Genomic DNA, 63082 nt, shown 5'->3' on the forward strand with positions numbered 1-63082 from the left:
CAACATCTCCAACACAAACCACAGCTGCTCCAATAACATCCACTGCAGCTCCAACAATGACGACAGCTGCTCCAACAACCACAGCTGCTCCAACAACAACGACAGCTGTTCCAACACCCACCACTGCAGCTCCAACAACAGCTCCTACAATAACAACCACAGCTGCTCAAACAACAACCACAACTGCTCCAACAACAACCACAGCAACAACAACCACAGCTGCTCCAACAATGACAACTGCATCAACAACCACAACTCCAAGAACAACTACAGCAACAACAGCCACAGCTGCTCCAACAACGACCACAGCTGCTCCAACAACATCCACAGCTGCATCAACAACAACCACAGCCGCCCCAACAACAACCACAATTGCTCAAACATCCACCACTGCAGCTCTAAAAACAACCACAGCTGATACAACAACCACAGCCACTCCAACAACAACCACAGCCGCTCTAACAAAAACCACAGCCACTCCAACAACAACCACAACCGCTCCAACAACAACTTCTGCTGCACCAACAACCACCACTGCAGCTCCAACAACGACCACAGCTTCTCCAACAACAACAACAGCTGCACAAACAACAACCACAGCTGCTACAACAACCACTGCAGCTGCAACAACCACTGCTGCTCCAACAACAACCACTGCAGCTCCAATAACAACCACAGCTGCACCAACAACAACCACAGGTGCATCAACAACAACCACAGCCGCCTCAACAACAACCACAATTGCTCAAACAACCACCACTGCAGCTCTAATAACAACCACAGCTGATACAACAACCACAGCCACTCCAATGACATCCACTGCAGCTCCAACAACGACAACAGCTGCTCCAACAACCACAGCTGTTCCAACAAGAATCACTGCTGGTCCACCAACAACCACAGCTGCACCAACAACAACCATAGCTGCTTCAACAACCACAACAGCATTCCCAAAAACAAGCAAAGCTGCTCCAACAACAACCACTGCAGCTCCAACAACAAAAACTTCATTTCCAACAACAACCACAGCTGCGACAATAAACACAGCTGCTCCAACAACAACCATAGCCGCGCCAACAACAACCATAGCAGCACCAACAACCACGACAGCAGCTCCAACAACAACCACAGTAGTTCCTATAACAATCACAGCAGCTAAAACAACAACCACAGCCGCTCTAACAACGACCACAGCCACTCCAAAAACAACCACAACCGCTCCAACATCCACAGCTGATCCTACAACCACCACTTCAGCTCAAACAACAACCACAGCTTCTCCAACAACAACCACAGCTACACAAACAACAACCACAGCTGCTACAACAACCACTGCAGCTACAACAACCACTACTGCTCCAACAACAAGAACAACAGTATCTCCAACAACTACCACGGCCTCTCCAACAATAGCAGCAGCTCCAACAACAACCACAGCAGCTCCATCAAATAAAGCAGCAGCTCCAACAACGACCACAAGTGCTCCAACAACTGCCACTGCTCCTCCAACACAAACCACAGGAGCTCTAAAAATAGGAACTCCGACAACAATCATATTTGCTCCGATAACAAAAACAGCAGCTCAAAAATCCACTACAGATACTCCAACAACAACCACAGCAGCTCCAACAACAACCACGTCCTCTCCAACAACAATAGCAGCAGCTCAAACAACAACCACAGCAGCTCCAACAACAACAGCAGTAGCTCCAACAACAACCACAGCAGCTCCAACAACAGCAGCAGCAGCTCCAACAACGACCACAAGTGCTCCAACAACAACCACAGCATCTCCAACAACAACCATAGCCACTCCAACAGCAACCACGGCCTCTCCAACAACAACAGCAGGAGCTCCAACAACAACAGCAGGTCAACAAACCTCCACAGATGATCCAACAACAACCACAGCCGCTACAAAAACAATAGCAGCTCCAACAACAACCACAGCTTCTCCAACAACAACCACGGCCTCTGCAACAATAACGGCAGCAGCTCCAACAACAACCAAAGCAACTCCAACAATGACCTCAAGTACTCCAACAACAACCACAGCTGCTATAACAACCACAACTGCTCCCACAACAACAACAACAACAACAGCCACAGCTGCTCAAACAACCACCACTGAAGCTCCAACAACAACAACAGCTTCTACAACAACAACCACAGCAACAACAACCACAGCTGCTCCAACAACCACCACTGAAGCTCCAACAACAACCACAGCAACAACAACCACAACAGCAGCTCTAACAACAACCACAGCAGCTCCAACAACAACAGCAGCAGCTCCAACAACGACCACAAGTGCTCCAACAACAACCACAGCATCTCCAACAACAACCATAGCCTCTCCAACAACAACAGCAGGCGCTCCAACAACAACAGCAGGTCAAAAAACCTCCATAGATGATCCAACAACAGCATCTCCAACAACAACCACAGCCACTACAACAACAGCAGCAGCAGCTCCAACAACAACCACAGCTGCTCCCACAACAACTACAGCAACAACAGCCACAGCTGCTCCAACAACAACCACAGCAACAACAACCATAACAGCAGCTCTAACAACAACCACAGCTGCTCCCACAACCATAACAGCAGTTCCAACAACAACCATCCCGGCTCCAACAACAACCAAAGCCGCTCCAACAACCACAGCCGCTCCAACAACCACAGCCGCTCCAACAACAACCACAGCTGCTCCAACAACAACAGCTGCTCCTACAACAACTACAGCTGCACCAACAACAACCACTACAGCTCCAACAACCACCACTCTAGCTCCAACAACAACTACAGCCGCTCCAACAACAACTACATCTGCTCCAACAACAATAGCTGCTCCTACAACCACATCAGTAGTTCCAACAACAACCACAGCCGCTCCAACAACGACGACAGCTGCTCCAACAACCACAGCTGCTCCTACAACCAAGACAGCTGCTCCAACAACAACCACAGCTTCTCAAACAACTACCACAGCTGCTCCAACAACAACCACAGCTGCTCCTACAACCACGACAGCTGCTCCAACAATAACCACAGCTGCTCCTACAACCACGACAGCTGCTCCAACAACAACCACAGCTTCTCAAACAACTACCACAGCAGCTCTAACAACAACCACAGCCGCTCCAACAACAACCACAGCTGCTCCAACAACAACAGCTGCTCCTACAACCACGTCAGAAGCTCCAACAACAACCACTGCAGCTCCAACAACAACTACAGCTGCACCAACAACAACCACGACAGCCCCAACAACCACCACTCTGGCTCCAACAACAACTACAGCTGCTCCAACAACAATAGCTGCTCCTACAACCAAGTCAGTAGTTCCAACAACAACCACAGCAACAACAACCACTGCAGCTTCAACAACGACCACAGCTGCCCCAACAACAACAACAGTTGCTCAAACAACTACCACTGCAGCTCTAACAACAACCACAGCCGCTCCAACAACAACCACAGCTGCTCCAACAACAACCACAGCCGCTCCAATAACAACCACAGCTGCTCCTACAACCACGTCAGAAGCTCCAACAACAACCACTGCAGCTCCAACAACAACTACAGCTGCACCAACAACAACCACTACAGCTCCAACAACCACCACTCTAGCTCCAACAACAACTACAGCCGCTCCAACAACAACTACAGCTGCTCCAACAACAATAGCTGCTCCTACAACAACCACAGCAACAACAACCACTGCAGCTTCAACAACGACCACAGCTGCCCCAACAACAACAACAGCTGCTCAAACAACTACCATTGCAGCTCTAACAACAACCACAGCCGCTCCAACAACAACCACAACTGCTCCAACAACAACAGTTGCTCCTACAACCACGTCAGAAGCTCCAACAACAACCACTGCAGCTCCAACAACAACTACAGCTGCTCCAACAACAATAGCTGCTCCTACAACCACGTCAGTAGTTCCAACAACAACCACAGCAACAACAACCACTGCAGCTTCAACAACGACCACAGCTGCCCCAACAACAACAACAGCTGCTCAAGCAACTACCACTGCAGCTCTAACAACAACAACAGCCGCTCCAACAACAACCACTGCAGCTCCTACAACAACTACAGCTGCACCAACAACAACCAATACAGCTCCAACAACCACCACTCTAGCTCCAACAACAACTACAGCCGCTCCAACAACAACTACAGCTGCTCCATCAACAATAGCTGCTCCTACAACAACGTCAGTAGTTCCAACAACAACCACAGCCACTCCAACAACGACGACAGCTGCTCCAACAACCACAGCTGCTCCAACAACCACGACAGCTGCTCCAACAACAACCACAGCTTCTCAAACAACTACCACAGCTGCTCCAACAACAACCACAGCTGCTCCTACAACCACGACAGCTGCTCCAACAACAACCACAGCTGCTCCTACAACCACGACAGCTGCTCCAACAACAACCACAGCTTCTCAAACAACTACCACAGCAGCTCTAACAACAACCACAGCCGCTCCAACAACAACCACAGCTGCTCCAACAACAACAGCTGCTCCTACAACCACGTCAGAAGCTCCAACAACAACCACTGCAGCTCCAACAACAACTACAGCTGCACCAACAACAACCACTACAGCCCCAACAACCACCACTCTAGCTCCAACAACAACTACAGCTGCTCCAACAACAATAGCTGCTCCTACAACCAAGTCAGTAGTTCCAACAACAACCACAGCAACAACAACCACTGCAGCATCAACAACGACCACAGCTGCCCCAACAACAACAACAGTTGCTCAAACAACTACCACTGCAGCTGTGACAACAACAACCACTACAGCTCCAACAACCACCACTCTAGCTCCAACAACAACTACAGCCGCTCCAACAACAACTACAGCTGCTCCAACAACAATAGCTGCTCCTACAACAACCACAGCAACAACAACCACTGCAGCTTCAACAACGACCACAGCTGCCCCAACAACAACAACAGCTGCTCAAACAACTACCATTGCAGCTCTAACAACAACCACAGCCGCTCCGACAACAACCACAACTGCTCCAACAACAACAGCTGCTCCTACAACCACGTCAGAAGCTCCAACAACAACCACTGCAGCTCCTACAACAACTACAGCTGCACCAACAACAACCAATACAGCTCCAACAACCACCACTCTAGCTCCAACAACAACTACAGCCGCTCCAACAACAACTACAGCTGCTCCATCAACAATAGCTGCTCCTACAACAACGTCAGTAGTTCCAACAACAACCACAGCCACTCCAACAACGACGACAGCTGCTCCAACAACCACAGCTGCTCCTACAACCACGACAGCTGCTCCAACAACAACCACAGCTTCTCCAACAACAACCACAGCAACAACAACCACTGCAGCTCCAATAACAACCACTGCAGCTCCAACAACAACTACAGCTGCACAAACAACAACCACTACAGCTCCAACAACCACCACTCTAGCTCCAACAACAACCACAGCCGCTCCAACAACGACGACAGCTGCTCCAACAACCACAGCTGCTCCTACAACCACGACAGCTGATCCAACAACAACCACAGCAACAACAACCACTGCAGCTTCAACAACGACCACAGCTGCCCCAACAACAACAACAGCTGCTCAAACAACTACCACTGCAGATCTAACAACAACCACAGCTGCTCCAACAACAACCACAGCCACTATAACAACAACCACAGCTTCTCCAACAACAACCACAGCAACAATAACCACAACAGTAGCTCTAAAAACAACCACAGCTGCTCCCACAACCATAACAGCAGTTCCAACTACAACCATCCCGGCTCCAACAACTACCACAGCCGCTCCAACAATGACGACAGCTGCTCCAACAACCACAGCTGCTCCTACAACCACGACAGCAGCTCCAACAACAACCACAGCTTCTCCAACAACAACCACTGCAACAACAACCACTGCAGCTCCAACAACGACCACAGCTGCCCCAATAACAACAACAGCTGCTCAAACAACGACAACTGCAGCTCTCACAACAACCACAGCTGCTCCAACAACAACCAAAGCCACTAAAACAACAACCACAGCTGCTCCAATAACAACCACAGCTGTTAAAACAACAACAACAACAGCTGCTCCAACGACAACCACAGCTACACCAACAACAACCAAAGCTGCACCAACATCAACCACAGATGCATCAACAACAACCACAGCCGCCCCACAAATCATCACAGCTCCAACAACAACTACTGCAGCTCCAACAACAACCACAGCTATTCCAACAACCACCACTGCAGATCTAACAACAACTACAGCCGCTCCAACAACAACCACAGCCGCCCCAATGACCACCACTGCAGCTCCAACAACAACCACAGCTGCTCCAATAACAACCACAGCTACACCAACATCAATCACAGATGCATCAACAACAACCACAGCCCCTCCACCAACAATCACAGCTCCAAAAACAACTACTGCAGCTCCAACAACAACCACAGCCGCCCCAACAACCACCACTGCAGCTCCAACAACAACCACCCCAACAACCACCACTGCAGCTCCAACAACAACCACAGCTGCTCCTACAACCACGACAGCCGTTCCAACCACGACAGCCGTTCCAACAACGACGACAGCAGGTCAAACAACAACCACAGCTGCTCCAACTACAACCACATCTGCTCCAATAACATCCACTGCAGCTCCAACAACGACAACAGCTGCTCCAACAACCACAGCTACTCATACAACCACGACAGCAGCTCCAACAACAACAACAGCTTCTCCAACACCAACCATAGCTGCTCCAACAACCACAACTGCATTTCCAAAAACAAGCAAAGCTGCTCCAACAACAACCACTGCAGCTCCAACAACAAACACAGCTACTCCAACACCAACCACAGCTGCGACAATAAACACAGCCGCGCCAACAACAACCATAGCTGCACCAACAACCACCACTGCAGCTTCAACAACAACCATACCCGCTCCAACAACAACCACAGCTGCTCCAACAACAACCACAGCTGCTCCAACAACAACCACATCTGCTCCAGCAACAACCACAGCAACAACAACAACTACAGCCGCTACAACAACAACTACAACTGCTCCAACAACAATAGCTGCTCCTAAAACCACGTCAGAAGCTCCAACAACAACCACTGCAGCTCCAACAACAACTACAGCTGCACCAACAACAACCAAAGCTGCTCCAACAACCACCACTGCAGCTCCAACAACAACTACAGCCGCTACAACAACAACTACAGCCGCTACAACAACAACTACAACTGCTCCAACAACAATAGCTGCTCCTAAAACCACGTCAGAAGCTCCAACAACAACGACAGCTGCTCCAACAACAACCACAGCTGCTCCAACAATGACGACAGCTGCTCCAACAACCACAGCTGCTCCTACAACCACGACAGCAGCTCCAACAACAACCACAGCTTCTCCAACAACAACCACTGCAACAACAACCACTGCAGCTCCAACAACGACCACAGCTGCCCCAATAACAACAACAGCTGCTCAAACAACGACAACTGCAGCTCTCACAACAACCACAGCTGCTCCAACAACAACCAAAGCCACGAAAACAACAACCACAGCTGCTCCAATAACAACCACAGCTGTTAAAACAACAACAACAACAGCTGCTCCAACAACAACCATAGCTACACCAACAACAACCAAAGCTGCACCAACATCAACCACAGATGCATCAACAACAACCACAGCCGCCCCACAAATCATCACAGCTCCAACAACAACTACTGCAGCTCCAACAACAACCACAGCTATTCCAACAACCACCACTGCAGATCTAACAACAACTACAGCCGCTCCAACAACAACCACAGCCGCCCCAATGACCACCACTGCAGCTCCAACAACAACCACAGCTGCTCCAATAACAACCACAGCTACACCAACATCAATCACAGATGCATCAACAACAACCACAGCCCCTCCACCAACAATCACAGCTCCAAAAACAACTACTGCAGCTCCAACAACAACCACAGCCGCCCCAACAACCACCACTGCAGCTCCAACAACAACCACCCCAACAACAACCACAGCTGCTCCTACAACTACAACAGCCGTTCCAACCACGACAGCCGTTCCAACAACGACGACAGCGGGTCAAACAACAACCACAGCTGCTCCAACTACAACCATAGCTACACCAACAACAACCAAAGCTGCACCAACATCAACCACAGATGCATCAACAACAACCACAGCCGCCCCACAAATCATCACAGCTCCAACAACAACTACTGCAGCTCCAACAACAACCACAGCTATTCCAACAACCACCACTGCAGATCTAACAACAACTACAGCCGCTCCAACAACAACCACAGCCGCCCCAATGACCACCACTGCAGCTCCAACAACAACCACAGCTGCTCCAATAACAACCACAGCTACACCAACATCAATCACAGATGCATCAACAACAACCACAGCCCCTCCACCAACAATCACAGCTCCAAAAACAACTACTGCAGCTCCAACAACAACCACAGCCGCCCCAACAACCACCACTGCAGCTCCAACAACAACCACCCCAACAACCACCACTGCAGCTCCAACAACAACCACAGCTGCTCCTACAACCACAACAGCCGTTCCAACCACGACAGCCGTTCCAACAACGACGACAGCAGGTCAAACAACAACCACAGCTGCTCCAACTACAACCACATCTGCTCCAATAACATCCACTGCAGCTCCAACAACGACAACAGCTGCACCAACAACCACAGCTACTCATACAACCACGACAGCAGCTCCAACAACAACAACAGCTTCTCCAACACCAACCATAGCTGCTCCAACAACCACAACTGCATTTCCAAAAACAAGCAAAGCTGCTCCAACAACAACCACTGCAGCTCCAACAACAAACACAGCTACTCCAACACCAACCACAGCTGCGACAATAAACACAGCCGCGCCAACAACAACCATAGCTGCACCAACAACCACCACTGCAGCTTCAACAACAACCATACCCGCTCCAACAACAACCACAACCGCTCCAACAACAACATCTGCTGCACCAACAACAACCACAGCTGCTCCAACAACAACCACAGCTGCTCCAACAACAACCACAACTGCTCCAACAACAACCACAGCAACAACAACCATAGCTGCTCCAACAACAACCACAGCTGTTCCAACAAGAAAAACTGCTGGTCCAACAACAGCAACAACAACCATAGCTGCACCAACAACAACCACAGCAACAACAACTACAGCTGCACCAACAACAACCACAGCTGTTCCATCTACAACCACAGCTGCTCCAACAACCACAGCTGCTCCTACAACTATGACAGCAACTCCAACAACAACAAAAACCACAACAGCTCCAACACCAACCATAGCTGCTCAAACAACAACCATAGCTGCTCAAACAACAACCACAGCTGCTCCAAAAACAACAACAGCAGCTCAAACAACAACCACAGCCACTCCAACAACAACCACAGCTGCTCCAACACCAACCACTGCAGCTCATACAATGTCGACGACAGCTCAAACAGTAACCACTGCTGCTCAAACAAGGATTGCAATTCCAACAACCACAGCCGCTCCAATCTCAACCATAGCTGCTCCAACAACCACACCAGCCCCACAAACCACCACAGCAGCTCCAACAACAACAACTGCAGCACAAACAACAGCAACAGCTGTTCCAACCACATCCACAATTGATCCAAAAACCAAAGCTGCTCCAACAACCACAACTGCTCCAACTACCACCACTGCAGCTCCAACAACGACCACAGCTGCTCCAACAACATCCACAGCTGCATCAACAGCAACCACAGCCGCCTCAACAACAACCACAATGGCTCAAACAACAACCACAGCTGCTCCTACAACCACAGCTGCTCCAAAAACAACAACAGCAGCTCAAACAACAACCACAGCCACTCCAACAACAACCACAGCTGCTCCAACACCAACCACTGCAGCTCATACAATGTCGACGACAGCTCAAACAGTAACCACTGCTGCTCAAACAAGGATTGCAATTCCAACAACCACAGCCGCTCCAATCTCAACCACAGCTGCTCCAACAACCACATCTTCTCCAACAACCACACCAGCCCCACAAACCACCACAGCAGCTCCAACAACAACAACTGCAGCTCAAACAACAACAACAGCTGTTCCAACCACATCCACAATTGATCCAAAAACCACAGCTGCTCCAACAACCACAGCAGCTCCTACAGCCACAACAACATCTCCAACACAAACCACAGCTGCTCCAACAACAACCACAGCTGTTCCAACAACCACCACTGCAGCTCCAACAACAACAACAGCTCCTCCAATAACAACCACAGCTGCTCAAACAACAACCACAACTGCTCCAACAACAACCACAGCAACAACAACCACAGCTGCTCCAACAATGACAACTGCATCAACAACCACAACTCCAACAACAACTACAGCCACAGCTGCTCCAACAACCACCACTGCAGCTCCAACCACAGCTGCTCCAACTCCCACCAATGCAGCTCCAACAACGACCACAGCTGCTCCAATAACATCCACAGCTGCACCAATAACCACCACTGCAGCTCCAACAACGACCACAGCTTCTCCAACAACAACCACAGCTGCACAAACAAAAACCACAGCAGCTCCAACAACAATCACAGCTGCTCTTACAACAACAACAACATTAGCTCAAACAACCACCACAGATACAGCAAGTGCTCTAAGACCAACAATAGCAGCTCCAACAACAAGAACAGCAGCAGCTCCAACAACGACCAAAAGTGCTCCAACAATGACCTCAAGTACTCCAACAACAACCACATCTGCTATAACAATCACAGCTCCTCCCACAACAACGACAGCAACAACAGCGACAGCTGCTCCAACAACCACCACTGAAGCTCCAACAACAAGCACAGCTTCTACAACAACAACCACAGCAACAACAACCACAGCTGCTCCAAAAACCACCACTAAAGCTCCAACAACAACCACAGCAACAACAACCACAACAGCAGCTCTAACAACAACAGCAGCAGCTCCAACAACGACCACAAGTGCTCCAACAACAACCACAGCATCTCCAACAACAACCATAGCCTCTCCAACAATAACGGCAGGAGCTCCAACAACAACAGCAGGTCAAAAAACCTCCATAGATGATCCAAAAACAGCATCTCCAACAACAACCACAGCCACTACAACAACAACAGCAGCAGCTCCAACAACAACCACAGCAGCTTCAACACCAACGACAGCTGCTCCAACAACCACTGCAACAACAACCAGAACAGCAGGTCTAACAACAACAGCAGCAGCTCCAACAACGACCACAAGTGCTCCAACAACAACAACAGCATCTCCAACAACAACCATAGCCTCTCCAACAACAAGAGCAGGAGCTCCAACAACAACAGCAGGTCAAAAAACCTCCATAGATGATCCAACAACAGCATCTCCAACAACAACCACAGCCACTACAACAACAACAGCAGCAGCTCCAACAACAACCACAGCTGCTCCCACAACAACTACAGCAACAACAGCCACAGCTGCTCCAACAACAACCACAGCAACAACAACCACAACCACAACAGCAGCTCTAACAACAACCACAGCTGCTCCCACAACCATAACAGCAGTTCCAACAACAACCATCCCGGCTCCAACAACAACCAAAGCCGCTCCAACAACCACAGCCGCTCAAACAACAACCACAGCTGCTCCAACAACAACAGCTGCTCCTACAACCACGTCAGAAGCTCCAAAAACAACCACTGCAGCTCCAACAACCATTACAGCTCCAACAACCACCACTCTAGCTCCAACAACAACTACAGCCGCTCCAACAACAACTACAGCTGCTCCAACAACAATCGCTGCTCCTACAACCACGTCAGTAGTTCCAACAACAACCACAGCCGCTCCAACAACGACGACAGCTGCTCCAACAACCACAGCTGCTCCTACAACCACCACAGCAGCTCCAACAACAACCACAGCTTCTCCAACAACAACCACAGCTGCTCAAACAACTACCACTGCAGCTCGAACAACAACCACAGCTACTCCAACAGCAACCACAGCCAATAAAACAACGACCACAGCTTCTCCAACAACAACCACAACAGCAGCTCCAACAACTACCAAAGCCGCTCCAACAACCACAGCCGCTCCAACAACAACCATAGCTGCTCCAACAACAACAGCTGCTCCTACAACCACGTCAGAAGCTCCAACAACAACCACTGCAGCTCCAACAACAACTACAGCTGCATCAACAACAACCAAAGCTGCTCCAACAACCATCACTGCAGCTCCAACAACCACCACTCTAGCTCCAACAACAACTACAGCCGCTCCAACAACAACTACAGCTGCTCCAACAACAACCACAGCAACAACAACCACTGCAGCTCCAACAACGACCACAGCTGCCCCAACAACAACAACAGCTGCTCAAACAACTACCACTGCAGCTCTAACAACAACCACAGCTGCTCCAACAACAACCACAGCCACTAAAACAACAACCACAGCTGCTCCAATAACAACCACAGCCGCTAAAACAACAACCACAGCTGCTCGAACAACAACCACAGCTACAGCAACAACAACCAAAGCTGCACCAACATCAACCACAGATGCATCAACAACAACCACAGCCGCCACACAAATCATCCCTGCTCCAACAACAACTACTGCAGCTCCAACAACAACCACAGCTATTCCAACAACCACCACTGCAGCTCTAACAACAACTACAGCCGCTCCAACAACAACCACAGCTACACTAACATCAATCACAGATGCATCAACAACAACCACAGCCCCCCCACCAACAATCACAGCTCCAACAACAACTACTGCAGCTCCAACAACAACCACAGCCGCCCCAACAATCACCACTGCAGCTCCAACAACAACCACAGCTGCTCCAACAACAACGACAGCTACACTAACATCAATCACAGATGCATCAACAACAACCACAGCCCCCCCACCAACAATCACAGCTCCAACAACAACTACTGAAGCTCCAACAACAACCACAGCCGCCCCAACAATCACCACTGCAGCTCCAACAACAACCACAGCTGCTCCAACAACAACCACAGCTATTCCAACAACCACCACTGCAGCTCTAACAACAACCACAGCTGCTACAACAACCACAGCTGCTCCTACAACCACGACAGCCGTTCCAACAATGACGACAGCAGGTCAAACAACAACCACAGCTGCTCCAACTACAACCACAACTGCTCCAACAACCACAGCTGCTCCTTCAGGTATAACAACAGCTCCAACAGGAACAACCACAGCAGCCTCACAAACCACCACAGCAGCTCCAACAACCACAGCAGTTCCTACAGCCACAACAGCAGCTAAATCAACAACCACAGCTGCTCCAACAAAAACCACATCAGCTCAAATAACATCCACTGCAGCTCCAACAATGACGACAGCTGCTCCAACAACAACAACAGCTGCTCCTACAACCACAACAGCAGCTCCAACAACGACAACATCATCTCCAACACCAACCACAGCTGCTACAACAACAACCACAGCATCTAAATCAACAACCACAGTTGTTCTAACAACCACAGCCGCTCCAACAACGACGACAGCTGCTCAAACAACCACCACTGTAGGTCTAACAACAACAACAGCTGCTCCTACAACCACGACAGCCCTTCCAACAACGACGACAGCAGGTCAAACAACAACCACAGCTTCTCCAACTATAACCACAGCTACAACAGGAACAACTACAGTAGCCTCCCAAACCACCACAGCAGCTCCAACAACCATAGCAGCTCCTACAGCCACAGCTGCTCAAACAACAAACACAGCTGCTCCAACAACAACCACAGCTGCTCCAACAATAACGACAGCTGCTCCAACAATAAACACAGCTGCTCAAACACCAACCACATCTTCTCCAACAACCACACCAGCCCCACAAACCACCACAGCAGCTCCAACAACAACAACTGCAGCTCAAACAACAACAACAGCTGTTCCAACCACATCCACAATTGATCCAAAAACAACAGCAGCTCCTACAGCCACAACAACATCTCCAACACAAACCACAGCTGCTCCAACAACAACCACAGCAACTCCTACAACAACCACAGCAGCTAAAACAACAAGCACATCTGCTCCAATAACATCCACTGCAGCTCCAACAATGACGACAGCTGCTCCAACAACAACAGCTGCTCCTACAACCACGACAGCAGCTCCAACAGCGACAACATCATCTCCAACACCAACCACAGCTGCTCCAACAACAACCACAGCATCTAAATCAACAACCACAGCTGCTCCAATGACATGCACTGCAGCTCCAACAACGACAACAGCTGCTCCAACAACCACAGCTACTCCTACAACCACGACAGCAGCTCCAACAACAACAACAGCTTCTCCAACACCAACCATAGCTGCTCCAACAACCACAACTGCATTTCCAAAAACAAGCAAAGCTGCTCCAGCAACAACCACTGCAGCTCCAACAACAAAAAGTTCATTTCCAACAACAACAACAGCTTCTCCAACACCAACCATCGCTGCTCCAACAACAACCACTGCAGCTCCAACAACAAAAAGTTCATTTCCAACAACAACCACAGCTGCTCCAACAACAAACACAGCTACTCCAACACCAACCACAGCTGTGACAATAAACACAGCTGCTCCAACAACAACCACAGCCGCGCCAACAACAACCATAGCTGCACCAACAACCACCACTGCAGCTTCAACAACAACCATAGTCGCTCCAACAACAACCACAGCTGCTCCAACATCCACAGCTGATCCTACAACCTTGACAGCAGCTCCAACAACAACCACAGCAACAACAGCCACAGCTGCTCCAACCACAGCTGCTCCAACTGCCACCACTGCAGCTCCAACAACGACCACAGCTGCTCCAACAACATCCACAGCTGCATCAACAACAACCACAATTGCTCAAACAACCACCACTGAAGCTCTAACAACAACCACAGCTGATACAACAACCACAGCCACTCCAACAACAACCACAGCCGCTCGAACAACGACCACAGCCACTCCAACAACAACCGCTCCAACAACAACCACTGCAGCTCCAATAACAACCACAGCTGCTACAACAACCACTGCAGCTGCAACAACCACTGCTGCTCCAACAACCACCACTGCAGCTCCAACAACGACCACAGCTTCTCCAACAACAACCACAGCTGCACAAACAACAACCACAGCTGTTACAACAACCACTGCAGCTCCAAGAACAACCACAGCTGCACCAACAACAACCACAGCTGACACAACAACCACAGCCAGTCCAACACCAACAACTGCAACTCAAACAACAACCACAGCTGTTCCAAATACATCCACAGCGGCTCCAACAACCACAGCTACTCCTACGACCACGACAACAGCTCCTAAAACGACGACACAAGCTCCAACTACAACCACAGCCACTCCAACAACAACCACAGCTGCTCCAACACCAACCACTGCAGCTCATACAATGTCGACAACAGCTCAAACAACAACCACAACCACTACAACAACAACCACAGCTGCTCCAATAATAACCACTGCTGCTCGAACAAGGACTGCAATTCCAACAACCACAGCCGCTCCAATCTCAACCACAGCTGCTCCAACAACCACATCTTCTCCAACAACCACACCAGCTTCACAAACCACCACAGCAGCTGCAACAACAACAACTGCAGCTCAAACAACAACAACAGCTGTTCCAACCTCATCCACAATTGATCCAACAACCACAGCAGCTCCTACAGCCAGAACAACATCTCCAACAACAACCACAGCTGCTCCAACAACAACCACAGTAGCTCCTACAACAATCACAGCAGCTAAAACAACAAGCACATCTGCTCAAATAACATCCACTGCAGCTCCAACAATGACGACAGCTGCTCCAACAACCACAGCTGCTCCTACAACCACGACAGCAGCTCCAACAACGACAACATCATCTCCAACACTATCCACAGCTGCTCCAACATCAACCACAGCATCTAAATCAACAACCACAGCTGCTCCAATGACATCCACTGCAGCTCCAACAACGACAACATCATCTCCAACACCAACCACAGCTGCACCAACAACAACCACAGCTGTTCCATCTACAACCACAGCTGCTCCAACAACCACAGCTGCTCCTACAACTATGACAGCAACTCCAACAACAACAACAACCACAACAGCTCCAACACCAACAATAGCTGCTCAAACAACAACCACAGCTGCTCAAACAACAACCACAGCTGCTCCAAAAACAACAACAGCAGCTCAAACAACAACCACAGCTGCTCCAACACCAACCACTGCAGCTCATACAATGTCGACGACAGCTCAAACAATAACCACTGCTACTCGAACAAGGACTGCAATTCCAACAACCACAGCCGCTCCAATCTCAACCACAGCTGCTCCAACAACCACATCTTCTCCAACAACCACACCAGCCCCACAAACCAGCACAGCAGCTGCAACAACAACAACTGCTGCAGCTCAAACAACAACAACAGCTGTTGTGACCACATCCACAATTGATCCAAAAACCACAGCTGCTCCAACAACCACAGCAGCTGCTACAGCCACAACAACATCTCCAACACAAACCACAGCTGCTCCAACAACAACCACAGCAGCTCCTACAACAATCACAGCAGCTAAAACAACAACCACATCTGCTCCAATAACATCCACTGCAGCTCCAACAATGACGACAGCTGCTCCAACAACCACAGCTGCTCCTACAACCACGACAGCAGCTCCAACAACAACAACAGCTTCTCCAACACCAACCACAGCTGCTCCAACAACCACAACTGCATTTCCAAAAACAAGCAAAGCTGCTCCAACAACAACCACAGCTGCTCAAACAACAAACACAGCTACTCCAACACCAACCACGGCTGCGACAATAAACACAGCTGCTCCAACAACAACCACAGCCGCGCCACCAACAACCATAGCTGCACCAACAACCACCACTGCAGCTTCAACAACAACCATAGCCGCTCCACCAACAACCACAGCTCCAACAATAACTAAAGCAACAACAGCCACAGCTGCTCCAACAACCACCACTGCAGCTCCAACCACAGCTGCTCCAACTACCACCACTGCAGCTCCAACAACGACCACAGCTGCTCCAACAACATCCACAGCTGCATCATCAACAACCACAGCCGCCCCAACAACAACCACAATTACTCAAACAACCACCACTGCAGCTCTAACAACAACCACAGCTTATGCAACAATCACAGCCACTCCAACAACAACCACAGCCACTCAAACAACGACCACAGCCACTCCAACAACAACCACAACCGCTCCAACAATAACTTCTGCTGCACCAACAACCACCACTGCATCTCCAACAATGACCACAGCTTCTCCAACAACAACCACAGCTGCTACAACAACAACAACAACTGCAGCTACAACAACCACTGCTGCTCCAACAACAACCACTGCAGCTCCAATAACAACCACAGCTGCACCAACAACAACCACAGCTTACACAACAACCACAGCCAGTTTAACAACAACCACAGCCGCTCTAACAATGACCAGAGCCGCTCCAACAACAAACACAACCGCTGCAACAACAACTTCTGCTGCACCAACAACAACCACAGCTGCTCCAAAAACCACCACTGCATCTCCAACAACAACAGCTCCTCCAATAACAACCACAACTCCAACAACAACTACATCTGCTCCAACAACAACCACAGCTCCAACAACAACTACAGCAACAACAGCCACAGCTGCTCCAACAACCACCACTGCAGCTCCAACCACAGCTGCTCCAACTACCACCACTGCAGCTCCAACAACGACCACAGCTGCTTCAACAACATCCACAGCTGCTCAAACAACAAACACAGCGGCTCCAACAAAGACAACAACAACCACAGGAGCTCCAGCAACAACCATTGCTGCTCCAACAACGAAGACAGCAGCGCCAAAAACAACCAAAGCTGCTCCAACTTCAACCACAGCTGCTCCTACAACTATGACAGCAGCAACAACAACAACAACCACAGCTGCTCCAACACCAACGACAGCTGCTCCAACACCCACAGCTCATCCAACAACAACAGCTGCTCCTTTAACCACGACAGCTGCTCCAACACAAACCACTGCAGCTCTAACAACGACGACAGCAGATCAAACAACAACCACAGCTGTTCCAACACCAACCACAGCTGCTCCAACAACCAGAACAGCCCCACAAACCACCACAGCTGCTCCAACACCAACCACTGCAGTTCCAACAACGACGACAGCAACTCCAACAACAACCACACCGACTCCAAAAGCAGCCACAGCTGTTCCAACAACAACCACTGCAGCTCCAACAACAATCACTGCAGCTCCAACAACAACTACAACTGCTGCAAAAATCACAGCTTCTCACACAACAACAACAGCAGCTCCAACAACACCCACACCGACTCCAACAACAGCCACTCCAACAACAACCACAGCTGCTCCAAGACCAACCACTGCAGCTCCAAAGACGACAGTAGCTCAAACTACAACAAAAGCTGCTCCAACACCAAACATAGCTGCTCCAATAACCAGAACAGTAGCTCCTACAACCACAGCAGCTGCTACAACAACAGCAGCTCCAACAACAACAACAGCAATTCACACAACATCCACAGCTTCTCCCACAACTGCCACTGCAGCTCCAACAGCCACCACAGCTGTTCTAACAAAAACTCCAGCCGCTCCAACAACCACGGCTGCTCCAACACCAACCACTGCAGCTCATACAACGTCAAACACAGCTGCTCCCACAACCACAGCTGCTCCCACAACCACTACAGCAGCTCCAACAACAACAACAACCACAACAGCTCCAACACCAATTATAGCTGCTCAAACAACAACCACAGTTGCTCCAACACCAACAACTTCAGCTCAAACAACAACCACAGCTGTTCCATCTTCAACCACAGCTGCTCCAACAACCACAGTTGTTCCAACAACAACAGCTGTTCCTACAACCACGACAACAGCTCCAACAACGACGACAGAAGCTCCAACTACAACCACAGCTACTCCAACAACCACAGCTGCTCCTACAACTCTGACAGCAGCTACAACAACCACAGTTACCCCACAAACCACCACAAAAGTTCCAACAAGTACCATTCGGGCTCCAACATCATCCACAGCCGCTCCAACAACAATTACAGCAGCTCCAACAACAACAACACCGACTCCAACAACAACCACAGCTGCTCCAAAAACAACAACAGCAGCTCAAACAACAAACACAGCCACTCCAACAACAACCACAGCTGCTCCAACACCAACCACTGCAGCTCATACAATGTCGACAACAGCTCAAACAATAACCACTGCTGCTCGAACAAGGACTGCAATTCCAACAACCACATCCTTTCCAATCTCAACCACAGCTGCTCCAACAACCACATCTTCTCCAACAACCACACCGGCCCCACAAACCACCACAGCAGCTCCAACAACAACAACTGCAGCTCAAACAACAACAACAGCTGTTCCAACAACATCCACAATTGATCCAAAAACCACATTTGCTCCAACAACAACCACAGTAGCTCCGACAGCCACAACAACATCTCCAACACCAACCACAGCTGCACCAACAACAACCACAGCTGTTCCATCTACAACCACAGCTGCTCCAACAACCACAGCTGCTCCAACAACGACAACATCATCTTCAACACCAACCACAGCTGCACCAACAACAACCACAGCTGTTCCATCTACTACCACAGCTGCTCCTACAACTATGACAGCAATTCCAACAACAACAACAACCACCACAACAGCTCCAACACCAACAACAGCTGCTCAAACAACAACCACAGCTGCTCCAAAAACAACAACAGCAGCTCAAACAACAACCACAGCCACTCCAACAACAACCACAGCTGCTCCAACAATAACCACTGCAACTCCAACAACAAAAACTTTGATTCCAAAAACAGCCACAGCTGCTCCAACAAAAAACACAGCTACTTCAACAACAACCACAACAGCTCCAACACCAATCATAGCTGCTCAAACAACAACCACAGCTGCTCAAAAAACAACCACAGCTGCTCCAAAAACAACAACAGCAGCTCGAACAACAACAACAGCCAATCTAACAATAATCACTGCAGCTCATACAATGTCGACGACAGCTCAAACAATAACCACTGCTGCTCGAACAAGGACTGCAATTCCAACAACCATAGCCGCAACAATCTCAACCACAGCTGCTCCAACAAACACAACTTCTCCAACAACCACACCAGCCCCACAAACCACCACAGCAGCTCCAACAACAACAACTGCAGCTCAAACAACAACAACAGCTGTTCCAACCACAACCACAATTGATCCAAAAACCACAGCTGCTCCAACAACCACAGCAGCTCCTACAGCCACAACAACATCTCCAACACAAACAACAGCTGCTCCAACAACAACCACAGTAGGTCCTACAACAACCACAGCAGCTAAAACAACAAACACATCTGCTCCATTAACATCCACTGCAGCTCCAACAATGACGACAGCTGCTCCAACAACCTCAGCTGCTCTTACAACCACGACAGCAGCTCCAACAACGACAACATCATCTCCAACACCAACCACAGCTGCTCCAACAACAACCACAGCATCTAAATCAACAACCACAGCTGTACTAATGACATCCACTGCAGCTCCAACAACGACAACAACTGCTCCAACAACCACAGCTACTCCTACAACCACAACAGCAGCTCCAACAACAACAACAGCTTCTCCAACACCAACCACTGCAGCTCCAACAAAAGAAAGTTCATTTCCAACAACAACCACAGCTGCTCCCACAACAACCACAGCAACAACAGCCACAGCTGCTCCAACAACCACCACTGAAGCTCCAACAACAACCACAGCTTCTACAACAACAAACACAGCAACAACAACCACAGCTGCTCCAACAACCACCACTGAAGCTCCAACAACAACCACAACAGCAGCTCTAACAACAACCACAGCAGCTCCAACAACAACAGCAGCAGCTCCAACAACGACCACAAGTGCTCCAACAACAACCATAACATCTCCAACAACAACCATAGCCTCTCCAACAATAACAGCAGGAGCTCCAACAACAACAGCAGGTCAAAAAACCTCCACAGATGATCCAACAACAGCCTCTCCAACAACAACCACAGCCACTACAACGACAACCATGTCCTCTCTAACAAGAACAGCAGCAGCTCCAGCAACAATCACAACTGCTCCCACAACAACTACAGCAACAACAACCACCACTGAAGCTCCAACAACAACCACAGCAACAACAACCACAACAGTAGCTCTAACAACAACCACAGCTGCTCCCACAACCATAACAGCAGTTCCAACAACAACCATCCCGGCTCCAACAACAACCACAGCCGCTCTAACAACCACAGCCGCTCCAACAACAACCACAGCTGCTCCAACAACAACAGCTGCTCCTACAGCCACGTCAGAAGCTCCAACAACAACCACTGCAGCTCCAACGACAACTACAGCTGCACCAACAACAACCAAAGCTGCTCCAACAACCATAACAACAGTTCCAAAAACGACCACAGCAGCTCCAACAACGACCACAGCTGCTCCAACAAAGACGACAGCTGCTCCAAAAACAAACACAGCATTTCCAACAACAACCACAGCAGCTCCAACAACCACCACAGCTGCTCCCACAACCACATCTGCTTCTACAACCACTACAGTAGCTCCAACAACAACCACAACAGCTCCAACACCAACAACTGCAACTCAAACAACCACAGCTGTTCCAAATACATCCACAGCGGCTCCAACAACCACAGCTGCTCCTACAACTATGACAGCAACTCCAACAACAACAACAATCACAACAGCTCCAACACGAACCATAGCTGCTCAAACAACAACCACAGCTGCTCCAACAACAACAGCTGTTCCTACGACCACGAGAACAGCTCCAAAAACGACGACACAAGCTTTAACTACAACCAAAGCTGCTCCAACAACCACAGCTGCTCGTACAACTCTGACAGCAGCTACAACAAACACAGTAGCCCCACAAACCACCACAAAGGTTCCAACAAGCACCATTTCGGCTCCAACATCATCCACAGCAGCTCCAACAACAACCACATCCACTCCAACAACAACCACATCCACTCCAACAACAACCAGAGCTGCTCCAACACCAACCACTGCAGCTCATACAATGTCGACGACAGCTCAAACATTAACCACTGCTGCTCGAACAAGGACTGCAATTCCAACAACCACAGCCGTTCCAATCTCAACCACAGCTGCTCCAACAACCACATCTTCTCCAACAACTACACCAGCCCCACAAACCACCACAGCAGCTCCAACAACAACAACTGCATCTCAAACAACAACCACATCTGCTCCAATAACATCCACTGCAGCTCCAACAATGGCGACAGCAGCTCCAACAACGTCAACATCATCTACAACACCAACCACAGCTGCTCCAACATCAACCACAGCATCTAAATCAACAACCACAGCTGCTCCAATGACATCCACTGCAGCTCCAACAACGATAACATCATCTCCAACACCAACCACAGCTGCACCAACAACAACCACAGCTGTTCCATCTACAACCACAGCTGCTCGAACAACCACAGCTGCTCCTACAACTATGACAGCAACTCCAACAACAACAACAACCACAACAGCTCCAACAGCCAAAACAACATCTCCAACAACAACCACAGCTGCTCCAACAACAACCACAGTAGCTCCTACAACAACCGCAGCAGCTAAAACAACAACCACATCTGCTCCAGTAACATCCACTGCAGCTCCAACAATGACGACAGCTGCTCCAACAACCACAGCTGCTCCTACAACCACGACAGCAGCTCCAACAACGACAACATCATCTCCAACACCAACCACAGCTGCTCCAACATCAACCACAGCATCTAAATCAACAACCACAGCTGCTCCAATGACATCCACTGCAGCTCCAACAACGACAACATCATCTCCAACACCAACCACAGCTGCACCAACAACAACCACAGCTGTTCCATCTACAACCACAGCTGCTCCAACAACCACAGCTGCTTCTACAACTATGACAGCAACTCCAACAACAACAACAACCACAACAGCTCCAACACCAACAATAGCTGCTCAAACAACAACCACAGCTGCTCAAACAACAACCACAGCTGCTCCAAAAACAACAACAGTAGCTCAAACAAAAACCACAGCCACTCTAACAACAACCACAGCAGCTCCTACAGCCACAACAACATCTCCAACAACAACCACAGCTGCTCCTACAACAACCACAGCAGCTAAAACAACAACCACATCTGCTCCAATAACATCCACTGCAGCTCCAACATTGACGACAGCAGCTCCAACAACGACAACATCATCTCCAACACCAACCACAGCTGCTCCAACATCAACCACAGCATCTAAATCAACAACCACAGCTGCTCCAATGACATCCACTGCAGCTCCAACAACGACAACATCATCTCCAACACCAACCACAGCTGTTCCATCTACAACCACAGCTGCTCCAACAACCACAGCTACTCATACAACCACGAAAGTAACTCCAACAACAACAACAGCTTCTCCAACACCAACCATAGCTGCTCCAACTACCACAACTGCATTTCCAAAAACAAACACAGCTGCTCCAACACCAACCACAGCTGCGACAATAAACACAGCTGCTCCAACAACAACCACAGCCGCGCCAACAACAACCATAGCTACACCAACAACCACCACTGCAGCTTCAAAAACAACCATACCCACTCCAACAACAACCACAACCGCTCCAACAACGACATCTGCTGCACCAACAACAACCACAGCTGCTCCAACAACAACCACAGCTGCTCCAACAACAACCACAACTGCTCCAACAACAACCACAGCAACAACAACCATAGCTGCACCAACAACCACCACTGCAGCTCCAACCACAGCTGCTCCAACTACCACCACTGCAGCTCCAACAACGACCACAGCTGCTCCAACAACATCCACAGCTGCATCAACAACAACCATAGCCGCTCCAACAACAACCACAGCTCCAACAACAACTACAGCAACAACGACCACAGCCGCCCCAACAACAACCACAATTGCTCAAACAACCACAACTGCAGCTCTAACAACAACCACAGCTTATACAACAATCACAGCCACTCCAACAACAACCACAGCCACTCTAACAACGACCACAGCCACTCCAACAACAACCACAACTGCTCCAACAACAACTTCTGCTGCACCAACAACCACCACTGCATCTCCAACAATGACCACAGCTTCTCCAACAACAACCACAGCTGCTACAACAACAACTGCAGCTCCAACAACCACTGCTGCTCCAACAACAACCACTGCAGCTCCAATAACAACCACAGCTGCACCAACAACAACCACAGCTGCACCAACAACAACCACAGCTTACACAACAACCACAGCTGCTCCAACAACAACCACAGCCACTGAAACAACAACCACAGCTGCTCCAATAACAACCACAGCCGCTAAAACAACAACCACAGCTGCTCCAACAAACACAGCTGCTCCAACTACAACCACAGCTGCTCCAACAACCACAGCTGCTCCTTCAAGTATAAAAACAGCTCCAACAGGAACAACCACAACAGCCTCACAAACCACCACAGCAGCTCCAACAACCACAGCAGCTCCTACAGTCACAACAGCAGCTAAATCAACAACCACAGCTCCTCAAACAACAAACACAGCTGCTACAACAACAACCACATCAGCTCCAACAACAACCACAGCAGCTCCAACACTAACCACAGCAGCTCCTACAACAACCACAGCTTGTCCAAAAACGACAACAGCAGCTCCAACTACAACCACAGCAGGTTCAACAACCACTGCTGCTCCTACAACTATGTTAGTAGCTATAACAACCACAGTAGCCCCACAAACCACCACAGTAGTTTCAACAACAACCACAGCCGCTCCAACAACCACCACTGCAGCTCCAAAAACCACCACTGCAGCTCCAACAACAACTACCGCTGTTCCAACAACTACAGCTGCACCAACAACAACCACAGCTGCTCCAACAACAACCACTGCAGCTCCTACAACCACCACTGCAGATCAAACAACAACTACATCCGCTCCAACAACAACCACAGCCGCACCAAAAACGACGACAGCTGCTCCAACAACCACCACTGCATCTCAAACAACCACCACTGCAGATCCAACAACAACTACATCCGCTCCAACAACAACCACAGCTGCACTAACAACGACGATAGCTGCTCCAACAACCACACCTTCAATTACAACCACGACAGCAGCTCCAACAACAACCACAGCTTCTCCAACAACAACCACAGCAACAACAAACACTGCAGCTCCATCAACGACCACAGCTGCTCTAACAACAACCACAGCTGCTCCAACAACAACTACAGCTACACAAACAATAACCACAGCTGCTCCAACAAACACCACTGAAGCTCCAACAACAACCACTGCAGCTCCAACAACAACCACAGCTGCTCCAACAACAACCACAGCCGCTAAAACAACAACCACAGCTACTCCACCAACACCCACAGCTGATAAAACAACAACCACAGCTGCTCCAACAACAACCACAGCTACAAAAACAACAACCACAGCTGCACCAACATCAACCACAGATGCGTCAACAACAACCACAGCCGCCCCACCAACAACCACTGCTCCAACAACAAAAAGTTCATTTCCAACAATAAAAACAGCTTCTCCAACAACAATAGCAGCAGCTCAAACAACAACCACAGCAGCTCCAACAACAACAGCAGTAGCTCCAACAACAACCACAGCAGCTCCAACAACAGCAGCAGCAGCTCCAACAACGACCACAAGTGCTCCAACAACAACCACAGCATCTCCAACAACAACCATAGCCACTCCAACAGCAACCACGGCCTCTCCAACAACAACAGCAGGAGCTCCAACAACAACAGCAGGTCAAAAAACCTCCACAGATGATCCAACAACAACCACAGCCGCTACAAAAACAATAGCAGCTCCAACAACAACCACAGCTACTCCAACAACAACCACGGACTCTGCAACAATAACGGCAGCAGCTCCAACAACAACCAAAGCAGCTCCAACAATGACCTCAAGTACTCCAACAACAACCACAGCTGCTATAACAACCACAGCTGCTCCCACAACAACGACAGCAACAACAGCCACAGCGGCTCCAACAACCACCACTGAAGCTCCAACAACAACCACAGCTTCTACAACAACAACCACAGCAACAACAACCACAGCTGCTCCAACAACCACCACTGAAGGTCCAACAACAACCACAGCAACAACAACCACAACAGCAGCTCTAACAACAACCACAGCAGCTCCAACAACGACCACAAGTGCTCCAACAACAACAGCAGCTCAAAAAACCTCCATAGATGATCCAACAACAGCATCTCCAACAACAACCACAGCCACTACAACAACAACAGCAGCAGCTCCAACAACAACCACAGCTGCTCCACCAATAACCACATCAGCTCCAACAACAACCACAGCAGCTCCAACACCAACGACAGCTGCTCCAACAACCACTGCAACAACAACCACAACAGCAGCTCTAACAACAACCACAGCAGCTATGACAACAACAGAAGCAGCTCCAACAATGACCACAAGTGCTCCAACAACAACAACAGCATCTCCAACAACAACCATAGCCTCTCCAACAACAAGAGCAGGAGCTCCAACAACAACAGCAGGTCAAAAAACCTCCATAGATGATCCAACAACAGCATCTCCAACAACAACCACAGCCACTACAACAACAACAGCAGCAGCTCCAACAACAACCACAGCTGCTCCCACAACAACTACAGCAACAACAGCCACAGCTGCTCCAACAACAACCACAGCAACAACAACCACAACCACAACAGCAGCTCTAACAACAACCACAGCTGCTCCCACAACCATAACAGCAGTTCCAACAACAACCATCCCGGCTCCAACAACAACCAAAGTCGCTCCAACAAACACAGCCGCTCCAGCAACAACCACAGCTGCTCCAACAACAACAGCTGCTCCTACAACCACGTCAGAATCTCCAACAACAAGCACTGCAGCTCCAACAACAACTACAGCTGCACCAACAACCATTACAGCTCCAACAACCACCACTCTAGCTCCAACAACAAATACAGCCGCTCCAACGACAACTACAGCTGCTCCAACAACAATAGCTGCTCCTACAACCACGTCAGTAGTTCCAACAACAACCACAGCCGCTCCAACAACTACGACAGCTGCTCCAACAACCACAGCTGCTCCTACAACCACTACATCAGCTCCAACAACAACCACAGCTTCTCCAACAACAACCACAGCAACAACAACCACTGCAGCTTCAACAACGACCACAGCTGCCCCAACAACAACAACAGCTGCTAAAACAACTACCACTGCAGCTCTAACAACAACCACAGCCGCTCCAACAACAACCACAGCTACTCCAATAACAACCACAACCGCTAAAACAACAACCACAGCTGCTCCAACAACAACCACAGCTACACCAACAACAACCAAAGCTGCACCAACATCATCCACAGATGCATCAACAACAACCACAGCCGCCCCACAAATCATCACAGCTCCAACAACAACCACAGCCGCTCCAACAACAACCACAGCTGCTCCAACAACAACAGCTGCTCCTACAACCACGTCAGAAGCTCCAACAACAACCACTGCAGCTTCAACAACGACCACAGCTGCCCCAACAACAACAACAGCTGCTCAAACACCAACGACAGCTGCTCCAACAACCACTGCAACAACAACCACAACAGCAGCTCCAACAACAACCACAGCCACTACAACAACAACAGCAGCAGCTCCAACAACAACCACAGCTGCTCCACCAACAACCACATCAGCTCCAACAACAACCACAGCAGCTCCAACACCAACGACAGCTGCTCCAACAACCACTGCAACAACAACCACAACAGCAGCTCTAACAACAACCACAGCAGCTAAGACAACAACAGAAGCAGCTCCAACAACGACCACAAGTGCTCCAACAACAACAACAGCATCTCCAACAACAACCATAGCCTCTCCAACAACAAGAGCAGGAGCTCCAACAACAACAGCAGGTCAAAAAACCTCCATAGATGATCCAACAACAGCATCTCCAACAACAACCACAGCCACTCCAACAACAACAGCAGCAGCTCCAACAACAACCACAGCTGCTCCCACAACAACTACAGCAACAACAGCCACAGCTGCTCCAACAACAACCACAGCAACAACAACCACAACCACAACAGCAGCTCTAACAACAACCACAGCTGCTCCCACAACCATAACAGCAGTTCCAACAACAACCATCCCGGCTCCAACAACAACCAAAGTCGCTCCAACAACCACAGCCGCTCCAGCAACAACCACAGCTGCTCCAACAACAACAGCTGCTCCTACAACCACGTCAGAATCTCCAACAACAACCACTGCAGCTCCAACAACAACTACAGCTGCACCAACAACCATTACAGCTCCAACAACCACCACTCTAGCTCCAACAACAACTACAGCCGCTCCAACAACAACTACAGCTGCTCCAACAACAATAGCTGCTCCTACAACCACGTCAGTAGTTCCAACAACAACCACAGCCGCTCCAACAACTACGACAGCTGCTCCAACAATCACAGCTGCTCCTACAACCACTACATCAGCTCCAACAACAACCACAGCTTCTCCAACAACAACCACAGCAACAACAACCACTGCAGCTTCAACAACGACCACAGCTGCCCCAACAACAACAACAGCTGCTAAAACAACTACCACTGCAGCTCTAACAACAACCACAGCCGCTCCAACAACAACCACAGCTACTCCAAAAACAACCACAACCGCTAAAACAACAACCACAGCTGCTCCAACAACAACCACAGCTACACCAACAACAACCAAAGCTGCACCAACATCATCCACAGATGCATCAACAACAACCACAGCCGCCCCACAAATCATCACAGCTCCAACAACAACCACAGCCGCTCCAACAACAACCACAGCTGCTCCAACAACAACAGCTGCTCCTACAACCACGTCAGAAGCTCCAACAACAACCACTGCAGCTTCAACAACGACCACAGCTGCCCCAACAACAACAACAGCTGCTCAAACACCAACGACAGCTGCTCCAACAACCACTGCAACAACAACCACAACAGCAGCTCCAACAACAACCACAGCCACTACAACAACAACAGCAGCAGCTCCAACAACAACCACAGCTGCTCCACCAACAACCACATCAGCTCCAACAACAACCACAGCAGCTCCAACACCAACGACAGCTGCTCCAACAACCACTGCAACAACAACCACAACAGCAGCTCTAACAACAACCACAGCAGCTAAGACAACAACAGAAGCAGCTCCAACAACGACCACAAGTGCTCCAACAACAACAACAGCATCTCCAACAACAACCATAGCCTCTCCAACAACAAGAGCAGGAGCTCCAACAACAACAGCAGGTCAAAAAACCTCCATAGATGATCCAACAACAGCATCTCCAACAACAACCACAGCCACTCCAACAACAACAGCAGCAGCTCCAACAACAACCACAGCTGCTCCCACAACAACTACAGCAACAACAGCCACAGCTGCTCCAACAACAACCACAGCAACAACAACCACAACCACAACAGCAGCTCTAACAACAACCACAGCTGCTCCCACAACCATAACAGCAGTTCCAACAACAACCATCCCGGCTCCAACAACAACCAAAGTCGCTCCAACAACCACAGCCGCTCCAGCAACAACCACAGCTGCTCCAACAACAACAGCTGCTCCTACAACCACGTCAGAATCTCCAACAACAACCACTGCAGCTCCAACAACAACTACAGCTGCACCAACAACCATTACAGCTCCAACAACCACCACTCTAGCTCCAACAACAACTACAGCCGCTCCAACAACAACTACAGCTGCTCCAACAACAATAGCTGCTCCTACAACCACGTCAGTAGTTCCAACAACAACCACAGCCGCTCCAACAACTACGACAGCTGCTCCAACAATCACAGCTGCTCCTACAACCACTACATCAGCTCCAACAACAACCACAGCTTCTCCAACAACAACCACAGCAACAACAACCACTGCAGCTTCAACAACGACCACAGCTGCCCCAACAACAACAACAGCTGCTAAAACAACTACCACTGCAGCTCTAACAACAACCACAGCCGCTCCAACAACAACCACAGCTACTCCAAAAACAACCACAACCGCTAAAACAACAACCACAGCTGCTCCAACAACAACCACAGCTACACCAACAACAACCAAAGCTGCACCAACATCATCCACAGATGCATCAACAACAACCACAGCCGCCCCACAAATCATCACAGCTCCAACAACAACCACAGCCGCTCCAACAACAACCACAGCTGCTCCAACAACAACAGCTGCTCCTACAACCACGTCAGAAGCTCCAACAACAACCACTGCAGCTCCAACAACAACTACAGCTGCACCAACAACAACCACTACAGCTCCAACAACCACCACTCTAGCTCCAACAACAACTACAGCTGCTCCAACAACAACTACAACTGCTCCAACAACAATAGCTGCTCCTACAAATACGTCAGTAGTTCCAAAAACAACCACAGCCACTCCAACAACGACGACAGCTGCTCCAACAACCACAGCTGCTCCTACAACCACGACAGCTGCTCCAACAACAACCACAGCTTCTCCAACAACAACCACAGCAACAACAACCACTGCAGCTTCAACAACGACCACAGCTGCCCCAACAACAACAACAGCTGCTCAAACAACTACCATTGCAGCTCTAACAACAACCACAGCCGCTCCAACAACAACCACAGCTGCTCCTACAACCACGTCAGAAGCTCCAACAACAACCACTGCAGCTCCAACAACAACTACAGCTGCACCAACAACAACCACTACAGCTCCAACAACCACCACTCTAGCTCCAACAACAACCACAGCCGCTCCAACAACGACGACAGCTGCTCCAACAACCACAGCTGCTCCTACAACCACGACAGCTGCTCCAACAACAACCACAGCTTCTCCAACAACAACCACAGCAACAACAACCACTGCAGCTTCAACAACGACCACAGCTGCCCCAACAACAACAACAGCTGCTCAAACAACTACCACTGCAGCTCTAACAACAACCACAGCTGCTCCAACAACAACCACAGCCACTATAACAACAACCACAGCTTCTCCAACAACAACCACAGCAACAATAACCACAACAGTAGCTCTAACAACAACCACAGCTGCTCCCACAACCATAACAGCAGTTCCAACTACAACCATCCCGGCTCCAACAACAACCACAGCTGCTCCAACAACAACAGCTGCTCCTACAACCACGTCAAAAGCTCCAACAACAACCACTGCAGCTCCAACAACAACTACAGCTGCACCAACAACAACCACTGCTGCTCCAACAACCACCACTGCAGCTCCAACAACAACTACAACTGCTCCAACAACAATAGCTGCTCCTAAAACCACGTCAGAAGCTCCAACAACAACCACAGCCGCTCCAACAATGACGACAGCTGCTCCAACAACCACAGCTGCTCCTACAACCACGACAGCAGCTCCAACAACAACCACAGCTTCTCCAACAACAACCACAGCAACAACAACCACTGCAGCTCCAACAACGACCACAGCTGCCCCAACAACAACAACAGCTGCTCAAACAACGACAACTGCAGCTCTCACAACAACCACAGCTGCTCCAACAACAACCAAAGCCACTAAAACAACAACCACAGCTGCTCCAATAACAACCACAGCTGCTAAAACAACAACAACAACAGCTGCTCCAACAACAACCACAGCTACACCAACAACAACCAAAGTTGCACCAACATCAACCACAGATGCATCAACAACAACCACAGCCGCCCCACAAATCATCACAGCTCCAACAACAACTACTGCAGCTCCAACAACAACCACAGCTATTCCAACAACCACCACTGCAGATCTAACAACAACTACAGCCGCTCCAACAACAACCACAGCCGCCCCAACGACCACCACTGCAGCTCCAACAACAACCACAGCTGCTCCAATAACAACCACAGCTACACCAACATCAATCACAGATGCATCAACAACAACCACAGCCCCTCCACCAACAATCACAGCTCCAAAAACAACTACTGCAGCTCCAACAACAACCACAGCCGCCCCAACAACCACCACTGCAGCTCCAACAACAACCACAGCCGCCCCAACAACCACCACTGCAGCTCCAACAACAACCACAGCTGCTCCTACAACAACGACAGCCGTTCCAACCACGACAGCCGTTCCAACAACGACGACAGCAGGTCAAACAACAACCACAGCTGCTCCAACTACAACCACAGCTGCTCCAACAACCACAGCTGCTCCTTCAAGTATAACAACAGCTCCAACAGGAACAACCATAGAAGACTCACAAACCACCACAGCAGCTCCAACAACCACAGCAGCTCCTACAGCCACAACAGCAGCTAAATCAACAACCACAGCTCCTCCAACAACAACCACATCAGCTCCAACAACAACCACAGCAGCTCCAACACCAACGACAGCTGCTCCAACAACCACTGCAACAACAACCACAACAGCAGCTCTAACAACAACCACAGCAGCTCCGACAACAACAGGAGCAGCTCCAACAACGACCACAAGTTCTCCAACAACAACAACAGCATCTCCAACAACAACCATAGCCTCTCCAACAACAACAGCAGGAGCTCCAACAACAACAGCAGGTCAAAACACCTCCACAGATGATCCAACAACAGCATCTCCAACAACAACCACAGCTGCTACAACAACAAAAGCAGCTCCAACAACAACCACAGCTACTCCAACAACAACCACGGCCTCTGCAACAATAACGGCAGCAGCTCCAACAATGACCTCAAGTGCTCCAACAACAAGCACAGCTGCTATAACAACAACTACAGCAACAACAGCCACAGCTGCTCCAACGACCACCACTGAAGCTCCAACAACAACCACAGCTTCTCCAACAACAACCACAGCAACAACAACCACAACAGCAGCTCTAACAACAACCACAGCTTCTCCCACAACCATAACAGCAGTTCCAACCACAACCATCCCGGCTCCAACAACAACCACAGCAGCTCCAACAACCACAGCCGCTCCAACACCAATGACGGCTGCTCCAACAACCACTGCAGCTCCAAGAACAACGACAGCAACTCAAACAACATCCACAGCTGCTCCAACATCAACCATAGCTGATCAAACAACAACAACAGCTGTTCTAACCAAAACCACAGCTGCTCCAAGAACAACCACAGCATTTCCAACAACAACCACAGCTGCTCCAACAACCATAACAACAGTTCCAAAAAGGACCACAGCAGCTCGTACAACAACAACAGCAGCTTCAACAACAACCACAGCATTTCTAACAACAACCACAGCTGCTACAACAACCATAACAACAGTTCCAAAAAAGACCACAGCAGCTCGTACAACAACAACAGCAGCTTCAACAACAACCACAGCATTTCTAACAACAACCACAGCTGCTACAACAACCATAACAACAGTTCCAAAAAGAACCACAGCAGCTCTTACAACAACCACTTCTGCTCCAACAATAAAAACAGCTGCTCCAACAACAAACACAGCTACTCCAACACCAACCACAGCTGCTACAATAAACACAGCTGCTCCAACAACAACCACAGCCACAGCAATAGCAACCATAGCGGCACCAACAATTACCACTGCAGCTTCAACAACAACCACAGCCGCTCCAACAACAACCACAGCTGCTCCAACATCCACAGCTGATCCTACAACCACGACAGCAGCTCCAACAACAACAACTCTTACAACGTCAAACACAGGTTCTCCCACAACTACCACTGCAGCTCCAACAACCACCACAGCTGCTCCCACAACCACATCTGCTTCTACAACCACTACAGCAGCTCCAACAACAACCACAACAGCTCCTACACCAACCATAGCTGTTCAAACAACAACCACAGCTGCTCCAACACCAACAACTTCAGCTCAAACAACAACCACAGTTGTTCCATCTCCAACCGCAGTTGTTCCAACAACAACAGCTGTTCCTACAATCACGACAACAGCTCCAACAACGACGACAGAAGCTCCAACTACAACCACAGCTGCTCCAACAACCACAGTAGCCCCACAAACTACCACAAAAGTTCCAACAAGCACCATTCCGGCTCCAACATCATCCACAGCCGCTCCAACAACAACTACAGCAGCTCCAACAACAACAACACCGACTCCAACAACAACCACAGCCGCTCTAAAAACAACAACAACAGCTCAAACAACAACCACAGCCACTCCAACAACAACCACAGCCACTCCAACAACAACCACAGCTGCTCCTACACCAACCACTGCAGCTCATACAATGTCGATGACAGCTCAAGCAATAACCACTGCTGCTCGAACAAGGACTGCAATTCCAAAAACCACAGCCGCTCCAATCTCAACCACAGCTGCTCCAACAACCACATCTTCTCCAACAACCACACCAGCCCCACAAACCACCACAGCAGCTGCAACAACAACAACTGCTGCAGCTCAAACAACAACAACAGCTGTTGTGACCACATCCACAATTGATCCAAAAACCACAGCTGCTACAACAACCACAGAAGCTGCTACAGCCACAACAACATCTCCAACACAAACCACAGATGCTCCAACAACCACAGCTACTCCGCCAACCACGACAGCAGCTCCAACAACAACAACAGCTTCTCCAACACCAACCATAGCTGCTCCAACAACCACAACTGCATTTCCAAAAACAAGCAAAGCTGCTCAAACAACAACCACTGCAGCTCCAACAACAAACACAGCTACTCCAACACCAACCACAGCTGCGACAATAAACACAGCTGCTCCAACAACAACCACAGCCGCGCCACCAACAACCATAGCTGCACCAACAACCACCACTGCAGCTTCAACAACAACCATAGCCGCTCCAACAACAACCACAGCTCCAACAATAACTAAAGCAACAACAGCCACAGCTGCTCCAACAACCACCACTGCAGCTCCAACCACAATTACTCAAACAACCACCACTGCAGCTCTAACAACAACCACAGCTTATGCAACAATCACAGCCACTCCAACAACAACCACAGCCACTCTAACAACGACCACAGCCACTCTAACAACAACCACAACCGCTCCAACAATGACTTCTGCTGCACCAACAACCACCACTGCATCTCCAACAATGACCACAGCTTCTCCAACAACAACCACAGCTGCTACAACAACAACTGCAGCTACAACAACCACTGCTGCTCCAACAACCACTGCAGCTCCAATAACAACCACAGCTGCACCAACAACAACCACAGTTTACACAACAACCACAGCCAGTTTAACAACAACCACAGCCGCTCTAACAATGACCAGAGCCGCTCCAACAACAAACACAACCGCTGCAACAACAACTTCTGCTGCACCAACAACAACCACAGCTGCTCCAAAAACCACCACTGCATCTCCAACAACAACAGCTCCTCCAATAACAACCACAGCTCCAACAACAACTACAGCTGCTCCAACAACAACCACAGCTCCAACAACAACTACAGCAACAACAGCCACAGCTGCTCCAACAACCACCACTGCAGCTCCAACCACAGCTGCTCCAACTACCACCACTGCAGCTCCAACAACGACCACAGCTGCTTCAACAACATCCACAGCTGCTCAAACAACAAACACAGCGGCTCCAACAAAGACCACATCAGCTCCAACAACAACCACAGGAGCTCCAGCAACAACCATTGCTGCTCCAACAACGAAGACAGCAGCGCCAAAAACAACCAAAGCTGCTCCAACTTCAACGACAGCTGCTCCTACAACTATGACAGCAGCAACAACAACAACAACCACAGCTGCTCCAACACCAACGACAGCTGCTCCAACACCCACAGCTCATCCAACAACAACAGCTGCTCCTTTAACCACGACAGCTGCTCCAACACAAACCACTGCAGCTCTAACAACGACGACAGCAGATCAAACAACAACCACAGCTGTTCCAACACCAACCACAGCTGCTCCCACAACCACAGCTGCTCCCACAACCACTACAGCAGCTCCAACAACAACAACAACCACAACAGCTCCAACACCAATTATAGCTGCTCAAACAACAACCACAGCTGTTCCAAATACATCCACAGTGGCTCCAACAACCACAGCTGCTCCTACAACTATAACAGTAACTCCAACAACAACAACAACCACAACAGCTCCAACACCAATTATAGCTGCTCAAAAAACAACCACAGTTGCTCCAACACCAACAACAACAGCTGTTCCTACAACCACAGCTACTCCAACAACCACAGCTGCTCCTACAACTCTGACAGCAGCTACAACAACCACAGTAGCCCCACAAACCACCACAAAAGTTCCAACAAGCACCATTCGGGCTCCAACATCATCCACAGCCGCTCCAACAACAATTACAGCAGCTCCAACAACAACAACACCGACTCCAACAACAACCACAGCTGCTCCAAAAACAACAACAGCAGCTCAAACAACAAACACAGCCACTCCAACAACAACCACAGCTGCTCCAACACCAACCACTGCAGCTCATACAATGTCGACGACAGCTCAAACAATAACCACTGCTGCTCAAACAAGGACTGCAATTCCAACAACCACAGCCACTCCAATCTCAACCACAGCTGCTCCAACAACCACATCTTCTCCAACAACCACACCGGCCCCACAAACCACCACAGCAGCTCCAACAACAACAACTGCAGCTCAAACAACAACAACAGCTGTTCCAACCACATCCACAATTGATCCAAAAACCACAGCTGCTCCAACAACCACAACAGCTCCTACAGCCACAACAACATCTCCAACACAAACCACAGCTGCTCCAACAACAACCACAGTAGCTCCGACAGCCACAACAACATCTCCAACACAAACCACAGCTGCTCCAACAAAAACCACAGCATCTAAATCAACAACCACAGCTGCTCCAATGACATCCACTGCAGCTCCAACAACGACAACATCATCTCCAACACCAACCACAGCTGCACCAACAACAACCACAGCTGTTTCATCTACAACCACAGCTGCTCCAACAACCACAGCTGCTCCAACAACGACAACATCATCTCCAACACCAACCACAGCTGCACCAACAACAACCACAGCTGTTCCATCTACAACCACAGCTGCTCCTACAACTATGACAGCAACTCCAACAACAACAACAACCACCACAACAGCTCCAACACCAACAACAGCTGCTCAAACAACAACCACAGCTGCTCCAAAAACAACAACAGCAGCTCAAACAACAACCACAGCCACTCCAACAACAACCACAGCTACTCCAACAATAACCACTGCAACTCCAACAACAAAAACTTTGATTCCAAAAACAACCACAGCTGCTCCAACAAAAAACACAGCTACTTCAACATCAACAACAACCACAACAGCTCCAACACCAACAACAGCTGATCAAACAACAACCACAGCTGCTCCAAAAACAACAACAGCAGCTCGAACAACAACCACAGCCAATCTAACAATAACCACTGCAGCTCATACAATGTCGACGACAGCTCAAACAATAACCACTGCTGCTCGAACAAGGACTGCAATTCCAACAACCACAGCCGCAACAATCTCAACCACAGCTGCTCCAACAACCACAACTTCTCCAACAACCACACCAGCCCCACAAACCACCACAGCAGCTCCAACAACAACAAGTGCAGCTCAAACAACAACAACAGCTGTTCCAACCACAACCACAATTGATCCAAAAACCACAGCTGCTCCAACAACCACAGCAGCACCTACAGCCACAACAACATCTCCAACACAAACAACAGCTGCTCCAACAACAACCACAGCAGCTCCTACAACAACCACAGCAGCTAAAACAACAAACACATCTGCTCCAGTAACATCCACTGCAGCTCCAACAATGACGACAGCTGCTCCAACAACCTCAGCTGCTCTTACAACCACGACAGCAGCTCCAACAACGACAACATCATCTCCAACACCAACCACAGCTGCTCCAACAACAACCACAGCATCTAAATCAACAACCACAGCTGTACCAATGACATCCACTGCAGCTCCAACAACGACAACAACTGCTCCGACAACCACAGCTACTACTACAACCACAACAGCAGCTCCAACAACAACAACAGCTTCTCCAACACCAACCACTGCAGCTCCAACAAAAGAAAGTTCATTTCCAACAACAACCACAGCTGCTCCCACAACAACCACAGCAACAACAGCCACAGCTGCTCCAACAACCACCACTGAAGCTCCAACAACAACCACAGCTTCTACAACAACAAACACAGCAACAACAACCACAGCTGCTCCAACAACAACCACTGAAGCTCCAACAACAACCACAACAGCAGCTCTAACAACAACCACAGCAGCTCCAACAACAACAGCAGCAGCTCCAACAACGACCACAAGTGCTCCAAAAACAACCACAACATCTCCAACAACAACCATAGCCTCTCCAACAATAACAGCAGGAGCTCCAACAACAACAGCAGGTCAAAAAACCTCCACAGATGATCCAACAACAGCCTCTCCAACAACAACCACAGCCACTACAACGACAACCACGTCCTCTCCAACAACAACAGCAGCAGCTCCAGCAACAATCACAACTGCTCCCACAACAACTACAGCAACAACAACCACCACTGAAGCTCCAACAACAACCACAGCAACAACAACCACAACAGTAGCTCTAACAACAACCACAGCTGCTCCCACAACCATAACAGCAGTTCCAACAACAACCATCCCGGCTCCAACAACAACTACAGCCGCTCCAAAAACCACAGCCTCTCCAACAACAACCACAGCTGCTCCAACAACAACAGCTGCTCCTACAGCCACGTCAGAAGCTCCAACAACAACCACTGCAGCTCCAACGACAACTACAGCTGCACCAACAACAACCAAAGCTGCTCCAACAACCATAACAACAGTTCCAAAAACGACCACAGCAGCTCCAACAACGACCACAGCTGCTCCAACAATTACGACAGCTGCTCCAACAACAAACACAGCATTTCCAACAACAACCACAGCGGCTCCAACAACCACCACAGCTGCTCCCACAACCACATCTGCTTCTACAACCACTACAGCAGCTCCAACAACAACCACAACAGCTCCAACACCAACAACTGCAACTCAAACAACAACCACAGCTGTTCCAAATACATCCACAGCGGCTCCAACAACCACAGCTGCTCCTACAACTATGACAGCAACTCCAACAACAACAACTTCAGCTCAAACAACAAACACAGCTGTTCCATCTCCAACCACAGCTGCTCCAACAACCACAGTTGTTTCAAGAACAACAGCTGTTCCTACAACCACGACAACAGCTCCAACAACGGCGACAGAAGCTCCAACAACAACAACACCGACTCCAACAACAACCACAGCCGCTCCAAAAACAACAACAACAGCTCAAACAACAACCACAGCCACTCCAACAACAACCACAGCCACTCCAACAACAACCACAGCTGCTCCAACACCAACCACTGCAGCTCATACAATGTCGACGACAGCTCAAACAATAACCACTGCTGCTCGAACAAGGACTGCAATTCCAACAACCACAGCCGTTCCAATCTCAACCACAGCAGCTCCAACAACAACTGCAGCTCAAACAACAACAACAGCTATTCCAACCACATCCACAATTGATCCAAAAACCACAGCTGCTCCAACAACCACAACAGCTCCTACAGCCACAACAACATCTCCAACACAAACCACAGCTGCTCCAACAACAACCACAGTAGCTCCTACAACAATCACAGCAGCTAAAACAACAACCACATCTGCTCCAATAACATCCACTGCAGCTCCAACAATGACGACACCGGCTCCAACAACCACAGCTGCTCCTACAACCACGACAGCAGCTCCAACAACGACAACATCATCTCCAACACCAACCATAGCTGCACCAACAACAACCACAGCTGTTCCATCGACAACCACAGCTGCTCCTACAACTATGACAGCAACTCCAACAACAACAACAACAACCACAACAGCTCCAACACCAACAATAGCTGCTCAAACAACAACCACAGCTGCTCAAACAACAACCACAGCTGCTCCAAAAACAACAACAGCAGCTCAAACAACAACCACAGCCACTCCAACAACAACCACAGCTGCTCCAACACCAACCACTGCAGCTCATACAATGTCGACGACAGCTCAAACAATAACCACTGCTGCTCGAACAAGGACTGCAATTCCAACAACCACAGCCGCTCCAATCTCAACCACAGCTGCTCCAACAACCACATCTTCTCCAACAACCACACTAGCCCCACAAACCACCACAGCAGCTGCAACAACAACAACTGCAGCTCAAACAACAACAACAGCTGTTCCAACCACATCCACAATTGATCCAAAAACCACAGCTGCTCCAACAACCACAGCAGCTCCGACAGCCACAACAACATCTCCAACACAAACCACAGCTGCTCCAACAACCACAGCAGCTCCGACAGCCACAACAACATCTCCAACACAAACCACAGCTGCTCCAACAACAACCACATCTGCTCCAATAACATCCACTGCAGCTCCAACAACGACAACAGCTGCTCCAACAACCACAGCTACTCCTACAACCACGGTAGCAGCTCCAACAACAACAACAGCTTCTCCAACACCAACCATAGCTGCTCCAACAACCACAACTGCATTTCCAAAAACAAGCAAAGCTGCTTTAACAACAACCACTGCAGCACCAACAACAAAAACTTCATTTCCAACAACAACCACAGCTGCTCCAACAACAAACACAGCTACTTCAACACCAACAACAACCACAACAGCTCCAACACCAACCATAGCTGCTCAAACAACAACCACAGCTGCTCAAACAACAACCACAGCCACTCCAACAACAACCACAGCTGCTCCAACACCAACCACTGCAGCTCATACAATGTCGACGACAGCTCAAACAATAACCACTGCTGCTCGAACAAGGACTGCAATTCCAACAACCACAGCCGCTCCAATCTCAACCACAGCTGCTCCAACAACCACATCTTCTCCAACAACCACACCAGCCCCACAAACCACCACAGCAGCTCCAACAACAACAACTTCAGCTCAAACAACAACAACAGCTGTTCCAACCACATCCACAATTGATCCAAAAACCACAGCAGCTCCTACAGCCACAACAACATCTCCAACACAAACCACAGCTGCTCCACCAACAACCAAAGCAGTTCCTACAACAACCACAGCAGCTAAAACAACAACCACATCTGCTCAAATAACATCCACTGCAGCTCCAACAATGACGACAGCTGCTCCAACAACAACAGCTGCTCCTACAACCACGACAGTAGCTCCAACAACGACAACATCATCTCCAACACCAACCACAGCTGCTCCAACAACAACTACATCATCTAAATCAACAACCACAGCTTCTCCAATGACATCCACTGCAGCTCCAACAACGACAACAGCTGCTCCAACAACCACAGCTACTCCTACAACCACGACAGCAGCTCCAACAACAACAACAGCTTCTCCAACACCAACCATTGCTGCAACAATAAACACAGCTGCTCCAACAACAACCATAGCTGCACCAACAACCACCACTGCAGCTTCAACAACAACCATAGCCGCTCCAACAACAACCACAGCTGCTCCAACATCCACAGCTGATCCTACAACCACGACAGCAGCTCCAACAACAACCACATCCACTCCAACAACAACCACAGCCACTCCAACAACAACCACAGCCACTCCAACAACAGCCACAGCTGCTCCAACAACCACGAGAACAGCTCCAAAAACGACGACACAAGCTCTAACTACAACCAAAGCAGCTCCAACAACCACAGCTGCTCGTACAACTCTGACAGCAGCTACAACAACCACAGTAGCCCCACAAACCACCACAAAGGTTCCAACAAGCACCATTCCGGCTCCAACATCATCCACAGCAGCTCCAACAACAACCACATCCACTCCAACAACAACCACAGCCACTCCAACAACAACCACAGCCACTCCAACAACAACCACAGCTGCTCCAACACCAACCACTGCAGCTCATACAATGTCGACGACAGCTCAAACAATAACCACTGCTGCTCGAACAAGGACTGCAATTCCAACATCCACAGCCGTTCCAATCTCAACCACAGCTGCTCTAACAACAACCACTGCAGCTCCAATAACAACCACAGCTGCACCAACAACCATCACAGCTGCTCCCACAACAACAGCTGCTCCTACAACTATGACAGCAACTCCAACAACAACAACAACCACAACAGCTCCAACACCAATTATTGCTGCTCAAACAACATCCACAGCTGCATCAACAACAACCATAGCCGCTCCAACAACAACCACAGCTCCAACAACAACTACAGCAACAACGACCACAGCCGCCCCAACAACAACCACAATTGCTCAAACAACCACAACTGCAGCTCAAACAACAACCACAGCTTATACAACAATCACAGCCACTCCAACAACAACCACAGCCACTCTAACAACGACCACAGCCACTCCAACAACAACTTCTGCTGCACCAACAACCACCACTGCATCTCCAACAATGACCACAGCTTCTCCAACAACAACCACAGCTGCTACAACAACAACTGCAGCTACAACAACCACTGCTGCTCCAACAACAACCACTGCAGCTCCAATAACAACCACAGCTGCACCAACAACAACCACAGCTTACACAACAACCACAACCAGTCCAACAACAACCACAGCCGCTCTAACAATGACCAGAGCCGCTCCAACAACAACCACAACCGCTACAACAACAACTTCTGCTGCACCAACAACAACCACAGCTGCTCCAACATCCACCACTGCAGCTCCAACAACAACAGCTCCTCCAATAACAACCACAGCTGCTCCAACAACAACCACAGCCGCGCCAACAACAACCACAGCTGCTCCAACAATGACAACTGCATCAACAACCACAGCTCCAACAACAACTACAGCAACAACAGCCACAGTTGCTCCAACAACCACGAAAACAGCTCCAACACCAATTATAGCTGCTCAAACAACAACCACAGCTGCTCCAACACCAACAATTTCAGCTCAAACAACAACCACAGCTGTTCCATCTTCAACCACAGCTGCTCCAACAACCACAGTTGTTCCAACAACAACAGTTGTTCCTACAACCACGAAAACAGCTCCAACAACGACGACAGAAGCTCCAACTACAACCACAGCTGCTCCATCATCCACAGCCGCTCCAACAACAATTACAGCTGCTCCAACACCAACAACTGCAGCTCATACAATGTCGACGACAGCTCAAACAATAACCACTGACGCTCGAACAAGGACTGAAATTCCAACAACCACAGCCGTTCCAATCTCAACCACAGCTGCTCCAACAACCACATCTTCTCCAACAACCACACCGGCCCCACAAACCACCACAGCAGCTCCAACAACAACAACTGCAGCTCAAACAACAACAACAGCAGTTCCAACCACAACAGTAGCTCTAACAACAACCACAGCTGCTCCCACAACCATAACAGCAGTTCCAACAACAACCATCCCGGCTCCAACAACAACCACAGCCGCTCTAACAACCACAGCCGCTCCAACAACAACCACAGCTGCTCCAACAACAACAGCTGCTCCTACAGCCACGTCAGAAGCTCCAACAACAACCACTGCAGCTCCAACGACAACTACAGCTGCACCAACAACAACCAAAGCTGCTCCAACAACCATAACAACAGTTCCAAAAACGACCACAGCAGCTCCAACAACGACCACAGCTGCTCCAACAACAACGACAGCTGCTCCAACAACTACACCAGCCCCACAAACCACCACAGCAGCTCCAACAACAACAACTGCATCTCAAACAACAACCACATCTGCTCCAATAACATCCACTGCAGCTCCAACAATGGCGACAGCAGCTCCAACAACGTCAACATCATCTACAACACCAACCACAGCTGCTCCAACATCAACCACAGCATCTAAATCAACAACCACAGCTGCTCCAATGACATCCACTGCAGCTCCAACAACGATAACATCATCTCCAACACCAACCACAGCTGCACCAACAACAACCACAGCTGTTCCATCTACAACCACAGCTGCTCGAACAACCACAGCTGCTCCTACAACTATGACAGCAACTCCAACAACAACAACAACCACAACAGCTCCTACAGCCAAAACAACATCTCCAACAACAACCACAGCTGCTCCAACAACAACCACAGTAGCTCCTACAACAACCGCAGCAGCTAAAACAACAACCACATCTGCTCCAGTAACATCCCCTGCAGCTCCAACAATGACGACAGCTGCTCCAACAACCACAGCTGCTCCTACAACCACGACAGCAGCTCCAACAACGACAACATCATCTCCAACACCAACCACAGCTGCTCCAACATCAACCACAGCATCTAAATCAACAACCACAGCTGCTCCAATGACATCCACTGCAGCTCCAACAACGACAACATCATCTCCAACACCAACCACAGCTGCTCCAACAACAACCACAGCATCTAAATCAACAACCACAGCTGTACCAATGACATCCACTGCAGCTCCAACAACGACAACAACTGCTCCGACAACCACAGCTACTACTACAACCACAACAGCAGCTCCAACAACAACAACAGCTTCTCCAACACCAACCACTGCAGCTCCAACAAAAGAAAGTTCATTTCCAACAACAACCACAGCTGCTCCCACAACAACCACAGCAACAACAGCCACAGCTGCTCCAACAACCACCACTGAAGCTCCAACAACAACCACAGCTTCTACAACAACAAACACAGCAACAACAACCACAGCTGCTCCAACAACAACCACTGAAGCTCCAACAACAACCACAACAGCAGCTCTAACAACAACCACAGCAGCTCCAACAACAACAGCAGCAGCTCCAACAACGACCACAAGTGCTCCAAAAACAACCACAACATCTCCAACAACAACCATAGCCTCTCCAACAATAACAGCAGGAGCTCCAACAACAACAGCAGGTCAAAAAACCTCCACAGATGATCCAACAACAGCCTCTCCAACAACAACCACAGCCACTACAACGACAACCACGTCCTCTCCAACAACAACAGCAGCAGCTCCAGCAACAATCACAACTGCTCCCACAACAACTACAGCAACAACAACCACCACTGAAGCTCCAACAACAACCACAGCAACAACAACCACAACAGTAGCTCTAACAACAACCACAGCTGCTCCCACAACCATAACAGCAGTTCCAACAACAACCATCCCGGCTCCAACAACAACTACAGCCGCTCCAAAAACCACAGCCTCTCCAACAACAACCACAGCTGCTCCAACAACAACAGCTGCTCCTACAGCCACGTCAGAAGCTCCAACAACAACCACTGCAGCTCCAACGACAACTACAGCTGCACCAACAACAACCAAAGCTGCTCCAACAACCATAACAACAGTTCCAAAAACGACCACAGCAGCTCCAACAACGACCACAGCTGCTCCAACAATTACGACAGCTGCTCCAACAACAAACACAGCATTTCCAACAACAACCACAGCGGCTCCAACAACCACCACAGCTGCTCCCACAACCACATCTGCTTCTACAACCACTACAGCAGCTCCAACAACAACCACAACAGCTCCAACACCAACAACTGCAACTCAAACAACAACCACAGCTGTTCCAAATACATCCACAGCGGCTCCAACAACCACAGCTGCTCCTACAACTATGACAGCAACTCCAACAACAACAACTTCAGCTCAAACAACAAACACAGCTGTTCCATCTCCAACCACAGCTGCTCCAACAACCACAGTTGTTTCAAGAACAACAGCTGTTCCTACAACCACGACAACAGCTCCAACAACGGCGACAGAAGCTCCAACAACAACAACACCGACTCCAACAACAACCACAGCCGCTCCAAAAACAACCACAGCCACTCCAACAACAACCACAGCTGCTCCAACACCAACCACTGCAGCTCATACAATGTCGACGACAGCTCAAACAATAACCACTGCTGCTCGAACAAGGACTGCAATTCCAACAACCACAGCCGTTCCAATCTCAACCACAGCAGCTCCAACAACAACTGCAGCTCAAACAACAACAACAGCTATTCCAACCACATCCACAATTGATCCAAAAACCACAGCTGCTCCAACAACCACAACAGCTCCTACAGCCACAACAACATCTCCAACACAAACCACAGCTGCTCCAACAACAACCACAGTAGCTCCTACAACAATCACAGCAGCTAAAACAACAACCACATCTGCTCCAATAACATCCACTGCAGCTCCAACAATGACGACACCGGCTCCAACAACCACAGCTGCTCCTACAACCACGACAGCAGCTCCAACAACGACAACATCATCTCCAACACCAACCATAGCTGCACCAACAACAACCACAGCTGTTCCATCGACAACCACAGCTGCTCCTACAACTATGACAGCAACTCCAACAACAACAACAACAACCACAACAGCTCCAACACCAACAATAGCTGCTCAAACAACAACCACAGCTGCTCAAACAACAACCACAGCTGCTCCAAAAACAACAACAGCAGCTCAAACAACAACCACAGCCACTCCAACAACAACCACAGCTGCTCCAACACCAACCACTGCAGCTCATACAATGTCGACGACAGCTCAAACAATAACCACTGCTGCTCGAACAAGGACTGCAATTCCAACAACCACAGCCGCTCCAATCTCAACCACAGCTGCTCCAACAACCACATCTTCTCCAACAACCACACTAGCCCCACAAACCACCACAGCAGCTGCAACAACAACAACTGCAGCTCAAACAACAACAACAGCTGTTCCAACCACATCCACAATTGATCCAAAAACCACAGCTGCTCCAACAACCACAGCAGCTCCGACAGCCACAACAACATCTCCAACACAAACCACAGCTGCTCCAACAACCACAGCAGCTCCGACAGCCACAACAACATCTCCAACACAAACCACAGCTGCTCCAACAACAACCACATCTGCTCCAATAACATCCACTGCAGCTCCAACAACGACAACAGCTGCTCCAACAACCACAGCTACTCCTACAACCACGGTAGGAGCTCCAACAACAACAACAGCTTCTCCAACACCAACCATAGCTGCTCCAACAACCACAACTGCATTTCCAAAAACAAGCAAAGCTGCTTTAACAACAACCACTGCAGCACCAACAACAAAAACTTCATTTCCAACAACAACCACAGCTGCTCCAACAACAAACACAGCTACTTCAACACCAACAACAACCACAACAGCTCCAACACCAACCATAGCTGCTCAAACAACAACCACAGCTGCTCAAACAACAACCACAGCCACTCCAACAACAACCACAGCTGCTCCAACACCAACCACTGCAGCTCATACAATGTCGACGACAGCTCAAACAATAACCACTGCTGCTCGAACAAGGACTGCAATTCCAACAACCACAGCCGCTCCAATCTCAACCACAGCTGCTCCAACAACCACATCTTCTCCAACAACCACACCAGCCCCACAAACCACCACAGCAGCTCCAACAACAACAATTTCAGCTCAAACAACAACAACAGCTGTTCCAACCACATCCACAATTGATCCAAAAACCACAGCAGCTCCTACAGCCACAACAACATCTCCAACACAAACCACAGCTGCTCCACCAACAACCAAAGCAGTTCCTACAACAACCACAGCAGCTAAAACAACAACCACATCTGCTCAAATAACATCCACTGCAGCTCCAACAATGACGACAGCTGCTCCAACAACAACAGCTGCTCCTACAACCACGACAGTAGCTCCAACAACGACAACATCATCTCCAACACCAACCACAGCTGCTCCAACAACAACTACATCATCTAAATCAACAACCACAGCTTCTCCAATGACATCCACTGCAGCTCCAACAACGACAACAGCTGCTCCAACAACCACAGCTACTCCTACAACCACGACAGCAGCTCCAACAACAACAACAGCTTCTCCAACACCAACCATTGCTGCAACAATAAACACAGCTGCTCCAACAACAACCATAGCTGCACCAACAACCACCACTGCAGCTTCAACAACAACCATAGCCGCTCCAACAACAACCACAGCTGCTCCAACATCCACAGCTGATCCTACAACCACGACAGCAGCTCCAACAACAACCACATCCACACCAACAACAACCACAGCCACTCCAACAACAACCACAGCCACTCCAACAACAGCCACAGCTGCTCCAACAACCACGAGAACAGCTCCAAAAACGACGACACAAGCTCTAACTACAACCAAAGCAGCTCCAACAACCACAGCTGCTCGTACAACTCTGACAGCAGCTACAACAACCACAGTAGCCCCACAAACCACCACAAAGGTTCCAACAAGCACCATTCCGGCTCCAACATCATCCACAGCAGCTCCAACAACAACCACATCCACTCCAACAACAACCACAGCCACTCCAACAACAACCACAGCCACTCCAACAACAACCACAGCTGCTCCAACACCAACCACTGCAGCTCATACAATGTCGACGACAGCTCAAACAATAACCACTGCTGCTCGAACAAGGACTGCAATTCCAACATCCACAGCCGTTCCAATCTCAACCACAGCTGCTCTAACAACAACCACTGCAGCTCCAATAACAACCACAGCTGCACCAACAACCATCACAGCTGCTCCCACAACAACAGCTGCTCCTACAACTATGACAGCAACTCCAACAACAACAACAACCACAACAGCTCCAACACCAATTATTGCTGCTCAAACAACATCCACAGCTGCATCAACAACAACCATAGCCGCTCCAACAACAACCACAGCTCCAACAACAACTACAGCAACAACGACCACAGCCGCCCCAACAACAACCACAATTGCTCAAACAACCACAACTGCAGCTCAAACAACAACCACAGCTTATACAACAATCACAGCCACTCCAACAACAACCACAGCCACTCTAACAACGACCACAGCCACTCCAACAACAACTTCTGCTGCACCAACAACCACCACTGCATCTCCAACAATGACCACAGCTTCTCCAACAACAACCACAGCTGCTACAACAACAACTGCAGCTACAACAACCACTGCTGCTCCAACAACAACCACTGCAGCTCCAATAACAACCACAGCTGCACCAACAACAACCACAGCTTACACAACAACCACAACCAGTCCAACAACAACCACAGCCGCTCTAACAATGACCAGAGCCGCTCCAACAACAACCACAACCGCTACAACAACAACTTCTGCTGCACCAACAACAACCACAGCTGCTCCAACATCCACCACTGCAGCTCCAACAACAACAGCTCCTCCAATAACAACCACAGCTGCTCCAACAACAACCACAGCCGCGCCAACAACAACCACAGCTGCTCCAACAATGACAACTGCATCAACAACCACAGCTCCAACAACAACTACAGCAACAAAAGCCACAGTTGCTCCAACAACCACGAAAACAGCTCCAACACCAATTATAGCTGCTCAAACAACAACCACAGCTGCTCCAACACCAACAATTTCAGCTCAAACAACAACCACAGCTGTTCCATCTTCAACCACAGCTGCTCCAACAACCACAGTTGTTCCAACAACAACAGTTGTTCCTACAACCACGAAAACAGCTCCAACAACGACGACAGAAGCTCCAACTACAACCACAGCTGCTCCATCATCCACAGCCGCTCCAACAACAATTACAGCTGCTCCAACACCAACAACTGCAGCTCATACAATGTCGACGACAGCTCAAACAATAACCACTGACGCTCGAACAAGGACTGAAATTCCAACAACCACAGCCGTTCCAATCTCAACCACAGCTGCTCCAACAACCACATCTTCTCCAACAACCACACCGGCCCCACAAACCACCACAGCAGCTCCAACAACAACAACTGCAGCTCAAACAACAACAACAGCAGTTCCAACCACAACAGTAGCTCTAACAACAACCACAGCTGCTCCCACAACCATAACAGCAGTTCCAACAACAACCATCCCGGCTCCAACAACAACCACAGCCGCTCTAACAACCACAGCCGCTCCAACAACAACCACAGCTGCTCCAACAACAACAGCTGCTCCTACAGCCACGTCAGAAGCTCCAACAACAACCACTGCAGCTCCAACGACAACTACAGCTGCACCAACAACAACCAAAGCTGCTCCAACAACCATAACAACAGTTCCAAAAACGACCACAGCAGCTCCAACAACGACCACAGCTGCTCCAACAACAACGACAGCTGCTCCAACAACAAACACAGCATTTCCAACAACAACCACAGCAGCTCCAACAACCACCACAGCTGCTTCCACAACCACATCTGCTTCTACAACCACTACAGTAGCTCCAACAACAACCACAACAGCTCCAACACCAACAACTGCAACTCAAACAACCACAGCTGTTCCAAATACATCCACAGCGGCTCCAACAACCACAGCTGCTCCTACAACTATGACAGCAACTCCAACAACAACAACAATCACAACAGCTCCAACACGAACCATAGCTGCTCAAACAACAACCACAGCTGCTCCAACAACAACAGCTGTTCCTACGACCACGAGAACAGCTCCAAAAACGACGACACAAGCTTTAACTACAACCAAAGCTGCTCCAACAACCACAGCTGCTCGTACAACTCTGACAGCAGCTACAACAAACACAGTAGCCCCACAAACCACCACAAAGGTTCCAACAAGCACCATTCCGGCTCCAACATCATCCACAGCAGCTCCAACAACAACCACATCCACTCCAACAACAACCACATCCACTCCAACAACAACCAGAGCTGCTCCAACACCAACCACTGCAGCTCATACAATGTCGACGACAGCTCAAACATTAACCACTGCTGCTCGAACAAGGACTGCAATTCCAACAACCACAGCCGTTCCAATCTCAACCACAGCTGCTCCAACAACCACATCTTCTCCAACAACTACACCAGCCCCACAAACCACCACAGCAGCTCCAACAACAACAACTGCATCTCAAACAACAACCACATCTGCTCCAATAACATCCACTGCAGCTCCAACAATGGCGACAGCAGCTCCAACAACGTCAACATCATCTACAACACCAACCACAGCTGCTCCAACATCAACCACAGCATCTAAATCAACAACCACAGCTGCTCCAATGACATCCACTGCAGCTCCAACAACGATAACATCATCTCCAACACCAACCACAGCTGCACCAACAACAACCACAGCTGTTCCATCTACAACCACAGCTGCTCGAACAACCACAGCTGCTCCTACAACTATGACAGCAACTCCAACAACAACAACAACCACAACAGCTCCTACAGCCAAAACAACATCTCCAACAACAACCACAGCTGCTCCAACAACAACCACAGTAGCTCCTACAACAACCGCAGCAGCTAAAACAACAACCACATCTGCTCCAGTAACATCCACTGCAGCTCCAACAATGACGACAGCTGCTCCAACAACCACAGCTGCTCCTACAACCACGACAGCAGCTCCAACAACGACAACATCATCTCCAACACCAACCACAGCTGCTCCAACATCAACCACAGCATCTAAATCAACAACCACAGCTGCTCCAATGACATCCACTGCAGCTCCAACAACGACAACATCATCTCCAACACCAACCACAGCTGCACCAACAACAACCACAGCTGTTCCATCTACAACCACAGCTGCTCCAACAACCACAGCTGCTTCTACAACTATGACAGCAACTCCAACAACAACAACAACCACAACAGCTCCAACACCAACAATAGCTGCTCAAACAACAACCACAGCTGCTCAAACAACAACCACAGCTGCTCCAAAAACAACAACAGTAGCTCAAACAAAAACCACAGCCACTCTAACATCAACCACAGCAGCTCCTACAGCCACAACAACATCTCCAACACAAACCACAGCTGCTCCAACAACAACCACAGCAGCTCCTATAACAACCACAGCAGCTAAAACAACAACCACATCTGCTCCAATAACATCCACTGCAGCTCCAACAATGGCGACAGCAGCTCCAACAACGTCAACATCATCTACAACACCAACCACAGCTGCTCCAACATCAACCACAGCATCTAAATCAACAACCACAGCTGCTCCAATGACATCCACTGCAGCTCCAACAACGATAACATCATCTCCAACACCAACCACAGCTGCACCAACAACAACCACAGCTGTTCCATCTACAACCACAGCTGCTCGAACAACCACAGCTGCTCCTACAACTATGACAGCAACTCCAACAACAACAACAACCACAACAGCTCCTACAGCCAAAACAACATCTCCAACAACAACCACAGCTGCTCCAACAACAACCACAGTAGCTCCTACAACAACCGCAGCAGCTAAAACAACAACCACATCTGCTCCAGTAACATCCACTGCAGCTCCAACAATGACGACAGCTGCTCCAACAACCACAGCTGCTCCTACAACCACGACAGCAGCTCCAACAACGACAACATCATCTCCAACACCAACCACAGCTGCTCCAACATCAACCACAGCATCTAAATCAACAACCACAGCTGCTCCAATGACATCCACTGCAGCTCCAACAACGACAACATCATCTCCAACACCAACCACAGCTGCACCAACAACAACCACAGCTGTTCCATCTACAACCACAGCTGCTCCAACAACCACAGCTGCTTCTACAACTATGACAGCAACTCCAACAACAACAACAACCACAACAGCTCCAACACCAACAATAGCTGCTCAAACAACAACCACAGCTGCTCAAACAACAACCACAGCTGCTCCAAAAACAACAACAGTAGCTCAAACAAAAACCACAGCCACTCTAACAACAACCACAGCAGCTCCTACAGCCACAACAACATCTCCAACACAAACCACAGCTGCTCCAACAACAACCACAGCAGCTCCTATAACAACCACAGCAGCTAAAACAACAACCACATCTGCTCCAATAACATCCACTGCAGCTCCAACATTGACGACAGCAGCTCCAACAACGACAACATCATCTCCAACACCAACCACAGCTGCTCCAACATCAACCACAGCATCTAAATCAACAACCACAGCTGCTCCAATGACATCCACTGCAGCTCCAACAACGACAACATCATCTCCAACACCAACCACAGCTGTTCCATCTACAACCACAGCTGCTCCAACAACCACAGCTACTCATACAACCACGAAAGTAACTCCAACAACAACAACAGCTTCTCCAACACCAACCATAGCTGCTCCAACTACCACAACTGCATTTCCAAAAACAAACACAGCTGCTCCAACACCAACCACAGCTGCGACAATAAACACAGCTGCTCCAACAACAACCACAGCCGCGCCAACAACAACCATAGCTACACCAACAACCACCACTGCAGCTTCAAAAACAACCATACCCACTCCAACAACAACCACAACCGCTCCAACAACAACATCTGCTGCACCAACAACAACCACAGCTGCTCCAACAACAACCACAGCTGCTCCAACAACAACCACAACTGCTCCAACAACAACCACAGCAACAACAACCATAGCTGCACCAACAACCATCACTGCAGCTTCAACAACAACCACAGCCGCTCCAACAACAACCACAGCTCCAACAACACCTACAGCAACAACAGCCACAGCTGCTCCAACAACCACCACTGCAGCTCCAACCACAGCTGCTCCAACTACCACCACTGCAGCTCCAACAACGACCACAGCTGCTCCAACAACATCCACAGCTGCATCAACAACAATCATAGCCGCTCCAACAACAACCACAGCTCCAACAACAACTACAGCAACAACGACCACAGCCGCCCCAACAACAACCACAATTGCTCAAACAACCACAACTGCAGCTCTAACAACAACCACAGCTTATACAACAATCACAGCCACTCCAACAACAACCACAGCCACTCTAACAACGACCACAGCCACTCCAACAACAACCACAACTGCTCCAACAACAACTTCTGCTGCACCAACAACCACCACTGCATCTCCAACAATGACCACAGCTTCTCCAACAACAACCACAGCTGCTACAACAACAACTGCAGCTCCAACAACCACTGCTGCTCCAACAACAACCACTGAAGCTCCAATAACAACCACAGCTGCACCAACAACAACCACAGCTGCACCAACAACAACCACAGCTGACACAACAACCACAGCTGCTCCAACAACAACCACAGCCACTGAAAAAACAACCACAGCTGCTCCAATAACAACCACAGCCGCTAAAACAACAACCACAGCTGCTCCAACAAACACAGCTGCTCCAACTACAACCACAGCTGCTCCTTCAAGTATAAAAACAGCTCCAACAGGAACAACCACAGCAGCCTCACAAACCACCACAGCAGCTCCAACAACCACAGCAGCTCCTACAGTCACAACAGCAGCTAAATCAACAACCACAGCTCCTCAAACAACAAACACAGCTGCTACAACAACAACCACATCAGCTCCAACAACAACCACAGCAGCTCCAACACTAACCACAGCAGCTCCTACAACAACCACAGCTTGTCCAAAAACGACAACAGCAGCTCCAACTACAACCACAGCAGGTTCAACAACCACTGCTGCTCCTACAACTATGTTAGTAGCTATAACAACCACAGTAGCCCCACAAACCACCACAGTAGTTTCAACAACAACCACAGCCGCTCCAACAACCACCACTGCAGATCAAACAACAACTACATCCGCTCCAACAACAACCACAGCCGCACCAAAAACGACGACAGCTGCTCCAACAACCACCACTGCATCTCAAACAACCACCACTGCAGATCCAACAACAACTACATCCGCTCCAACAACAACCACAGCTGCACTAACAACGACGATAGCTGCTCCAACAACCACACCTTCAATTACAACCACGACAGCAGCTCCAACAACAACCACAGCTTCTCCAACAACAACCACTGCAGCTCCTACAACCACCACTGCAGATCAAACAACAACTACATCCGCTCCAACAACAACCACAGCCGCACCAAAAACGACGACAGCTGCTCCAACAACCACCACTGCATCTCAAACAACCACCACTGCAGATCCAACAACAACTACATCCGCTCCAACAACAACCACAGCTGCACTAACAACGACGATAGCTGCTCCAACAACCACACCTTCAATTACAACCACGACAGCAGCTCCAACAACAACCACAGCTTCTCCAACAACAACCACAGCAACAACAAACACTGCAGCTCCATCAACGACCACAGCTGCTCTAACAACAACCACAGCTGCTCCAACAACAACTACAGCTACACAAACAATAACCACAGCTGCTCCAACAAACACCACTGAAGCTCCAACAACAACCACTGCAGCTCCAACAACAACCACAGCTGCTCCAACAACAACCACAGCCACTAAAACAACAACCACAGCTACTCCACCAACACCCACAGCCGATAAAACAACAACCACAGCTGCTCCAACAACAACCACAGCTACAAAAACAACAACCACAGCTGCACCAACATCAACCACAGATGCGTCAACAACAACCACAGCCGCCCCACCAACAACCACAGCTCCAACAACAAAAAGTTCATTTCCAACAATAACAACAGCTTCTCCAACAACAATAGCAGCAGCTCAAACAACAACCACAGCAGCTCCAACAACAACAGCAGTAGCTCCAACAACAACCACAGCAGCTCCAACAACAGCAGCAGCAGCTCCAACAACGACCACAAGTGCTCCAACAACAACCACAGCATCTCCAACAACAACCATAGCCACTCCAACAGCAACCACGGCCTCTCCAACAACAACAGCAGGAGCTCCAACAACAACAGCAGGTCAAAAAACCTCCACAGATGATCCAACAACAACCACAGCCGCTACAAAAACAATAGCAGCTCCAACAACAACCACAGCTACTCCAACAACAACCACGGACTCTGCAACAATAACGGCAGCAGCTCCAACAACAACCAAAGCAGCTCCAACAATGACCTCAAGTACTCCAACAACAACCACAGCTGCTATAACAACCACAGCTGCTCCCACAACAACGACAGCAACAACAGCCACAGCGGCTCCAACAACCACCACTGAAGCTCCAACAACAACCACAGCTTCTACAACAACAACCACAGCAACAACAACCACAGCTGCTCCAACAACCACCACTGAAGGTCCAACAACAACCACAGCAACAACAACCACAACAGCAGCTCTAACAACAACCACAGCAGCTCCAACAATGACCACAAGTGCTCCAACAACAACAGCAGCTCAAAAAACCTCCATAGATGATCCAACAACAGCATCTCCAACAACAACCACAGCCACTACAACAACAACAGCAGCAGCTCCAACAACAACCACAGCTGCTCCACCAATAACCACATCAGCTCCAACAACAACCACAGCAGCTCCAACACCAACGACAGCTGCTCCAACAACCACTGCAACAACAACCACAACAGCAGCTCTAACAACAACCACAGCAGCTATGACAACAACAGAAGCAGCTCCAACAACGACCACAAGTGCTCCAACAACAACAACAGCATCTCCAACAACAACCATAGCCTCTCCAACAACAAGAGCAGGAGCTCCAACAACAACAGCAGGTCAAAAAACCTCCATAGATGATCCAACAACAGCATCTCCAACAACAACCACAGCCACTACAACAACAACAGCAGCAGCTCCAACAACAACCACAGCTGCTCCCACAACAACTACAGCAACAACAGCCACAGCTGCTCCAACAACAACCACAGCAACAACAACCACAACCACAACAGCAGCTCTAACAACAACCACAGCTGCTCCCACAACCATAACAGCAGTTCCAACAACAACCATCCCGGCTCCAACAACAACCAAAGTCGCTCCAACAAACACAGCCGCTCCAGCAACAACCACAGCTGCTCCAACAACAACAGCTGCTCCTACAACCACGTCAGAATCTCCAACAACAACCACTGCAGCTCCAACAACAACTACAGCTGCACCAACAACCATTACAGCTCCAACAACCACCACTCTAGCTCCAACAACAAATACAGCCGCTCCAACGACAACTACAGCTGCTCCAACAACAATAGCTGCTCCTACAACCACGTCAGTAGTTCCAACAACAACCACATCCGCTCCAACAACTACGACAGCTGCTCCAACAACCACAGCTGCTCCTACAACCACTACATCAGCTCCAACAACAACCACAGCTTCTCCAACAACAACCACAGCAACAACAACCACTGCAGCTTCAACAACGACCACAGCTGCCCCAACAACAACAACAGCTGCTAAAACAACTACCACTGCAGCTCTAACAACAACCACAGCCGCTCCAACAACAACCACAGCTACTCCAATAACAACCACAACCGCTAAAACAACAACCACAGCTGCTCCAACAACAACCACAGCTACACCAACAACAACCAAAGCTGCACCAACATCATCCACAGATGCATCAACAACAACCACAGCCGCCCCACAAATCATCACAGCTCCAACAACAACCACAGCCGCTCCAACAACAACCACAGCTGCTCCAACAACAACAGCTGCTCCTACAACCACGTCAGAAGCTCCAACAACAACCACTGCAGCTCCAACAACAACTACAGCTGCACCAACAACAACCACTACAGCTCCAACAACCACCACTCTAGCTCCAACAACAACTACAGCTGCTCCAACAACAACTACAGCTGCTCCAACAACAATAGCTGCTCCTACAAATACGTCAGTAGTTCCAAAAACAACCACAGCCACTCCAACAACGACGACAGCTGCTCCAACAACCACAGCTGCTCCTACAACCACGACAGCTGCTCCAACAACAACCACAGCTTCTCCAACAACAACCACAGCAACAACAACCACTGCAGCTTCAACAACGACCACAGCTGCCCCAACAACAACAACAGCTGCTCAAACAACTACCATTGCAGCTCTAACAACAACCACAGCCGCTCCAACAACAACCACAGCTGCTCCTACAACCACGTCAGAAGCTCCAACAACAACCACTGCAGCTCCAACAACAACTACAGCTGCACCAACAACAACCACTGCTGCTCCAACAACCACCACTGCAGCTCCAACAACAACTACAACTGCTCCAACAACAATAGCTGCTCCTAAAACCACGTCAGAAGCTCCAACAACAACCACAGCCGCTCCAACAATGACGACAGCTGCTCCAACAACCACAGCTGCTCCTACAACCACAACAGCAGCTCCAACAACAACCACAGCTTCTCCAACAACAACCACAGCAACAACAACCACTGCAGCTCCAACAACGACCACAGCTGCCCCAACAACAACAACAGCTGCTCAAACAACGACAACTGCAGCTCTCACAACAACCACAGCTGCTCCAACAACAACCAAAGCCACTAAAACAACAACCACAGCTGCTCCAATAACAACCACAGCTGCTAAAACAACAACAACAACAGCTGCTCCAACAACAACCACAGCTACACCAACAACAACCAAAGTTGCACCAACATCAACCACAGATGCATCAACAACAACCACAGCCGCCCCACAAATCATCACAGCTCCAACAACAACTACTGCAGCTCCAACAACAACCACAGCTATTCCAACAACCACCACTGCAGATCTAACAACAACTACAGCCGCTCCAACAACAACCACAGCCGCCCCAACGACCACCACTGCAGCTCCAACAACAACCACAGCTGCTCCAATAACAACCACAGCTACACCAACATCAATCACAGATGCATCAACAACAACCACAGCCCCTCCACCAACAATCACAGCTCCAAAAACAACTACTGCAGCTCCAACAACAACCACAGCCGCCCCAACAACCACCACTGCAGCTCCAACAACAACCACAGCCGCCCCAACAACCACCACTGCAGCTCCAACAACAACCACAGCTGCTCCTACAACAACGACAGCCGTTCCAACCACGACAGCCGTTCCAACAACGACGACAGCAGGTCAAACAACAACCACAGCTGCTCCAACTACAACCACAGCTGCTCCAACAACCACAGCTGCCCCTTCAAGTATAACAACAGCTCCAACAGGAACAACCATAGAAGACTCACAAACCACCACAGCAGCTCCAACAACCACAGCAGCTCCTACAGCCACAACAGCAGCTAAATCAACAACCACAGCTCCTCCAACAACAACCACATCAGCTCCAACAACAACCACAGCAGCTCCAACACCAACGACAGCTGCTCCAACAACCACTGCAACAACAACCACAACAGCAGCTCTAACAACAACCACAGCAGCTCCGACAACAACAGGAGCAGCTCCAACAACGACCACAAGTTCTCCAACAACAACAACAGCATCTCCAACAACAACCATAGCCTCTCCAACAACAACAGCAGGAGCTCCAACAACAACAGCAGGTCAAAACACCTCCACAGATGATCCAACAACAGCATCTCCAACAACAACCACAGCTGCTACAACAACAAAAGCAGCTCCAACAACAACCACAGCTACTCCAACAACAACCACGGCCTCTGCAACAATAACGGCAGCAGCTCCAACAATGACCTCAAGTGCTCCAACAACAAGCACAGCTGCTATAACAACAACTACAGCAACAACAGCCACAGCTGCTCCAACAACCACCACTGAAGCTCCAACAACAACCACAGCTTCTCCAACAACAACCACAGCAACAACAACCACAACAGCAGCTCTAACAACAACCACAGCTTCTCCCACAACCATAACAGCAGTTCCAACCACAACCATCCCGGCTCCAACAACAACCACAGCAGCTCCAACAACCACAGCCGCTCCAACACCAATGACGGCTGCTCCAACAACCACTGCAGCTCCAAGAACAACGACAGCAACTCAAACAACATCCACAGCTGCTCCAACATCAACCATAGCTGATCAAACAACAACAACAGCTGTTCTAACCAAAACCACAGCTGCTCCAAGAACAACCACAGCATTTCCAACAACAACCACAGCTGCTCCAACAACCATAACAACAGTTCCAAAAAGGACCACAGCAGCTCGTACAACAACACCAGCAGCTTCAACAACAACCACAGCATTTCTAACAACAACCACAGCTGCTACAACAACCATAACAACAGTTCCAAAAAGGACCACAGCAGCTCGTACAACAACAACAGCAGCTTCAACAACAACCACAGCATTTCTAACAACAACCACAGCTGCTACAACAACCATAACAACAGTTCCAAAAAGAACCACAGCAGCTCTTACAACAACCACTTCTGCTCCAACAATAACAACAGCTGCTCCAACAACAAACACAGCTACTCCAACACCAACCACAGCTGCTACAATAAACACAGCTGCTCCAACAACAACCACAGCCACAGCAATAGCAACCATAGCGGCACCAACAACCACCACTGCAGCTTCAACAACAACCACAGCCGCTCCAACAACAACCACAGCTGCTCCAACATCCACAGCTGATCCTACAACCACGACAGCAGCTCCAACAACAACAGCTCATACAACGTCAAACACAGGTTCTCCCACAACTACCACTGCAGCTCCAACAACCACCACAGCTGCTCCCACAACCACATCTGCTTCTACAACCACTACAGCAGCTCCAACTACAACCACAGCTGCTCCAACAACCACAGTAGCCCCACAAACTACCACAAAAGTTCCAACAAGCACCATTCCGGCTCCAACATCATCCACAGCCGCTCCAACAACAACTACAGCAGCTCAAACAACAACCACAGCCACTCCAACAACAACCACAGCCACTCCAACAACAACCACAGCTGCTCCTACACCAACCACTGCAGCTCATACAATGTCGACGACAGCTCAAGCAATAACCACTGCTGCTCGAACAAGGACTGCAATTCCAACAACCATAGCCGTTCCAATCTCAACCACAGCAGCTCCAACAACAACAACTGCAGCTCAAACAACAACAACAGCTATTCCAACCACATCCACAATTGATCCAAAAACCACAGCTGCTCCAACAACCACAACAGCTCCTACAGCCACAACATCTCCAACACAAACCACAGCTGCTCCAACAACAACCACAGTAGCTCCTACAACAATCACAGCAGCTAAAACAACAACCACATCTGCTCCAATAACATCCACTGCAGCTCCAACAATGACGACATCATCTCCAACACCAACCACAGCTGCACCAACAACAACCACAGCTGCTCCAACAACCACAGCTGCTCCTACAACTATGACAGCAACTCCAACAACAACAACAACCACAACAGCTCCAACACCAACAATAGCTGCTCAAACAAAAACAACAGCTGCTCAAACAACAACCACAGCTGCTCCAAAAACAACAACAGCAGCTCAAACAACAACCACAGCCACTCCAACAACCACCACAGCAACTCCAACAACAACAACAGCTGCTCCAACAACCACAGCTACTCCTACAACCACGACAGCAGCTCCAACAACAACAACAGCTTCTCCAACACCAACCATAGCTGCTCCAACAACCACAACTGCATTTCCAAAAACAAGCAAAACTGCTCTAACAACCACTGCAGCTCCAACAACCACATCTTCTCCAACAACCACACCAGCCCCACAAACCACCACAGCAGCTCCTACAGCCACAACAACATCTCCAACACAAACAACAGCTGCTCCAACAACAACCACAGCAGCTCCTACAACAACCACAGCTGCTCAAACAACAACCACAACTGCTCCAACAACAACCACAGCAACAACAACCACAGCTGCTCCAACAATGACAACTGCATCAACAACCACAACTCCAACAACAACTACAGCCACAGCTGCTCCAACAACCACAACTGCAGCTCCAACCACAGCTGCTCCAACTACCACCACAGCTGATACAACAACCACAGCCACTCCAACAGCAACCACAGCCACTCTAACAACGACCACAGCCACTCCAACAAAAACCACAACCGCTCCAACAACAACTTCTGCTGCACCAACAACCATCACTGCAGCTCCAACAACGACCACAGCTGCTCCAACAACAACCACAGCTGATACAACAACCACAGCCACTCCAACAGCAACCACAGCCACTCTAACAACGACCACAGCCACTCCAACAAAAACCACAACCGCTCCAACAACAACTTCTGCTGCACCAACAACCATCACTGCAGCTCCAGCAACGACCACAGCTTCTCCAACAACAACCACAGCTGCACAAACAACAACCACAGCTGCTACAACAACCACTGCAGCTGCAACAACCACAGCTGCACCAACAACAACCATAGCTGACACAACAACCACAGCCAGTCCAACAACAACCATAGTCGCTCTAAAAATGACCAGAGCCGCTCTAACAACAACCACAACCGCTCCAACAACAACTTCTGCAGCACCAACAACAACCACAGTTGCTCCAACAACAACCACAGCTGCTCCAACAATAACCACATCTGCTCCAATACTATCCACTGCAGCTCCAACAATGACGATAGCTGCTCGAACAACAACAGCTGCTCCTAAAACTACGACAGCAGCTCCAACAAC

At 49.3% G+C, this 63082-nt stretch overlaps 9 protein-coding genes across 9 annotated transcripts; all 9 read left to right on the forward strand.

Annotated features, from left to right (window-relative positions):
* Positions 1-5108: 5108 nt before the first annotated feature.
* LOC136177523 (salivary glue protein Sgs-3-like) lies at positions 5109-7147 on the forward strand (the record flags this gene model as incomplete). The annotated part of the gene is made up of 3 exons (XM_065950947.1): positions 5109-5995; positions 6343-6648; positions 7069-7147. Coding segments are annotated over 3 exons (1272 nt in total), but the record flags the coding sequence as incomplete, so codon positions are not given.
* A 1252-nt stretch (positions 7148-8399) lies between these two features.
* LOC136177524 (mucin-7-like) lies at positions 8400-10237 on the forward strand. Its single transcript, XM_065950948.1, has 2 exons — positions 8400-9170; positions 10070-10237. Exons 1-2 carry the CDS (start codon positions 8400-8402, stop codon positions 10235-10237), a joined length of 939 nt encoding a protein of 312 aa, XP_065807020.1.
* A 610-nt stretch (positions 10238-10847) lies between these two features.
* LOC136177525 (integumentary mucin C.1-like) lies at positions 10848-12446 on the forward strand (the record flags this gene model as incomplete). The annotated part of the gene is made up of 1 exon (XM_065950951.1): positions 10848-12446. A coding segment is annotated over exon 1 (1599 nt), but the record flags the coding sequence as incomplete, so codon positions are not given.
* Positions 12447-13514: 1068 nt separating this feature from the next.
* On the forward strand, positions 13515-24674 carry LOC136177526 (mucin-2-like; the record flags this gene model as incomplete). Its single annotated transcript, XM_065950952.1, has 7 exons — positions 13515-14368; positions 14939-15521; positions 16528-16634; positions 17983-18901; positions 21415-21470; positions 21556-22658; positions 23713-24674. Coding segments are annotated over exons 1-7 (4584 nt in total), but the record flags the coding sequence as incomplete, so codon positions are not given.
* A 411-nt stretch (positions 24675-25085) lies between these two features.
* Positions 25086-34114, forward strand: LOC136177527 (GATA zinc finger domain-containing protein 14-like). The gene is made up of 4 exons (XM_065950953.1): positions 25086-25858; positions 26206-26328; positions 32311-32691; positions 33592-34114. Exons 1-4 carry the CDS (start codon positions 25086-25088, stop codon positions 34112-34114), a joined length of 1800 nt encoding a protein of 599 aa, XP_065807025.1.
* A 604-nt stretch (positions 34115-34718) lies between these two features.
* Positions 34719-44654, forward strand: LOC136177528 (mucin-2-like; the record flags this gene model as incomplete). The annotated part of the gene is made up of 9 exons (XM_065950954.1): positions 34719-34736; positions 34846-34913; positions 36004-36377; positions 39157-40236; positions 40738-41371; positions 41414-41558; positions 42066-43744; positions 43831-43946; positions 44032-44654. Coding segments are annotated over exons 1-9 (4737 nt in total), but the record flags the coding sequence as incomplete, so codon positions are not given.
* Positions 44655-44771: 117 nt separating this feature from the next.
* On the forward strand, positions 44772-47105 carry LOC136177529 (mucin-2-like; the record flags this gene model as incomplete). The annotated part of the gene is made up of 4 exons (XM_065950956.1): positions 44772-45353; positions 45457-45674; positions 45718-46208; positions 46273-47105. Coding segments are annotated over exons 1-4 (2124 nt in total), but the record flags the coding sequence as incomplete, so codon positions are not given.
* A 723-nt stretch (positions 47106-47828) lies between these two features.
* Positions 47829-48665, forward strand: LOC136177507 (integumentary mucin C.1-like; the record flags this gene model as incomplete). Its single annotated transcript, XM_065950917.1, has 1 exon — positions 47829-48665. A coding segment is annotated over one exon (837 nt), but the record flags the coding sequence as incomplete, so codon positions are not given.
* A 3192-nt stretch (positions 48666-51857) lies between these two features.
* Positions 51858-59695, forward strand: LOC136177530 (mucin-5AC-like; the record flags this gene model as incomplete). The annotated part of the gene is made up of 5 exons (XM_065950957.1): positions 51858-52769; positions 54432-55119; positions 55216-55442; positions 56273-56376; positions 59215-59695. Coding segments are annotated over 5 exons (2412 nt in total), but the record flags the coding sequence as incomplete, so codon positions are not given.
* Positions 59696-63082: the final 3387 nt, after the last annotated feature.

Source organism: Labrus bergylta, chromosome 22 (genome assembly GCF_963930695.1).
Source record: "Labrus bergylta chromosome 22, fLabBer1.1, whole genome shotgun sequence".
Lineage (NCBI taxonomy): Eukaryota > Metazoa > Chordata > Actinopteri > Labriformes > Labridae > Labrus > Labrus bergylta.

Bases quoted from the DNA above. Each gene is read 5' to 3' on its own strand.
- LOC136177524 (XM_065950948.1), top strand. From the start codon at position 8,400: ATGACCACCACTGCAGCTCCAACAACAACCACAGCTGCTCCAATAACA. The intron at 9,171-10,069 runs GCAACAACAACC...TGCTCAAACAAG, and splicing joins CTGCTCCAACAACAACCACA to GATTGCAATTCCAACAACCA.
- LOC136177527 (XM_065950953.1), top strand. From the start codon at position 25,086: ATGTTAGTAGCTATAACAACCACAGTAGCCCCACAAACCACCACAGTA. The intron at 26,329-32,310 runs GTACTCCAACAA...CAACAACCACAG, and splicing joins AGCTCCAACAATGACCTCAA to CCGCCCCAACGACCACCACT. The intron at 32,692-33,591 runs GTATAACAACAG...CCAAAACCACAG, and splicing joins AACCACAGCTGCTCCTTCAA to CTGCTCCAAGAACAACCACA.